The sequence below is a fragment of the Phyllostomus discolor genome, chromosome 13 (assembly GCF_004126475.2).
Source record: "Phyllostomus discolor isolate MPI-MPIP mPhyDis1 chromosome 13, mPhyDis1.pri.v3, whole genome shotgun sequence".
Lineage (NCBI taxonomy): Eukaryota > Metazoa > Chordata > Mammalia > Chiroptera > Phyllostomidae > Phyllostomus > Phyllostomus discolor.
This window is the reverse complement of record NC_040915.2, coordinates 40,785,168-40,852,657: the sequence shown is the minus strand read 5'-3', so window position 1 is coordinate 40,852,657 and position 67,490 is coordinate 40,785,168. Positions and strand designations below refer to the sequence as shown.

At 70.2% G+C, this 67,490-nt stretch overlaps 2 protein-coding genes across 10 annotated transcripts in view; both read right to left on the bottom strand.

Annotated features, from left to right (window-relative positions):
* PDGFA (platelet derived growth factor subunit A) overlaps positions 1-9,074 on the bottom strand; it is an 18,610-nt gene extending 9,536 nt beyond the window's left edge. Inside the window, exons 1-4 of one of the 7 annotated variants that reach the window (XM_036013758.1) lie at positions 8,834-9,068; positions 7,804-7,938; positions 6,283-6,379; positions 1,804-1,908 (exon numbers count right to left, since the gene is read on the bottom strand). In XM_036013758.1, coding sequence (XP_035869651.1) covers positions 1,804-1,908; positions 6,283-6,379; positions 7,804-7,938; positions 8,834-8,923 — 427 coding nt within the window. In that variant the 5' untranslated portion in view covers positions 8,924-9,068. Of the gene's footprint in view, positions 1-1,803; positions 1,909-6,282; positions 6,380-6,635; positions 6,855-7,803; positions 7,939-8,337; positions 8,468-8,833 lie in introns of those variants that run through there. The other 6 variants (XM_028529024.2, XM_036013761.1, XM_036013762.1 and 3 more) reach the window with 6 other exon arrangements.
* Positions 9,075-24,089: 15,015 nt separating this feature from the next.
* Positions 24,090-66,662, bottom strand: PRKAR1B (protein kinase cAMP-dependent type I regulatory subunit beta). 3 transcript variants are annotated; one of them, XM_036013971.1, is made up of 11 exons: positions 66,252-66,315; positions 65,264-65,459; positions 55,605-55,772; positions 55,286-55,377; positions 46,256-46,317; positions 45,714-45,760; positions 38,632-38,790; positions 33,911-33,971; positions 31,716-31,837; positions 24,658-24,739; positions 24,090-24,322 (listed from the first exon to the last, which is right to left on the bottom strand). In XM_036013971.1, coding segments are annotated over exons 1-11 (1,164 nt in total). In that variant the 5' UTR covers positions 66,254-66,315; the 3' UTR covers positions 24,090-24,149. The 3 variants fall into 3 exon arrangements, with proteins under 3 accessions (XP_035869864.1, XP_035869865.1, XP_028383939.1); XM_036013972.1 differs by lacking the exon at positions 66,252-66,315 and adding an exon at positions 66,533-66,662 and having other exon boundaries at positions 24,098-24,322; XM_028528138.2 differs by lacking the exon at positions 66,252-66,315 and adding an exon at positions 66,336-66,390 and having other exon boundaries at positions 24,098-24,322.
* Between the last annotated feature and the right edge of the window lie 828 nt (positions 66,663-67,490).

Below are 67,490 nucleotides of genomic sequence, written 5' to 3'. Positions count from 1 at the left end.
CTGGCGGGTAGGGAGGGCGCAGCTGGGGACAGACAGAGACAGGCTGACTGGCAGGTGGGGCCGGCAGAGGTGTGGGTGAGCAGGGAAACCGAGGCCAAGAGCCTGGACAGCTGGGCAAACAGAGAGGACCCAACCCTGCACGGGGCTGTGTCCCCGGGCCCACTCCAGGCAGGGACAGACCCACACGGGATCAGGTCGCCGGCTCCAGGGCCTATGGCCAGGGGGACCCGGGGCATCACTCCTCGGTGACCGCAGCAGGGGAGCGGCCACAGGGCTCTGGGGGGGGGGGTCACGGCGGACAAGCCACGCCCAGATGCCCCACCCCCGAGGCCTGAGACCTGCTCCTGAAAGGGGGCCTCATGACCACCGTGGGGCCGCCCACAGGCTGCCAGGGCCCCTCCAAGCAGGAAGCGGCTCGTCTCTGCTGGGATCCTCAGCACGGGTCACGGCGTCCGGCCCGAAGCCCTCACCTCCTTACGGACACCGGGACGGGACCGACAGGGAAGTCCACCCCGCACCCCGGGACACGGCCTCCAGGCCCAGTTGGGCACCACGTATCTGGCCGCCTGGGGACCGGCCGACCAGGATGCCCTGCTGCTCCGAACGCCCCCAGGGGGCCCGGCCAGCAGGCTCTGGGACCTCCACCGAAGCTGCCGCCCCAGCAACACTCAGGGCCCCCGGGACCCCAGAGCCAGAGCTGGGAGGACCCTCCCCTGGGCATGGAGGGCCCACCACTGCCCACACACTCACCCCCCACCCAGTCGCTCTTACGCCGAGGCCCGGAGTAAGGCATCGGCCTCCGCACACCAGGAGCTGGAGACACAGCGAAAGGGCCGGACACTCGGCCTTTGCCCCAGTGCCAGGGAGGGGGTCGCCTGGAGAGGTCTGTCTGGTCCATGAGGGGGCAGGACACCTCCCAACAGCCCCAGGAGACCCGGCGGAGACACTGCGCCCCCAGGAACAAGCTGCCAACCCCAGAAGTCTGGATGCTGGTGGCTGGGCTGTCCCACCGAGGGAGGGGGCTGCCCTGCTGCACCCCGCCCAGCACCCGCCAGGGAGAGGGGCCTTGGGCCCAGCCCCTGTTGTGTCACGGCTGCTCCCTCCAACAGAGCAGCCCAGGACTTGGAGAGGGTTGGCCCTGGGGGAGCACCTGCCCTGCCAGATTGGCTGGAGGAGTGACCAGTACAGACACAGGGTAGGTCGGCAGGGGAGGACACACACGGCTGCCCGCCGGCCCGTCTTCTCGGAGGAAACTAAAGCCACTTGCCCAGGGTCACGGTCGGGGGGGCTTGCAGGCAGCACCACAGGAAGCGGGAGCTGGATGGGCCGCATTCCCAACTGGGCCCCCAGAGCAAGAAGGAGCAGAGCCCCTCAGAGCCCCACCAGCTGGCAGACCTGGATGGCTCCGCCGGAGTGACAAGCACCAACAGCCCCAAACCCCTCTGAGGTGGAGCCCTAGGAGCTGAGTCCGATGGGGAGGGGGCGCGGGGAGGGGCCCCTGTGAGCAGCCCGCCGGGCTCTGCACCCGGGCCGCGGCTCGCAGCCAGGAGCACCCAGCACTCCACACGGTGAGCTGGAAACGAAAACACGGCGTCTCCCAGCGGGGCCTCCTGGAGAGCAGGCCCCGACAAGACAGGCACTTAAGGAATTTATGACGGCTCCCTCTCCAGGGGCTCTCGCAGGGCCGGGCCGGCCGGGGCAAGGAGACACCCCTGTGGGAGGGAGGGGCCCTGAGCAGGCCGGGCCTTTGTCTGCAGGAGGGAGAAAAGGCTGCCTGAGGCCCCTCGGCAGCCCCCAGCTCACCGATGCTTCTCTTCCTCCGAACAGGCGCGGGCCGCCGCTCGGGTGTGTGCTTGGTGGCGTGGCCCCCGTGGGCTCTCAGGTTGCCGTCCAGAGCATCCTCGGCCCCTAAAGGTACAAAGAAACCATGACCAGCTGGCCCCCAGGGCCCGCCGCCTGCCTGCAGCTCCACCCCGCCCTCGCTCCCCAAGGCAGAGGGGTCCCCTGGGAGACCCTCCATGCCCACGTGGGGAGTTTCCAGATTTGCAAGGGGCAGAAGACTTCCCTCCCAGCTGCCAAAAACATCCCGATCTCCACAAGGCCGACACGAACGACCCCAAAGTGTTTCGCCCACTTTGCCTCACCGCACCTGGCAGCAAAGCAAAGCCAGCAAAGCCGTGGGCTGTGCAGGGGCTGCGGGGTCTCCCCCAGGGTGCCTCCCCCAAGGAAGCCCAGGCCAGGGCTGAACCAGGTGGGGAACCAACGGGGCCGAACTGAGGCCCCGCGCGGCTGTGCGGCTGCACCTCCCTCTGCCCCTCACTAAGCCGAGAGGATGGAGTGTCCGGACCTTCGAGGCCAGCTCGCCAGACGCCAGCCCACCCGCCCCACCAGTCCGCACGGAGGGTGGCACCTCGAGGACACGAGGGGGAGCGAGGTGTCCCACAGGGGGCGAGCAAGGACGGGCCTCAGGCCTGAGACGGAAGTCCTGGTGGCCGGCGGACAGAGAAAAAGGCCCTGGCCACCAAGCATCTCACGGCTGTGATCGCAGAGCAGGCAGGCTACCGGGAGAGGGGCCCGGCTGGCCAGAGACGCCCCACACTCACAGCCCCAGCCTGCTCCCCAGGGGCCCCCAGGCCTCTCAAAGGAACAAGAGGAAAGGCGGGTGGGAGGAGCACGCAGCCTGCCACCTGCCTTTTGTCCAAACCCACTGACACCACCCGCTCCTGGATAAAGAGGGTCACCTGGCCTCCCCGCCCTTGTCCCCAGACCCCGCTGGGAGGTCCTTTCCCACTTCCCCCCCTTCCCCCACGCCTCCGCAGGAGAGAGCCCGGGGCAGAGGGCCCCTGAGAAGACAGAGCTCCAGCAGCTGCACCAAGACCCCCATCTGCCGCCTCTTCCCACACCGGGAGCGACCGGGCCTCCCCCCCAGGCCCCCGGGAAATGCCCGCGGGCTCTAGAGGAAAACCACAGACGGCAAAGGCCACGCTGTTTCAGAAGCCGGAGCGGAACCCAACTTTTCCCTTAACATGACTCAATGTTCCGCTGCCACTGTTTTCTCGAGACCCAAAATAAGATCAGAACAGAGCTACTCATGCAGCAAGAACGTCCCATCCACCAACTGTCACAAGAAGCACTTTTCACAAGAAGCGACATTCATGAGTCACGTCCTGGTCCGGGCCATCTTGCTGCCGCCACACCAGAGGGCGGCTGCTCCGATCTCTAAGGGAAAACCCAGAGACCAGACCCCCCTGCCCGCTGCGCTGTCTTCCGCAAGACCAGGGGTCGCCCCCCGGCCCCCGTGTACGCCGTGGGCGCCACAGCCTCTCTACGCCCGAGGAAACCGAGGCCGAGGCCCACGAGGGGGAACCGCGAGCTGGGGCAGGCCCTGCGTCCAGCTCGGCCGAGCTCCCGCCGGGCCTCCTCCCGCCTGGCAAACAGAGACGATAATGGGACTCCCAGTCCGTCCTCGGCTGAAACCTGAACCGGCTCTGGAGACCAGACAGAACAGAAACAGCTTCTGGTCAAACAAGCCCACCCCCTGCCCCCGGTCGACATGGGTGGTCAGCACACCGGCCGGCCTGTGCCAGCCGGAAGCAGCCCCCCTCACGCCGGCCGGCGGCACGTCCAGGGGACCGGCCGGTCCCCCCACGGCGGCTCCGGGGAAAGCTGGCCGAGTGGCTTCGCTGTGCCGCCTACGCAGAGGTCCACATGACCGCCTGCCGGCCAGAGGTCCTCCTGCCAGCAGTGCTGGTGAGCGTCCACGGCTCTCGAAGGGGTATTTATGGGGCATCTGTGCATCGGTTACTCAATGACCCGCAGGCCCCGAGCCAGACATCTGGGAGGACCAAGCCCCCGCGGCCAGCGGCGGCCGCCGCGCGGAAGGGCTTGCTGTCCTCTCGCCGGACGAACAGGCCCCAGACTCCACGGCCCGTGGAAAGCCACGCCCCTTTCACCCCGGCACACACTCCCCTGCGGTGGGAATCCAGCCACACCGCAGGGTTTGGGAGCTGGCGAGCTGTTTCTCACCGAGGACACGGGAATGCGGTCCAGGACCCCTCCTGCCAATCACGAAGCTCCGCCCACACGAGGGGACGCCCCCGTCTGAAAAGCCTCTTTTCTGCCTCCTGGGCTTTGGCCTCCCGCTGGGGTCCACCTGCAGGGCCCCCCCCACCCCGGACGTACAAAGGCAACAGTGGGTTGCTCGGCACCCAGCCCACCCTCACTGACCCCGGACAGACCGGCCTGCACACACCGGGACCTGGGGGGACAGTCCAGGGCCTGGAGGGCAGCTGGATACCCCACAGCTGCCACCGCCTTCCCCAGCAACCCGCGGGGTCCAACTCCCCCCCTTGGGCGGGAACAGGGGCTGGGGGTGGGGAGGGCCTCCCCCAGACAAGCTCTGGAGGCAACAGGTGCAACTCCCTGGCTCAGGCCAGAGGCCCGGCCTCCTCTGCTTTTCAGCTTCCACGTCTGCGAGTCTGTGAAGGCGGAGGGGCCGGGGCAAACACCTCGGAGTGTCTGTGTCACAAAGCATCCCCTGGGGGCACGCTGGGGGGCCAGGAAGGCCCTCCCCAGCTCTCCCAAGCACCCGACCCCAACACCTCTGACAGGCAGGCTTGGCAGGTGACCTGCGTTCCCGCTCCCTGGGGCGGGAGGGGGGTGAGCTCCGGGGGGGGGGGGGTGCTGTTTACGAGGGGCAATTTGAAACCAGCTGAGAAGCGGCTGGCGTGACCCCTCACCTCCCAAGGAGGCCCCGGGCCCAGAAGCCCCAGGCCAGGAATACCAACCGTCCCTGCAGCCCCTCCCTGAGGGAGCTCCAACGCTGCGGACCTGACGGTGGGGGCTGGGGGGGGGGGGCGGGCCTGCAGAGACCAGAATAAGAATGGTCCCAGCAGAGAGCCGATGGCCCACTTCCCGCTGGCTCCCAGAACCTTCCTGTGGGGGGTGGGGGGTGGGGGGGGCGCGCTCTTCACAGGCCTCACTAGTGCGGGGCCCGTCCCTGGGGGGCTGTCTCCCCTCACCCCCAAATCCACAGGGACCTGCAGAATGCAGGCCAGCGCCCTCCTGGCTCCCCCAACAAACCCCCCTCCCCAGGGCTACACATCAAGGGGCAGATGGAAACCCCGCCCCACTCCCATCTCCCGGTGAAACCCGACCCCTGCCCGATAAGGATCGGCCAGAGGATTTCCTGGGTCAAGAAACCACAGACGCGGTGGCCACGGCCTCCTTGGAAGGTGGTCTTGCAAGGAATGAACACAGCACTGGCCTCCCCCCACCACAATCAGGTACAAACTCCCACGTGGCCAGGCCTTGTGATTGCCCTTAGTCGCCCCACCCCCACGCCTCCGGCAGGGTAGTTCGCGGTGAGAAATCTCTGGGCTGACGGTCCCGCCCTGCCACCTTCCAGGGACAAGTTCATTTGGGGGCCTCTTTGCACCGGTCAGTAGTAACGTTTCTGACAGGGGTGTTTCCCGGTCACCGCCGACATCCGAGTTCCCACGCTACGCACACGTGGGTCAGAGTTCACGTGCTCCTCCTGGAAGGGGCTCTCTCCGGTCCACACCCAGCAAAGCCACCCGACACCCAGCGTGCCGCCCTGGGCCCCCACGACCTCCGCCACCCGGGTGCCGACGACCTCTGCGGCAGGCACCCCAGGGCTTCCACACTCTGCGTCACAAACAAACTTGTGTGAAGTGGCTGGGCCCCAGGGGCTGGGGGCGACCCCGATATAGTCCCCACACGGCAGATGCGGCCAAGGCGCGGCTTGCAATCGGCGCGTGAAAACAGAGAAGAGCGCGCCTCCAGCAACCAGAAAGGAGCGAGTTCCCGGGGATGCAGAGGCGCTGACGGGGAGGGGGCGCACAACCCCCGCCCCTCCCGCGAGCCCGCCCACCTCCCCGGCTCTGCGCCCGGGGCCTGGCACCGCCCCCGCCCCTCCCCCGGCCGGAGGGCAGGCCTCGGGCGGGCGCACCTGGCCGGGGCACCGGCGCCCTCTATGCGGCTGAACTTTCTGTGACATGCGAGGCATATTCCTTAAACGCAAAAACAATCCCGGGGCTAGCAAGCAGCCCTGGCCGCCGCCGAGAGAGAAAGTGGTGATTGGAAGAGAAACTCCTGACTCATCCGCCTGGGCTTTTATGGCCCGGGATTGGATTCTGACCTTTCGGTGCGCTCCAGCGCGAGCCCGGCCCCAACGCAGGAGGGGCGCGGAGCGCACTCCCCGCCCGCCCCGCGCCCGGCCCGCGCCCACCCCGTGCGCGCGAGGGAAGGGGCGCGATTTACCTACGGAGTCTATCTCCAGGAGCCGCTGGAGGTCCCGGATGCTGTGGATCTGACTGTGCGCCAGTCTCTCAATTACCTCGCGGGGGATCTCGGCTTCCTGCAAGCAGAACCACACGGTCAGCGCCCACGGCCCCGGCCGCGCCGGCTCGCGCCTCCCTCCCCCCTCCCAAAGTGCGAGGCCCCCGCCGGAGGTGGCCCGTAGCAGCGGTTTAGGCACCTAGCACGCAAGGCTCCCCCAACCCCAACCCCCGCCCGGGCTACGGAGCCAGAGGCTGGGAGTGAGGCGGGGCAAGACCCCAAACCGTGCCCCCATCCATGTCTGCTCTTTGCGAGAAAAAAGGAGCCCGCCCCACCTTTAAATCTTCCGACAAAAGGCCCCCACCCCAGCCCCGCAGCCTCGGGCGTCCGCTGCTGGGGGCGGCGAAGGGCCCGGGGAGTTTCTGATTTAATAGTGAAATCAACATGCCGAAAGACCAAGTTGAAATGCGTCACGGATCGGCGACGAAAGTCACGGCAGCCCTAACACTTTAATCCAGCCAGGGGCTTGAATTTCACACCCCGGAATCCCGGGCGAACCCGCGGGGAGAGGGTCTCTCCGCCTCACAAACAGGCGCGCGCGCGCACACACTCACACCCACAGGCGCCCCACCCCGCTCCGGCCCAGCCGCGGCCCTAGCGCCGAAGGGACTCCCCGAACCCAGCCAGCGGCTGCAGGGAACGCGAGGGTTAAATGTCTATCTTTCGCGGCTCCCGGGTCCCTGCCCAAGCAACCCCCTCCACTCGGCCTCCCCCCAGTCCCTCTCGATTTTTTAAAGGCAGTCGGAGGTCGCTTAGGGGTCTCCGGCCCTAAGTTCCCAAGACGGGGAGTGTAGAAAGCCATTCATCACAACGAGCTCCCGGGGATTCGGGATTTGAGATGGGGGGCGAGGGGGAGGGGACGGGGCGGCGGAAGGGCCCGGGCGCCTGCCCGGCCCGGCCCGGCTCGCCTCGCTCAGCCACCTGTAAGCAGGCCCCAGGCGGGCGGGACTGCGCCGGCCCAGCAGCCCAGCCGGGTTTGGGGACTGGGTCCCCAAAGCTGCGGCTCCGCGCTGCCCACCCCGGCTGCCAGGGGCCCCTACCTGTTTATCTGCCGCTCTTCCCCTCCCCGGGCTCCACCGGCTCACACACACCCCCTTCCGCGCTCCCCGCCCCCGGTACTGCATTGCCGACCGCGCCCGGGTTCACTCCCCGGAGAGAGCCCGCGCCCCCCGAAGTTTCTCCCCACTCGTCCACCCCGCCACCACTCCGTCCCTGCTCGGCAGAGCGACGCAACACGCTGGAAACTCACCAGACACACTTGGGCATGGCAGAAAATAGAACCCAGTTGGGAAAATTTAAAAATCGGCCATCCTCACAGAAATCAAAACGCGTTCTGCAGAGCCTGAGCCCTGGGTGCCCCGGCCCTCGCGGGGCCTCCGGGGGCCGCAGGGGGCGTGCGCCCGGGCAGCCGGAGAGGGGACAGGGCGCGGGGATGGCACCCACCTCGGCGAGGGCATGGGCGAGGTATCCGCAGCCGAGAAGCAGCAGGCAAGCCCAGGTCCTCATCGCGTCCCGAGGCGCTGGCGGCTCGGCGAGGAGGCGAGGCCGCGGGGCGGGCACTCCAGCCGGGCTCCTGTGCTGGCGAAATTCAGTACCATCCCTCAGGGAGCGCGGCCCGGAGGAGGGTGGCGCGGAGAGCAGCGAGCCGGTGGAGCGCGCCCGGCGCGAGCAACGAGTGCAGAGAGGCAGGCAGCGCCAACCAGGAGGAGGAGCAGGGAGTGCGCGCCCGCCGCACCCGTCGCGCCGGGAGCCTCCTGGGCCGCCGGGTAGGGGGTGGGGACGGAAGGGGAGGAGGGCGGGGGCTGGGCCTCTTCCTTGGTGGGTTCCCGGTGCTGGCTGCCGCCGCGCTCGCTCCCAGGCGCAGGCTTTAGGAGCGACCTGGCCGGTAATTCAGCACGTTTGCGGGCGTCAGCCCCGAGAGAGAGCCGGGAGCGAGGCTGGAGCCGCCGCCGCACCACCACCACCACCAACCATCACCTGTCTGGACGCCCGGCCAGGCCCTGGCCTCGGGCTCGCGCTCTCCCTGCAGGCTGCGAGCGGCCCTGCGCGCCCACCGCCGGCCCCACGCTCGCCTCCGGCCTTTTCTCGCAGCCGCCGCCGCCGCCAGGCCGGGCACGGCGCGGCCCAGCACGGCGCGGCCCGGCGGCCTGCGTGCGCCCTCCGCGGCGCGCCCTCGCTCCGCCCTCCGCCGGCCAGAGCCAGGCAGCACCCGCGGCCGCGCCGACTGGCAGCCGCCGCCGCCCGTAGCCTCGCCACGCGGGCCTGCAGGCGGGCACAGGACCGGGCCGGCGCCGCCGCGCCGCCGGCAGGGGAACAGGCGCGGGCAGGCCCAGCTCGCCGGAGTTGTACGGGCTCCTCGGGACGCGCGTGTGGAGCCGGCCGGCGGCGGGGAGGGGGTTATAGCGCCGCCGCCGTGCCCCTCCCCCGCCCCCTCCCTGTCGCCTCCCCCGGATTCCGGGCCCGGGACCCGCACCTCGGAAGCGCGCGGGGGCCGCACGGGCCGGGCAGGGCCCGGCCGCTGCCACGAGCACACACACGCGATCACGCGGGCAGTGAAATCCATCCACGCCTCACGCCCGGCTCCGAGCACAGCCGCCCCGCCGGGGCTCCGCGCGCCCCTCCCTCGAGCTTGCCCACCCTCCCGTGCCAGCCAGCTGCAGTCCTGCGGCACCGGACGGGCAGGGGAGGGGCCGCCGCAGAAGCGACTCGCCTCTCGAGCCCCAGCGGCGGCAGAGGGCAGCGCCCAGAGCTGCGACGCCAAAAAGGGCAAAAGCAGGCCGGCCCCCGCCCCCGCCCCCCGCCGCGGCTCTCGGGCCTCTTTCCGCGGTCGGGAACCAGGGCCCCGGCCTCCCCCCCTCTCCATAAAAGGAGGGGGAGTGAGGCTCTGGTGAGTGGTGGGGCGGGCCGAGCGGCGCTTCTGGGGCACTCACCTGGCGGCTGCCACGCGCCCCCGCCCACGATACGATGCCTGGGGCGCCTGGACGAGGAATCTGCACCGCACATTCCGAGATAGGAGAGCGCCCGCGGGCCGTAGGGGGCCGCCTCCCCGCCCTGGGGGCCTTCGTCCCCGAGTGCTCGCTCACTCCTTCGGGAAAGGACGGGTTTCGGCCTGAGCCGGTTCCTCGATGGGGTGGTAGGGATGGAAAAGAAAGGAGCCGCTGGTGAGGAGCCCCGGGAGTGAGAGCCTCGGGCTCCGGGATCCGCGGGCGCTCAGAGCGCCATCTCCCGCCAAGGCGCGACACAGAACGCGATGCGGAGGCAGGACCAGAGGCCAGCCGGAGGCCTGCACGTGGCTGGACGGCTCCCGGCCACGAAAGGGCGGGTACACCGGGTCCGGGTGGACTCCGCCCGCCCACGCCAGGTGTGATAAGACCCCAGCATCGGGCCCTGGGGCCCTCCGGTGTTCGCCCCTTGCGTGGGTGGACGAGTTCCCGGGACCAGAGCTACAGTAGTGATGGGAGAAGGGACCCCAAAGCTAGGAGGCCAAGGCCCCTGGAGGCTAGACACGTACCCCACTGCCCTGCCATGGTAGGCTGGGGCAGAAAGTGATGCCCCCCAGCCCTGCAACCCAGACGCACCCACCAGACAGAGGCAGTGGGGGCGCAGGGCCCCACCTGCCCTCCTTCTTCCTGGGTGAGCGCCCTTGGCATTCCAAAGGCAGGGTCGGCAGAGGCTTCAGGGCGCCTGCCTGCCCCCCGGGCCCTGGGGGCGGGGGGCTCCTGTGCTTCCCAGAGGACCTCAGGCTGCAGCCCCTGGCACAGCCCTCCACCCCCTGCCGTCTCCCGCAGTGGCAGCGACCCCGAAGGCCCTTGGGGGTCAGGGGGGAGGACTGGGGAAAACTCGGGAACGTTTAGGAGCCCGTGAAAGCCACTCCTTGAGTGTCCCGGTGGGACCCTCTGTTGCTTCGGAGAGGGACCCCTGGAAGCTGCTGGAAGGCTGCCAGACACACACGGCCGGGACTGCGGCCGGAGCTGCGGCCTGCCCCTGGGAGCGCGGCCGCGCCGTCTGGCTGGGCGTCGGGTTCCTGGCGGGCAGAGGGGACCCGGGGGCCTTCCTCTGGGGGTGAAGGACGCGGCTCCCTGGCCTGTGTGGGGACAGGGGGAGCAGCCGCCATGTTTCAGACCGTCCCTCCGGCTTCTGCACAGATGACCCCGCTCCTGGGGGTCCCCGCTGCCTTTGAGTGGTCTGGCACTCCAGGGGCGCCCAGGTGGAGTGTGGGGCTGGCGGGGAGGTCTGGGGACACAGGAGGGGTGCCTGAAGCGGGGGCAAGACTGGTGCACCCCCCCCCCCGCCCCGCACTGGAGAGCTGCGGGGCGCACGCCGACCTCCCTCCCTCCCTCCCTGTAATCGCGGGCCGCTATTAAAAATAAAACCACGCCGCGTCGTCATAGCGACCACGACAACAGCGACTGCGCGAGGGTGGCAAAAACTTCTGCAGCCGCGCGACAGCCGCCCTGGGGGGACTCGGGGCACCGGGGCGGGTTGTAGCCCCGAGGCCGCCCTGCGGTGGGACGGGGACCCCCGACGCAGCCCACCCCGCCCCGTCCTCGGAGGAAACAGGCAGAGGCTGTGTTCACAAGAATGGGAAATAGAGACCGTTGGGCTAACTGGACCAAGAGGTCACCTACTTGGGTGGGAACCAACCACTCCCGCGGGGCCGCTCTCCGGACCCCGAGCCTCCTCAACGCCCCGCCCACTCGGGCTCCTGCGCCCTCACTTCGGCCCCTGGAGGCGGGGCTGCGGGAGTCGGCAGCGGCGGGGCACTCGGCCCAGAGGGGCCCTTCCCCGCCGCCTGGGGCCTGGCCCTCGGGGGCACCGCACCTGCCCAGCCCGCCGGGCGTTCCCGGCTGCTCAGGCGTGGTCACGTGCTGCCTTCTGCCCGGAATCCAGCTTCCCTTCCAGCGCTGTTAGGTTCACACGGATCGCTGCAAACATTTGATAATGAGGCTAAATATACTGCAGGCCCAGGAGGCTCTGGCACTGTTGCAGGCCCTGTGGGCGGGGACCGGGCAGGGCCCAGGGCTCCTGGGTCTCCGCCAGCAGGAAACCCCTGGCCGCAGGCAGGCGTCAGGGGAGGCCAGATGGAGGGCCCCTGGCGGCAGAGGGGGCCTCGGGGGGCATCTCCAGGATGGGGAGATGCTGGTGGGAGGTGGAGGTGTGCCAGGCCTCCGGGGAGGTCCAGGCGCCCGCGGGAGCTGCTGCTTCTGGGTGTCCCCGCCTTGCCCTAGGTGCCCACGGGCCCACAGTTAAGGTGAGTCAGGGGCTCCGAATAAGTGGAGACGGGCCACCACGCCACGGAGGTGACTGGCTGGGCATCGGCTCCTGGTGCCCAAGGAGGGGCAGGAAGGGCCCGGTCCCCTGCTCGGAGCCCCGCGGGGCTGGAGGGAGGCAGTGAGCCTCTGTGGAGGGCTGTCTCGGCCCGGCACTTCCTGGGGCGTGCTGCCAGCGTTCGCCCTGACGCCCACTTCAGAGAGGGGCCCAGAGCTGATGAGACGCCACCCCAGGCGGGCAGCGGCTCCCATGCCCCCGGCAGGCTCTGGGGAGGCTCTGAGGGCCCCTCGGGGGGCATCTGCCCTGCAGCCCAGACAGGAGTGCAGGGGGCGGCGTGGCCACAGGCAGTCCTGCCAGGAGCCCCGGAGCCCACGCCCACTTGGTCCCCAGTCCCAGGGGGCCAGGGCACGGGGAGGGCCACACCCAGGCCTGGCTGCCCTCTGCCCCTGGACCTTGTTGGCGTGTTTGTCCACGGGCTGCCCGAGTCTCAGTTCTCTCATCTGGAAAATGGGGGACCAATAACCCTGCACGCAAGGCTGCCCCCCAGCAGTGCACACGCTCGTGTGCACACGCTCGTACGCACGTGCACAGGGGTGGCGCCTTTGTGACCCAAGGCAGGGCACAGCTGCCCCGCTGCCGGCACCTGGGTCGTGCAGGTGGAGGCCAGCAGGGCGCCCAAGCCCAGGCCCACGCCCACACCGGTGCCCGGCAGCTTCAGGACAGTTTGTGCCCGTGAGCCGACCCGGCCCCCTCTGCCTCCGGGCGAGGCTTTCTGGGCTCAGGGCAGTCAGCCCAGGAGCAGCCTCCGCGTGGGCTCCGCTCCCGGAGATCAAACGCGCGGGGTGGGTGTTAATTAAGTCATCGTCTCCGGGCGCCCTGAGCCCCCACCGTGAGGGGTCCGGCCGCCCAGAGAGGAGAAGCCCGCCAGCAGGCAGGGAGGCCTTCTCGGAGCCTGCAGCACCTCAGTGAGCGGTTCTCGCTCATTTTCTAAGACCCACACAGAAGCGGCATTTAACATAGCCCACGATCAGCCTAGACATCTTCTGAATGGTGACCTACGACCCGGGGTGCTTGGCGGCCTCAGGGAACACAGGTGAGACGGGACAGTCCCGAGCGGGGCCTCCAGTGGCGGCACCGGAGGTGGGGCTGCGGCGGACTGGGCCTTAGCATGCACGCAAAGAGCATGACATTCTCACCAGTAATTTCTATATCAATCACGTGTTGAAATGGTAATTTTTTAAACTTTATTTATTTTTCAAGAGAGGGGGAGAGAGAGAGAAAAGGAAGCATCAATATGTGGCTGCCTCTTGTGCGCCCCCTACTGGGGACCTGGCCCACAGTCCAGGCGTGTGCCCCGAGTGGGAATTGAACCTGTGACCCTTTGGTTCGCAGGCTGGCGCTGCGAGGCGCACCAGCCAGGGCTGCAATGATAACATTCTTTAAATATTGACTTAAATAAACAGTGTGATTACAATTAGTTTAGCTTGTTTGTTTTTCCTTCGTTTAATGTGGCTACTATAAAATGTAACCTGCCCTGGGGCTCCAGTGCAGACACCCCGAGTTCAGGGCTGCCTGGTGGAGCCCCTGTGAGCGAGTGGGGGGTGGGAGAGGGCAGAACTGCCCCCTGAGAGGCATCGGAGTCCTGCAGACCAGCAGGACCAGGGGTCAGGCCCACCGGCCCCCAGCCTCAGGGCTGGGCGACCTGAGCCATGTGGCAGCTTGGAGCCTTGGTGTCCCCTGGGCTACCAGCTGGTGCAGAGGGCAGTTTTCCGGGCAAGGACGCCGTGGCTGCCGCACCTGCCCCATCTGGGCCCAGCACCTTCCAGGCGTGAGCTCGGCGGGCCTGGGCCTGGGCCTGGGCCTGGGCACAGGGCTGCAGGCTGCTTCTCTTCGCCGGCCCAGGGCTGGCGCTGTGTCGGTGCGGCTCATCGGTGAAACCCAGCCCCTGCTCCTGTGACAGGGACGTGCCAGCAGCAGGGGCCACGGCTGGCCCCTGAGTTCCTGGTGCTGCCCTGGCCGGGGAGCTGGGAGGGAGGCGGGCGTCCCCCGAGTCCTTGTTGGGGGCCTCGGGGCAGGAGCCCTGCAGCAGCCCCTCCCTGACAAGAAGAGACGCCACAGCTCACTTCGCCCTCCCAGCCCACAGACACGAGGGCTCCTGCTTGCTGTGACCAGGGCCCCACGCAAAGTGGCCCCAGGAAACAGAAGGCAGCGGTTCCATCACCACCGGGCTCCTCTGGAGTGATCGGCTTCAGGTGCAGCTGGATCCGGACGCAGCCCGGGCCCAGCCTGGTGGCTCAGTTGATCAGAACTTACCTGACGCGCCAAGGTTGCAGGTTTGAGCCCCAATCAAGGCACATGCAAAACTCAACCAATGATGCATCAGTCAGTGGAACAAATTGATGTCTTTCTGTGAAAGTCAGTTTTAAAAAAAGGCCCAGACCGCATCTCCAGGACCAGCCCTCAGCCTTCCTCTCCCTGGTTCTCCCAGGGAGGGCAGCAGCCCCCGCACCACCCCCCACACCCCCCTGGCCTCATGCCGTTTAGAGCATTGAAGCTGCACGTCACAGGCCCGGCTGGGCAGGGAAGCCCATCGTGCGCCCCGGCCAGCACAGGGCAGGTGCCGGGTCTCAGGGCTCACTCGGCCCTGAGGAGCCCTGGCAGGCTCCCGCCTTCTCGGGGTCGGCCGCCTGCGCTCTCGGCCGGCCACGCGTGAACTTGCAAACCCTCGTCCGTCCCGTCCGTGACTGCTGGAGCAGCACTTCCACCTGGGGCTGTTTTTCCCGACAGCAGGGAGCAAAGTACTCAGATAATCTTATCCTCGTCCTGCCGTGACCCTCCCTCGGGACCTCTGCGGGGTGTGGACGGCCTGCAGCCTCCCCGCAGCCGGGCAGCCCCTCTGTGGGGGCAGCAGGACAGCCGCACGCGGGTCCTGAGCGTCGTCCTGAGTGCCTGCCCCGAGGCAGGGGGGCGAGGAGCCCAGGCCCAAGGCCCAGCGGAGGTCCAGGCCTGCGGGCGGCCCCACCCCCTGCTCTGGTGCAGACTTTGGCAAGTGCCCCGCCTCTCGTGAGCCTCCAAGAGGGTGGGGCGGCCACAGAGCCGCCCCCACGGGGACACAGGGGCGTGGGTCCCAGCGACCCTGTCCCCTCAGGACATGGGACGGGGTGGTGGGCCCAGGTGTGCGTGTGTGCCTGAGCCCGGCCCCTGCGGTGCTCTGGCGACACCGAGGGCTCCACCCGTACCACGGAGCGCCCTCCCCGACCCCACAGTCCCGACACGCCCCTGGGGTTGGGGACAGCCCTGCGGGGTCGCCCTGGCAGGTGCCTCCGGCCACCGTGCACCTTTGCAGCGTGAGCTCGGCCCTTGCAGCCCCTGAGGGCAGCCCAGGTGAGCGCGTGCCCTGCACCCAGAGAAACCCGAGAAAGCCATGGGGCACCGGAGCACCCAGCGGTGGTCACACCGCAGTTATTTCCAGGCCTGCTGACCGAAAGTCTGCGTGTCTGTCACCTGCAGCATCTGACTCGTCAGCCTTAACACGGCCACGGCGGCCCCGACCTGGACCCACCGCACTCTGGCCCCGGGCCCGTCCTCTGGCCGCTCGGACCCTGAGCCCGTCCCCCGCCCCCCACACCCTGCAGCCAGGAGCCCTGGCTGACTCTCCCAACCCCCGCCCCCCCCGAACCCCACCCTGGTCCCGCCCCGGCGGGTCCCCTGCACCAGAAGATGCTCCACCAGCACCCCCGAGGTGGGGGGGAGCCAGAGCTCAGGCAGGGACAGGCCCCGCCAGCACCCCCCTCTCCGTGGGCTCCCCCCACGAGGAAGCATTTTCCTGGTGGAGGACGGGCTGTCGACGACCGTGGACTCCCACCAGGCTCCTCGGGCAGGGCCCAGGGGGCAGACAGCAGACGCGGCCACCAGCCCGGGGACGACACTTCTGTTACGGAGGGCCGCCTGCTCTCACTGCCCCCCACTCCGGCCTCGGAAGCACTGCCGCTCCCCCACGGTCTCGGGGCCACGGGAGCCCAGGGGGCTGAGACCTCGAGCCCCAGCACGACAGCAGGGCCCTGCACGAGGGCTGCTCAGCACTGGGGGACTCCAGGCTCTTTTTCCAGCACGTTCCACGGAGGAGCCAGGAAGGACCGGGGACCTCCGTGTCAGCAGTGAGCGCGGGCTACCCGGGGACCGAAGGAGGGAAACCGAAGGGAAGACGGGCGGCCCGGCATCCGGGGCCGGCGTGTGGCGGGCGGCCCAGCTGGGCGGTTCCACCCTCGAGGCCGCCCCACTAGTGTCCTGGTGGCAGCGGGCCCTGCTGCCCAGGTGGCCACCAGCTCAGCCGAGGGCCTGTGCTCAGAAGTCCCTCCGTCACCTCCACAGCACCCTCCTGCTCATCCAGACCAGCCCTGCTGCCCGGGGGGCGGGCAGGGGACGCTGGGGCTCCTGGAGGCCGGTGCCCCCTTGACTCGGGGGTTTGCCAGGGTTCAGCCCACACACGGAGGAGCAGGGCACCCTGTCAGGGCGCGGCAGGCAGCCCGGCACCACCGTTGCCTCCGCCTCCCAGGGAAGGTGCCAGGGCCCGAAAACCCCCCGGCCCCCAGGATGTGGCCCCCGAGGCCTGGGCCAGGGGGGCCTTGTCCAGTGAAGGGCACTTGCCCCTTCCCAGAGTGGGCGCTGGCGGGGGCCTGGCTTAGCATTTCCTGAAGGCTTCCCCCTGAACCCCCACCCGCCCAGCTCCCAGGACCCCCGGCGCATCCACCCCCGGCTCTGGGTTCGAGAAGGGGATCCCCTGCACACCTGGCCTGGCCCCTCCCAGCAGAGGCAGAGTGAGGACCCACCTGCAGACAGCAGCCTGCGGGGCCCAGGCCTCACCACGTCCCGCGCCCCGGAGCCCCCGCTGCACCAGCGCGGAAGCGGGTGCTGCCGCCTCGGGAGGAGGCAGCGAGTCTCAGCAGCTCCCGGGACAGCACCCAGCACGCAGGGGACCCGGGGACCCGGGCTGTCAGTTCCACCCGGCAAAGCCCGGCCGGCCCCACGCGGTGGGGGGTGGGGGGGGGCCAAGACGCCCAGGGTGGGTGCTGGGAACCCCCGCCCCCGACCGACCAGAGGGAGTCCCTTGGGGCCCGTGAGGCCCCCGGAGGCCAGCCTGTGCGGACCACCCGAGAGTTCCTGAGCTCCTGCCTGCCTCAGCGTCTGAGCTCCGACCCTGCCCATGTCTGATGGGAAGGGAGCCAGGTCCCCCAAGGGCACCTCTGGGTCCAGGGGCCCAGGAGGAATCCGGGAAGGCTTCAAGGAAGAGGTGGCATCTGGGCACAGCCTTGAGGGTGGCAGCCAGCGTGGGGCTCCCCGGGCCAGGAATTTTCCTTCTAGCGGCCCCGCCCGCCTTATCGGCCCCAGAGGGCAGCGGTCCCAGGGGCCTTCCCGAGAAGGGCAGCTCAGCCTGGCCCGCCCTCCCCACCCACCGCTGCGGAGCTATGTCACCCGTCTGGAATGCACTTTCAATTCCTCCGCCTCCCCTCCCCCTCCGCCCTCCCCCCCTCCTCTCTTCCCTCTTCCTTCCCCTTTTCTTTCCCTCTGTGTTCATCCTTGTCCCCCCCACCCCCCCACCAGTGCCAACCCCTCACTCCGACCTGCAGTCCCGGGGATTTCCAGGGCTCCCTGAACCCCGAGGGTGGGGCAGGAGGAGGAGGTGCCCTCCGCCCGGGGTGGGGTTTCCTCCAGAACCTCCCCCAACCCCCACCCCCCAGCCGGCAGGGGAAGGCCAACCCCAGCACCACCTCCTGGCCGCCGGCCCAGAGCAGCCTGAGTCCCACCCGCTCCACCGCACCTCGGGGCCTGTTTTTCCAGCTTCAGGAAGTGACTGGGCCAGGCCAGGTGCTGTCCCCGCAGCCTCCCCGGGGGAGGGGGCAGGCCCCTCCCAGCACCGCCCACTCCTGTCTGGGGAGCATTCCGCGGTTTCCGGAGTCCTTCCACCTGCCCGCCTTGCGCCCCTGCGCGCCTCCAGCGGGTCCCAGCTCCCACGACCGCACTTGGCCGGGCTGTGGCCCTGGCGAGAGGCTGGACTGGGTGGGGCCCGCAGGTGTTGGGAGCAGGACAGAGTCCAGACGAGGCCAGCTCCGTCCCCTGGGGCAGCCCTGCCCCACCCCCTGCTGCTCCCAAGGTCGCTCTAGGGCCCAGAGCCGCCCTGGAGGGGTTGAGACCCCAGAGAGCTGCCTGTGACCCCCAACAGCGCAAGGCCAGCCCCGCACCTTCCCTGCCCAGCTGCAGACTCGGTGGCCGGGCAAAGGGCACCCATGGGCCTGCATCTCTGTCCACAACTCGGGCGAAGGGCTGAACTTGGGGAGAGGCTTGGGGGGGTGCGGGGGAGCATCCCCAGGGGTTTGCCCGCCCTGGGAAGAGGCCTGGGCCCCCCCACGTGTCCCCACCGCCCTGGCCAGGACCCCCGCCCACACCCCTGCCGAAGCACGGAAGCAGGGGCCTTGACCTCACCGCCTGAGTGCTGTGCCCCTGCCCCACCGGGCGGCTCGGGGCTGATCAGTCTGGTTTGCCCTGAGCCCCCCGACCCCACGGTGACCACCGGTGAAACGGCATGAGCCGTCGTGAGTTCTTTCCGGGGGACCCAGGGCCACCGTGCGCCCGGCCCCCTGTGCCCTCCCCAGGTCCCAACCGGGAAGTGGCCGTGGCTGGGAGAGTGGCCTCGGGGACAGGTCCCAGCACCGGGCCGGCAGGTAGACAGCGTGGGGCCCAACAGGCTGAGCCACCGTCCGGGTGGATGAAGCCCCCACAGGGCACCTCGGCCCAGCGCACTGGGCTGCCTCCCCACGCCCACCGCTGGGCTTCCTCCCCGGGCCTCTGGGTGCCTGCTCTGCACAGCTGTGCCCTCTGTGCAGGAGCCCGGCCAGCCCTCCTGGGTTTGATGGCCAGGGACAGGCCAGGGGGCAGGGTCAGCGCGGGTCCAGCCAGCTCCTGGCAGAGGAGGCCACGCCTGGGCAGAAACGGGGTGCGCCAGCTCTTGGGGGTTGTGGGGTCCTTCAGGCCCCGTACCCCGGCCTGGGCCCGACTCCCCTTCTCTGAACTGCTTGTGCCCGACCTAGAGAGCGGTCCCTGGGACTGTGGGGGGTCTGGAGCACACTCACCCTCGGCACATGGGGTCGGGGTACGCTTGGGGGGCGGCCGTGCAGGAGACCACAAGGAAGCCGGGGCGGGACCGGGACACGCGGAGGCGGCAGGCAGAGCGAGCCGAGACAGCTGCCCTGGCTGAGGTGCCCGCAGCTGGGACGGGGAGGGACCTTGGACAAAGCCCCTGTCCAGCTTGGGCCAGGCTGGCTCTGGCTGACGCCCCATGGCCCCGCTTCCTGACCCACCCTCAGGCCCCTCTCCACAGACCAGAGTGTCCAAGCCCCAGTGTCCAGGGTGTGGCCACTGCCTCCCCCACGCCCCGTGGTCTGTGACCACCGATGTGGTCTCAGCCATCCTCACCCCTCCTGGCGGCCACCTGCCCAAGGACAGCCGTGCGGGGACACCGGGGACAGGCTGACGTGCAGAACTCACACTGCACATCTAAATCCGTGAACTTCCCATCGGGGTCTGTTTTGACGAAAAGGGAAACGCAGGTGTTCCCAGGAGTTCGGGTGTGTGGCCCGGGCGCCCTCCTCGGGAGCTCGTGGAACGGCTGGGGCTTGTTCTGAGGGAGGCCTGGGTGGTCTCGGCAGAAGGGAAACAGAGCTTTCCTCCGACTCCGAGGTGTGGAGGAGTGACGGGGGGCGGGGTGGGGGCGCGGCCGGGGGGCCCCGGCAGGCACTCCAGCCTCTGCGCGGGCGGCCCCGCTGTGGCCTGGCAAGGCACCGCGGTCCCTGCCCTCAGGTTCTGCCCGGCTGAATGCCCGCGAGGTTTTGTGTGGGTTTGGGGGCCATCCCTCAGCAAGGGTCTGGGTGCTCTCTGTGTGCATGGGGCCGGGGCACAGCTGCGCCCAGGCCGACAGGGGCCTGCGTCCCTGCCGGAGCGGCTGGGGCCCGAGGGCCACAGCTCTGTGAGCCCCGCTGTCTGAGCCCCGGCAGAGCCCCAACACCGCTGGGCAGAGCCAGGCCCTGGCCGGCAGGATCCGCAGCGGCCACTCCCGCCTCGCCCTCCGCGGCGACGGCATGAGCACCACGGGCGAGCTCGTGGGTGTCAGGACACACCTGTCACCTCCACACTCGGGCCCCTGGGCAGCACCGGGGCGCCCTCGCCTGACACCCTCAGAGGCCGGCCCGGCGAGGGGTTGCCCCCCACCCCCCGCCCCAGCGAAAGGCGGGCGAGGGGATGTGTCACCAGCTGTCCTTCCGGGGGGCACTGCAGCCGCCGGGGTGGGGCGGGGAGGGGCCTGCAGGGCCGCCCGGCAGCCGAGAGGACGGGGCACCTGGGCTCCGTGTTCCCAGAGACGACTCGGTCCATGCCATCCGCACGGCAGCCGCACACCCGCCCCAGGCCACCCCCCCAAGTCCCCCTTGCAGCTGGCCTCAGCAGGTGAGGGCGGTGTCCCCACCTCGCAGACAGGCCGGGCCAGGCCGGCCCAGAGAAGACGGGGAGCTTGATGCCACGGAGCCCGTGGGGAAACAGGACCAGGCGGTGAGGCGCGTGACGTGCTGAGGCCTGTGGCTCCGTGTCCTGCGGGGCAGGCACGGTCCCCATGCGGGGGGCCAGGGTGGGGGTGGGGCCAGGGCGAAACGCCGCAGCCTGGGCAGGGAGGGAGAGCGTGGCCGGGGAGGTGGGAGCCGCACGGCCGGCCGGCGGCCTGCAGGCAGGTGTGGGCGTGGGAGCCCGCAGGCAGGTGCAAGACGGGCCCCAGTCAGCCAGTCCCCGGGCAGAGGTTCTGAGGGGCCACGGCCCCCGGGCGTGCCGGGCCCAGGGTGAGAGACCTAGCAAACGTCCCCCTGCCCAGGGAGCTCCGAGCAGGAACCAGGCCAGGCGGCCCCTGGAGAGGGGCCTGCCCACCGGACGTGCGGCGGGGACAGAGAACTGAGTCACCAGCTTCCTCTCTGCTCACGTCCCAAGAGGTCCAGGAGAGGGCAGAGGTCGGCGTTGCCAGGCACCGAGGCTTCCTGGAAGCGGCTGGGGACGAGCTGCTTCTGAGGAGCCCCGGCCGCTGCTGGGGCCCGGGCACCCAACCGAGTTCCGGAGGCCGGAGCCCCAGGGTGGGCGGCAGCAAGAGGCTTTGAGAGGCAGGACCTGGGACCCCGAGTCGGAGCGGGTCTCCTGGGCCAGGAGCAGCCCTCCCCAGATGCCCCGGTGCCAGAGGGAAATGCCCACCCTGGGGTCCGCCACCACGGGCGGGTGCAGGGTGCAGTGAGCCGGGGACCGTCCGCCGAGGGGCCGACCCTGCAGGCCCAGACACCTGCCTGGTGGGACGCCGGGCCACCAGACCCCCAGTGGGAAGCTCGGGGCACATGCTCGTGAGGCGGTCCCCGGCCACCCCCAACCCTCCCCAGGGGCAGCCTCGGGACGGGGTGTCCATGCCAAGCCCCCCAGAGCAGCGGAGAGGCACAGGGACGCCCAAGGGCTGGGGCGGGACGTGGGCTCCGTGTGGCCCGTCCACAGCCCCCAGGACACCAAGGGCGGGCAGGGCTCGGCATCCGCTCCTCCTGGGCCCCGGGCACGGCCCTGGGGCCGGAGATGGGGCCGGAACAATCGCCGGGATTGTGGGCTTTGCCCGGGCGCACACAGCCGGCTTTCACGGGCCCACAAGATGGGTCTGTGCCCGCCTGGCGCCACAGGGGCCAGGCCCAGCGCCCAGCCGGGGAGGGCGCTGCTGTGGCCCGCGCCCCTCCCAAGGGCAGAGGCTCCCTGCAGCCGCCAGCCGGGCGGGGGCACCCCGGGTGGGCCGGTGCCCGAGAGAGGCGCAGCAGCAGCAGCAGCCCAGGGGCGCCCCTGCCGGCTTCGGGAGGGCTTCCCATGGCTGCTGTGACCCACCGCCACAGCCCCAGGGGCTCAAAGCAGCGCAGCGGGGAGGGCGGGGCCTGAACGCGTCCACAGGGCTGTGTGTCTCCAGCCGCCCCGTTCCTTCCTGAGTCCACACAGGGACTGGCCACTGACCCCAGCCGGGTCCAGGCTGCCACACGGGGGGAGGCATGCGCTGGGTGGCGGGCGGCACCCCACCTGCAGTTTCTCCTCTGTGACGTGGGACCGGGTCTCACCCGGGACGGTGGGGTGTCCCCCACGTCGTGGCCCCGGGGTGTGGCCAGGCTCTGCCTCACAGCCCGAGTCACTGGGTGGGGGCAAGAGATTCAAGGTCAAGGGCACCGGCCTCAAGGGCTGTCCCCAGCACCCTCCCTCGAGGGGCACACGGTCGTCCCGCCCTCCCCCACGTGGGCCACCCTTGGCGCTCGGTTCTGACGAGCAGGGTGTGGCGGCAGGTTCATCCTGGGGCTGGGTCCCAAGGGCCCGGCAGCCGCCCCCACCCGCCCTCTGGGGGAAGCCAGACGCCACGTTGTGGGGAAGTCCCCGGAGAGGCCGCGTGGTGAGGGACTGCAACCTCCCACCAACAGCCAGGAGGGCCTCAGGGCAGCGGGGCCTCCACCCCCCGGCCGGCCTCCGGAGGGACCCGAGCCCGGGGCCCCCGGTGGCCTGTTCCCGCGCTCCCGACGCCCAGAACGGGGAGACGGCCAGTGTGGCCGCTCTGAGCCAGTGTGGGGCGGCCGGGGACTCGGGGCCCCAGGTGCCAGGCCCAGCTCCGGCCCCGGAAGCACATGTGGGAGCCGCCCGCCCCCACCCCAGTGCCCACACCTCCCACACCGCCCGTCAGCGCGGGGCCTGGACCGCGCCTCGGGGAGACAGAGTTGGGGGTGCCGGTGAGCCTCGCAGGCGCACGCCCCTCAGGAAAACACGAGCTCACACAGAACTCCCTGTTCCAGGCCTGGGGGGGGAGGGGGTGCGCCCTGGCTTCCGCGCAGACCAGAGCCGGCAGCGGCGGCATGTGAGCCACGAAGGGCCTCCACCACGCAGGGCCCCCGCGACCGAGCACGCGCGACGTGTGAACCGCACACGACTTCCACTCTGCGCACCGAGACACGCACGGAATCGTGAGCGACGTTTATGCTGGGGGGCGGGGAAGCGCACAGTTTGGACAGGCTGGGTGAAGTGAACACATCAAACTGGGTTCCGCACAGAGACGGGCAGGGGCGGGGGCGCCAGGGGCCGGGCTTCGTGGGGACGGAGGCTCGTCTAGGGGGACGGTGAGCTCCGGACGCGGGCGGTGGTGACGGCCCCACAGCGGGGTCCTCACGTGGCCTGCCCACGGCTGGACACTTAGACTCGGCCGAGGCGGGGACCTTCCTGCTAAGGGTGTTCACCGATACAAACACAGAGGGGAAAGCCTGCTCCCCGGGGGGAGAGAGGACACGCCCGGGTTGGTGTGAGGTGGGGGGGGAGCTCGCCACACACTTGACGGCCCCGCGGCACAGGGCGCGGCGTCACACGGCACGGCCCCCTCGGCCGAGGCCCGCTGCTGGGGGGCCGCGCCCAGACGCACGTGGGCAGGGGCCACGGCGGGCTCACGGCAGGGTGTCCGCTCCGTCTCGGCCACCAGAATCCACCGGGCGGTCTGCGTGGGCACGGCCGGACCTGTGTGGGCTGAAGATGTGTTTGGGGGGGAGAGGAGGTTGAGCCGAAGCTGACTGGGGTGTGGGGGGCCCTGGGGACTGGGGTTCCCACAGCAACCGGCACAGGGCAAGGCCCCCGTCTCACTTTGGTTCTGACAAGTTTGTCCAGGGAGAATGGGGGGGCCTCCTCTCCTTCTCGAGGTCCCCCAGAGGCTGCTCTGCGACTCGGGACCAGCAGATGTCACTCGGGGCTCCCCACACTGAGACCAGCGCCCGTGGGTCGGGGGGGCTCCCGGTCTCAGCTTCCTTCCCACCCCGGGGTTCCCGGCCCAGCAAGGAGTGCCGCGGGCCCGGACTGTCTGGGAGGCGGCCGGCGTCGCAGACCAGCTGACACGGTCGCCCAGCACGGGCGTCACGCCCACCAGGAGACTGTCCTGTGGGGCCACCTGAGGCTCCCACGGGACCCGAGAGGGGAGAGGGACACCCCCCTGGACACCACCGTCCCACGTCGGGGTCCAGAGCCGGCCACCTGGGACCCTGGCTGCTGCCCGGGCGGCCCCCAGAGAGGAGGGTGACCAGAGAGGCCGTGGCCCCAGCCCCTCGGCTCCAGCAGGACTCCCCCCCCCCGCCCCCGTGGGGCCACCTGGACGGCTGCAGCCCGGCCCCTCGGCCACAGGGCGCGAGCACGCTTCTGCGTCCCCCAGACGACGAGGGAGGGAGGGGGGACCGCAAGAGGAGCCCACAGAGCACGGGAGACGGGAGGCGCATGTGGAGGGGCAGCTGGCACTGCCTCGGCCTGGGGTGCGTCTGGCTGCCCTCGTTTTTAACGTGCGCGGTGACTGTTTCACTCCACGTGCGAGTTCGGGGGTGGGGGGGAGCAGTCCCCAGGCTGCCGGGACAGAGGAGCCGGCACACGGGAGCGGGCGGCGGGCAGCAGGCGGGCGGCAGGGCTCAGACGGTCAGGGAGATGAAGCTGTTGTAGCGCTGGATGTTCCGCTGCAGGATCTCGGAGCAGGGCCCCAGCACGCGCTCGAAGCGGGGCCGGTCCAGCCTCACGCACTTGAGGGGGCCCCGGGCCACCACGGTGGCCGCCCGCGGCCTGTTCAGGAGCAGCGCGATCTCCCCTGGGGGCAGGGGGGGTGCTGTCAGGCGCCCGGCCTGGGGGCAGGGCTGTCAGGTTTGGGGAGAGCAAGCGCATCCCCAGGGCGATCGGCTACTTTCGGCTCCAACCCACCAAGACAGGCTCCGTGCCGGCAGGGAGCTCAGGGCCTTGGGCACAGACCCCCACTCCCCGCCACCTGACCCTCAGCGTGGAGCCAGGGCGGGTCCTGGGCCCTGGGGGCAACCCCCCCGCCCAGGGACGGCGCCAGGTGAGGCCGCCTCCCCGGGCCCCGCCCCCCCCACCGCCTCCACCTGCGCGTCCTCCCGGCCCCGCTGCACGCGGGAGGGCCCCACTCACCGAAGTAGTCGGAGGGCCCCAGGCGCCCCACCTCCATGTACTCCTCGTGCGGGGACCTGCGCTGGAGGACCGAGGCCGTGCCCTGGGGCGGAAGGGGACACGGGAGGGTCACGCGGGGCGGGCTCCCCCTCCCGCCAGCCCCCCTCCGAGCAGCCCCCCACGGCTGATTCCGTTTCTTCCTCGTGCACAGAGGGCGTGGGGTCTGAGCCGGGGCACCCCCAGAGACCTGTCCTCCCTCCCGGGACCATGGGCGGGCGGGCAGGTCTGGGGGCCGCTCCCAGCCGACCTCCGCCGGCTCCCGAGGACAGGGAGCGCAGTGTGCCGGGCACGCGGTCTCGGGGTCACGAACTCGCACCGCCACGCGGCCCCTCCCCGACCCCAGCAGGGCGGCGGCTGTGACCTCTCCAGGCTCAATGATTAACAGGAGGCTCTGGGGACCAGACGGGCCCCCCGAGTGTGGCCCCGACGCCTCTGCCCGCAAGAGTGGGGGCGGGGGGTTGCGGCAGCCTGGGGAGGGACAGTCCCAGGTGGGGACACTGGGGCGGCGGGTGGGGTCTGAGCCCGGGCTCCTGGTCTGCCGTGTAACCACCGGGACAGAGCCCGACACCGCCTGCGCCCAGTAACCAGGCCGCAGTGGAGACGGAGGGCGGGCCTCTTGCACGGCCCAGTGCGCACGGTGTCTCGCCAGAGCGGCCCCTGCCCCCCACCCACCTCCCTGGTTTAACTCGAGCCGCCCGGCCGGTCACGGGCCCCTCATCCTGCCCCCCCCCCCCGGGCGCCCCGTCCCCGTCACGGCAGAGGACCCCGAGGGCCGAGGCACGTCCCGCACGCCTGCCCCCGTGCCGCGGCAGCGAGCGTGACTCCGCGCCCAGGCAGGCTCTGAGCTCCCAGCTCAGCCCACCAGCCTCCCCGACACCGGTGGCCTCTCCTGGTTAATGTGTTACACCGGCTGCACTGCTGTCTGGGGGGCGGCAGGGCAGGGACCCCGTGGTGCCGCTGTGCCTGGACGCCCTCGGCCGGCTCTGCTCCCGGCACCGGTGAGTGTTATGACGCTGGCCGGGGGACGGAGCGGGACGGGTAAACCGCCGAGCACACGGGGCGGACACGGCCACCGAGTCGAGGAGCCCCAGAGAGGAACGGGGCCCCAGTCCCACCGCCAGGACAGTCTCCCAGCCGCCTCCACCAGGGTCTGGCACCTGCACAGGCGCCGGGCAGTCAGGGCACCTGGAGCCGCTGGGCCCCCGTGGATGAAACGCGGTGACAGGCAGGCATGTGGTGGCCCTTGGGCCCTGCGCCTTCTGTGCCCGACGCAGGGACACCGGCCTTTCCACCCACCTTGGGCCGGCGTCCGTCCCACCCTGGACCACGCTCGCCTCAGAGGGCCGGGCGGGCCCAGGCGTCACTGGTGCCCCACATGGCGGGAATGCCAGCCCGAGGTGGGCAAAGGCGAAGGCCGGCCACCCACCCACCTGCCCTGGGGTGTCCGGTGACAGAGCCCCCCATGGAGGAGCCACGTGGGGCGGGGCCCCCACCCGCGGGCCCATAAGACACTCCATGTGCGTCCGGCGCCTCGTCCAGGGGGCTCTTTGTCACCGCTGCACGGGGTGTCCCGCCAATGAACGAACCGCCCCGCACGGCACCCCATCCAGTGACCGCTGCACCCCTGAACCTCAGCCCCAGACACCGAGCCCACGGCGAGGAGGAAGGGGAGAGCAGGCACACGGACCAGGGGGCGGGGCTCCCGCGGCGTTCCCACAGCCCGGCGACGGGCGTGGCCAGCTCGGCCGCCCCAGCCGAGGTCCCCAGACGCCCTCGGGGGAATCCGGGGGCTGAGAAAGCGCTCACCAGCCCTGCAGCTCCTACCCCCCAGACCTCTCCGGCACGGGAAGCTCTAACCCAGCTCTAAAAATAGACCAGGTCCCAGACCGGAGGGCGCAGGAGGGAGAGCCTCCCGCCCTGCTCTGGGGGGCAGGGGGCCCGCGACCTGTTTTCCTGTCCACTTTTTGATTTTTAAACATTTCTCTGCAAAATCAGAGACGAAGTTGACATGCTGGGACGGCAAGGCTCCGACAGGGACGATGAACATTCAGGCTGTGGTGGGTGGACACAGCCACGGGAGCAGGGATTCAGGGGCTGCCCAGTCCCTCCCTTGGGCCCTCCAGCCCGCACGGCTGGGGCCCTGGGCTCAGGGCCTCGGAGGGGCCTCCCGGGACCCCTGGCAGACGGGGCCCCAGAACCAGCGTCCGTGGGCCGCACCGTCCACCCCAGCCCGGGCGGAAGCGAGCACCAGAGCGAGGGCCGGGGCTGCTGTCCGCATGCTGACCGGGCCTGGGCGGAGGGACACGGACACACGGGCGCACACACTCCCCTCCCGCTCACGGGAGGCCACGGGGGGCCACGGGGGAGGGGCGCCGGTCGAGGCAAACGCATGTTAACAGGACAGCGTCACAGCCACAGAGGGAAGCGGCGTCACTTCCGTGACCTACACAGGGAACACGGGACGCCCCTCCGGCCAGCGTGGGCTCGGGACACACGGATGTCATGGCGGGGTCCTGCGTGCTGCGGGGGCACGTCCTGTGCTGGCGTCTGTGTTTAAGCAGGAACCGATCCTAGGAGCACGTGCACACGTGTGCGGGCCACGTGCATTCACACCCACACGTGCAGCATTCACACGCACATGCAGACCACACGGCCCGTGCCTGTGGGCCCCGGGCAGCCCTGGGGCCCCCCGACGCGAGGAGCCCCGCGCCCACGTTCCTCAGGCAGCAAGCGTGGCAACCAGAGCTGCATCCTCCCCAGGGGAGACGCCTCGGCAGCCCCCCGACGGCACCGTCCCTGCGGGTCCGTGCCCCGCCCCCCGCTGCCCACCCGCCCGGGGCCCCGTGGGCCTACTCTGGGGGGCGGCGGGAGCCCCGCCCACCTCCGCTGTGCACGTCCGTCACACACTCCGGGCCGCACGCCGTCGTCAAAACAACTGTGAAAACACACTTGCCCGGTGAGTGGCCGAGGTCGCTTTCGTGCCAGCGTTTAATGGCTGAGCCGTGAGGCCAGGGCCTTGGCGCGGGGACAAGCCGGCGGCTTCCGTGGGAAAACAACCCAGGCCGTGAGGGTCTGGCGCCAGCCCAGCGGCAGGAACAGGTGGCGCCCGCTGGTGGGGGTCCCCGCTGCACACCCGGGGCGTCTGGGGCTCGGGGGCCGGCGGTGCCCCCGGGGGACGCGGCAGGGACACCCAGGGAGCAGGGTCAGTGCTCCCCCTGGTGACACGGGGAGCGTGGTTGGGGCAGTGGCCGGCATGTCCCTCAGACCCAAGGGGGTCCGGGGGGCCGCGGGTGCAGCCACTCCAGCTGGGGCCCTGGGACAGAGGCCCGAGGCCACGCAGGGCATTCGGCTCCCTGGGGGTCCCCTGCTTCTGCTCGGGGTGCGTCTGCGAGAGAGGCCGAAGCACCGCCCCACCCGTGGCGGCTGGGCCACAGGCGAGAGGCACCCGCAGACAGCAACGCACCAGCTCCTGCCCCGTCTGCCTAAAGCCGGCGGTCACCGTGGGCGTTTCTGGACTCAGCGGGACAAGGCTGGGGGGCGTCCAGGGCCGAGAGGGAGCCTCAGTCCCGGTCAGCTGGGCGGCCTGGCTCCTGTCGCTGCTTCTGGCCTCGGTTTCCCCACCAAGGCTGACTTCCCAGGCTCCGGTCAGACTCAGGAGAGGTGGCAGGTGCCGGGGCTATGAGGGTCCCCACCAGCAGACTCACCCAGAGCTGTGCACCTGCTAACCGGGTTCCCGGCCAGACCTCCGGTCTGCGGTGCCAGCCTCCGGCCGCTGCACACACAGGCCCCCTCCCGAGAAGCCCGGGGACCAGCGGGGTGGCAGCCCCCCGAGAACACACCCCATGCCTGTCCCTCGGGGCCACCCGCCCCGCCCCAGTGATGACTCCAGCAGGAGATGACCAGAGGGGGTGTCGGTGGGCCCCGCCCCGGGTCCTCCGGCAGGCAGGGAAGACGGAGGGAGGGGCGTGAGGAAGACAGTGCCTTCACACTTGGGGGAACACACTGACCCTTTACGCTTTTACACTCATTAAAAAGTCAGAGGTGGGGGTGCGCTGCCCTGCTCAGGGGCGGGCAGGTCGGGGAGCGGGCAGGTGCGGGGACACGTCGCAGGGCGGACACGTGTGGTTGTGCACCTGCCCAAACCCACAGCAGGTCCGGCGCCCGCGGACCCTCATGTGCACAGTGGACTCAGGGGGACGCCGGTGACGGGGTCACACACACCCCTCCTGGGGGTGCTAACCAAGGGAACCTCTGCTTGTGCCCCTCGATTTTGCAGGGACACAAAACTGCCCTAAAAATAGTCCTAAAAAAAGAAAAGAACCCGGTGAGACCCTGAGCTGTCCCCTCATGAGGGACCCAGGCCCCCGAGCCGGCCGACGCCTGCCCCGCGGGCCACCTGCCCGGCACAGGCTGTCTGGAAAAGCCCTTCCTTCTCCCAGCTCGGCCGGGACAGAGAGGTTCCCTTTCCCTGCGGAGAGGCTGGACCGAGACGGGGCCGTGGGCGCTGACCGCGGCCAGGGAGACGCGCCTCCGACAGCCGGGGAAGGGCTCCGAGCCCAGGCCTGGGCCCGTGGGGACACGGACCGGCGGACGTCAGGGGGCGCGTGTCCACCGCTGGTCCCGAAGTGCAAGGCACGGGGTGCAGCCAGCCCCCGGCCTGGGTCTGCGCCCCCACAGCCGGCGCTCCCCCCCACACCGCACCTGGCCGCCCCCCCTCCCCCGGACGCCGGCCCACACCCTCCCTGAGGGTCCCCATCTCCTCCTGGGCCCCCGCTCTCCGCTCCGGCCAGGCCCCTCTGCACGCGGGACCCGGGGAGCCCCTGCCAGCAGGCTGGACGCCTTCCCTCCCCTGCACACAAACCGCCCACTGGCCGCCCTCGCCCCGCCCAGCGGTGCTGGCCCTGGCGGCTGCACAGTGGGGGTGCAGCCGGTGCAAAGGGGGCCGGGGGCTCCGGCCCAAACGCTCCGTGCATGAGGAGGGTGGATTCTCGGCTCGGCCCCTCCAGACGAGGGGGGCAGCTTCCCCTCGTCCGAGGAGGCGGCGGCGGACACGCACGGCGTCCACGTGCTGCAAGGGCACATCCGACCCAGCGTTCCCATGGCAACGCCTCCCGGGCACAGCTGGTGTGAGAGCAGCGGAATGTCACTCCCGGGATTTCACGGGAACCGGCGGGTGGGGCCCAGCTGCCCCCAGGCCTCTCGGAGGTTCCCACAGGCCAGCAACGGGGAGAACACCGCAGGGGGGCCTGCTCGGCGGCCGGGGCCCAGCCCCCGGACACCACGCCCTCCTCCGGAGGTCCCCTGTGGAGCACAGCCCAGCCGCCACTCTGGCAGCGCCTGGGGCAGCCGGGCGGTCTGCCTGCCTGCCTCCCGGGGCCGGCACCTTCTGCCCCCTTTCCGCCAGGACCCAGCGGCCTCTCTCCTGGGGGAGGCCGGCCGAGGCCTCCCACCCGGTGCAGCCAGCCACCCCTGCAGGCCCCACTGCCGGGGCCTCTGGGCACTGCCAGGCCTCCGGTCACTGGAAGGGGTGCTCAGACGGCCCAGGCTACCTCCCACCCACGGGCGGCTGCAGGTCAAGCCTCGCAGGTGACGGATGCCGGGGTGTCCGAGGGGCCGGTGTGAACCCTCCACTCGCCGCTTTGAGGAAGAGAGGACAGTGGCACCAGACCTACCAGTCGGGGGGTGCCCCAGCCTGCACCCCGACGCCGTGCTCCTCACGGAGGCCCCCACCCCACCCCCTGCCCATGGGCGCCCCGGTGGGAAACGGGCTCCGCAGCCGGTGCGGCTGCATGCCGGCCTGCCCGTTCCGGGACTCTCCGGAGAAACCGAGCAAACGGGGTGAGAGCCGGCAGAGGTGCCCATGGGGACGCAGCCACTGGGCCTCGGCTCCGGGCTGTGATCCCGGTGGGGCCGCCCCGGCGCCCGGCGATCCGTCCATGCCCTCCACACGCATTTCTGATGTCTCTACCACGGCCTTGGACGCCGCTGGGGCCGCATCCCCAGGAGATGGTGGGCAACGGCCAGTGTGGAGCCCGAGGCCCACCCCTGGGCTCCCAGTCACCGGTGCCGGGCCCCAGGGCCGCCTCTCAGGCCCCTCCAGGTGCGGCCAGGCGGGGACGCAGTCCAAGTGGCCAGGCACCGCATTTTTAAAGAGAAGTAAGAAATCAGATTTTCATGGGAAATATCCTGGTCTTTAGATATTGGAAACTTATCCGCACAAAATCGAAAACTCGAGCGAGCAGGCAGGCACACACCACGCCCCCCGGGGCTGAGCAGCAGCGCCCACCCCGAGGAGCCCCCCCCCCACCCCGTCACAGCCCGCGGCTGCGGACGCTGGCAGACGTGCCTCACTGAGCATCTGACTCGCGGCTCTTCCCGCCCCCACGGACAGAGCCCCGCGCTGCGGACACTGCGCAGCCCGGAGGGCGGCCCCCAGCGCCGTCTGCCCCGCTCGCTGCTCCGCGCTCCTGCTCCGCGGGGTCTCCCCGGGCGCCCGGCTGGGACGCAGCCCCGGGGTGGAGGGGGCGCACTGGCCGCCGCAGCTGCTCGCCCCCATCAGTGACGGGCGCAGTGAGGCCACCTCGGACAACAGCCCCAGAGCCACCTGTCGCCGGCCCTGGGCGGGGGCTCACGGATGGGAAAAGTGAGTCAGGCGTCTCCAGCGAGGAAACCTGGCACCGTTTTCTAAAATTAAACTTTTAACCCGAGACAGTCACAGACGACACGCAGTTGTGAGAAACGACACAGCACGATCCCCGGGGGCCGCTGCACACCCAGATTCTGACGAGGGACGGGACCGCGGCCAGAGCCCCGCCCCCCGAGTCCGGCTTGGGGCCACGGGGCGGGGGGGGGGACACCCTGTCTTCGGAGGAGGCCCCTCGGCTCTCGCCTGGAAGACCACTGGTGCGGGGCCCGGGCGTGCCCCAGCTGGCTGAGGAGGACGGGGTGCGGGCTGGGGGGCGGCAGACGGCCCACCAGAGTCACGCCCCAGGCCCCTGGCGCGCCCCCGCCGCACTCACCTCCGTGATGATGAAGAAGTCATCGCCGGGCTCCCCCTGAACCACGATCTTCTCTCCGTCCTCAAACTGGGCCGGCTCCAGGGCGTCGGCCACCGTCAGGCGCTCCCACTTCTCCAGGGACTCTGGGGGGGGGGGTGCAGGGGGACAGGGGCACGTCACCCTGGCGTCATCTCGGGGACTCCCCCAGCCCGCAGCTGCGGCTGAGGCGGGATTAACCAGACAGGAGGACTCGCGGGAGAGGGAGCGTGTTTCTGGGCTGGGGGGGCCCAGGGCGCACACCACACACGGGCGCCCGCGGCTTCAGCGCGGGGCTGCCCTCCCCGTCCCCGGTCCCTGGTCCCGGTCCGAATGTGAAGGTCACTTCTCTCACGCTCAGGTGACCGGCGCCACCTGTGCTTTGTGACGGTGGAATCACAGGGGGCCTCGGGGCTGCAAAGGCTTGGAGTCACTCAGAGGGGCCGCAGCGGCTGCCCACTCGGGAGAAACACCACTCCTCCCCACTCCAGGGGCTGGGGGGGCGGGGGGGGGCACCTGCGGCAGCTCCAGGCCCAGTGGGCTTCCCTCATTTGAGGTCAGAGCACGTGACTCCAAAGCCAAGTTCAACTTGAACCCGCGCAAACCCGCCGTCTTCCCACCGCTTCTCACAGCTTCCCTCCCCACCGACACCCGTCCGTCACCCTCAGCAGGGAAAGAACCAACGTGCTTCTTTCCAAAGAACACACGATGGCCTCATTAGCTTTCCGTATTAACTGCCTCCTGGCGAGAGCAGCTCCCCTGGCCAGTGCCTACCAGATGCTCCTCATGCAGGTCGGCAGCTAGAAACACGAGGCGGAGCCTTTCCTTTCGAGCGGGGCTGCGAGCAGGGGCTTCTCTGCTCGGACCTCCCGTCGGCGCCGCCCGCTGCAAAGGCCCGGCTGCCCACCGGCTCCGGGGCGGGCCTGGGAGCCCGGGCTGGCCGAGCGCCTCGCGGACACGAGCGCGCAGCGGGTCTGCACCTTTGCAGGCGGCCGCGGCGGCCGCGTGCGCTTGGCTGTTACTAGAAACCCGCTGCCGTGAGCGCTCCCGAGGGTGCCTCGCGCCCACGTGACGCCCTCTCGGAAGGAAGGTCGAGAACCCGCAGCGCGGAGGAGTCGGCCCCGCCCCTGCGGCCCGGAACTCAGTGCCGAGGTTTCGGGCCCTGGATCCGCGCCCTGCGCCCTGCGCCCTGCCGCTCTCTTCGGCCTCTGCCCCGGGCTGCTGACCCGCGGCTCAACACGCCCCCCGCGGTGGTCTGGGTTCTGTTTCCCTGCATGCGCCCTCTTCCTGGCTGGGCTCTCGTCCAAGCAGGACGTGGGGGCGGGGTGGGGCGCGGCCGCTGCTGCGCGGAGGACCAGCCCTGTGCCCGGACCGGCTCGCTGCTCGTGGTCCCGGACTGGACAGGTGCCTGCCTGAGCCGAGCGTCCGCCCGGCGCGCCCCACCCCGCCCCAGGGGTTCCCGGCTGTTCCTTGCTCCTCGCCGCGCTGTGTTCCCAGACAGGGGACATGCCTCACGCACAGCCCAGCCCTGGGTTGCTGGGGCCGGGGCACCGCAGGGGTGCCGCCGGGGTGCTCCCCCCAGGGTTCCCGGAGCCGCCAGCTGGGCTGTCACTCCCCTGCCCCGTGGGTCCCTCCCGCGGGCCAGAGCTGCCCTGTCCACTACAGACGCTACTGCCGCCCACGCTCACTCACTTCAGTTCATCCCATGAACACGCTCTCAGCCCCAAGGGCGGCCCACAGCCGCCCTCGCCAACGCCCCACTGGACGGGCTGTCCCCCGACAGGCCCCGACACCCCCAAATCAGCGGGAACGTCACCGACGTGTTCATCGGACCCCAGGATGGGAAAGCATCCTAGTGGGGCGGCACCGGGAGCAGCCAGACCTGGGGGGGCAGCAGACCGGCGGGGGACGGAGCCCCGCCCCACCTCCGGCACTGTTCCGGGGAAGCCCCAGCTTCCGCTCAGACGAGGGCACCGGCGGCACAGGGCCAGGCGGACAAGCAAACACGGCCGAGACCAAGGTCGGCTCGGGGCCGAGAAACAGCGGTGTGTGTCCGTGCACGCATGCATCTGGGTGTTCACACGCATGTGTGGGCGTGCATGTGTGGCTGCAGCGTGCGTGCCCCCCCCGCCCTGCCCCGTGGCTGCGGAAGCTGCCGGCGCCGGCGCGCCCAGACTGACCGAGGATGGAGACCTTGCTGAGGAACTCCTCGTACATCTTGCGCTTCCGCAGCGTGCTGCCCTGCGGGAGAGAGGGGACGGTGAGGCAGGCGCGTCCCGTTCCCCCAGGACGCTGAGCTCGTCAAGGGACACCCCCGAGCGCACCACGTCCCCCTCCCGGGGCCCGGAGTCCAGGGTGCTGCTGCCGGTTCCCACGCCTGGTCCCCCAGACAGAGCACCACGGGGTCGTCCGAGCGGCCCCCCGCCAGCCCCGTGGGACTGCTGGCCGTGTTCTGGCCACGGAGACAGCAACCGCAGTGATGGGCAATCTGAGCAGCTCCATGAGGCCCCCCACACACACACTCCCTCCTGCTGGCTGGGACTCAGAAACGGTGGCTGGAGCCTCCGCAGCCGGTCTGGGTCTTTGCGAGCAGAGGTGCGAGGTGAGCAACGCTGGTTCTCCGGTCTCACAGAACCGCCCCCCAACCCGCCCCAGACTGACCTGCCAGGGTTCCGGAACCGACAGGTGCAATGAGGTTTAGACCATGTTTTGAGTTTTCCCACGCCCGGTGTGGCAGCCAGCCTTGGCCTCCGCCCCCCAACCCCCCTCCCAGGAGTCCCATTCTGCAGGGGCTGGGGCTAACCAGCCCGCTAAGGGCATGGTGAGGAGGGCCCCTCTGAGACGCCCGGAGCTGTGCTAGGAAGGACTCGGTGGCTTTGGCCTCGGCCAGTCTCGGGCGGCTCCGCCCCAGGCAAGCCTGTGGAGCAGCTGGCACCTCAGGCCGAGCACTGGCACCCTGCGGGCGAGCCACAGCATGAGCAGCCCCCCACCCGTCAGGCTCGAGGACCACGCAGCCCCGACCGTCCCCACGCTGGGCCACCTGGGGCACCGCTCCCTCTGTGGCCCGAGAAACTGTGTTCAACAAAAGTTCTACCATTGTCATGGGCCACTCCGCTGGGGGGCTTCATGACCTGCCCACCGCTGACACGTGCAGCCAACCCTAACGGCAGGGGGTGCAGAGCCCCCCGCAGGGAGCAGACGCAGCCCCCAGCGGGCCCTCAGCCCCAGGCCGCTGGCTGGATGGGGAGAGACACACCTCACGGGGCAGGAGAGGGTGCACGGGGAGAGGCACCCGGAAAGAGCTCAAGGACAAGGGCCAGACAGGCAGCATGGGGCACGGGCCGCCAGCCCCCAGACAGCTATGACAAAAATGCGACAGCCACGGAGGGTGGCAGGGAGGTCAGCACCCAGCACCGGGGATTTTCCACGGCGGTGCGCCCTGCACCTCGAGGTGCTGCAGCTGACCTTCCCCTCGTGTCACCTGCGGGGCACGGAGCGTGTCCAGTCCCCCCCCATGCCCCCCCCACGTGCCCCTCGACACAGGAGCCGAGTCCGCACAGGAGGGAGTGCCGAGCCCTCAAAGTCACAGGCCCCGAGGACGCTGCTGCCCCTGCCCTCGGCCACACGTCCCAGGGCCTCACCCGGAGGACGTGCAGGCCACCCAGCTGAGAGAGAAGGGGGCTCATCCCCCGGGCAGTGAGGGGGGGGCGCCACCTGTGTCCCTGAGCCTCAGAGTGGACCCCAGGCCCCCCGAGGCTGCTGCTGAGGACGGGGCCTCGACCACCGTGTCCTAGGCTGTTGGTGTTGGTGATGAAGGGGGGATGAGGATGAGGATGATGGTGATAAGGGTGATGGTGGTGGTGGTGGTGATGGTGGTGATGAGGGTGGTGATAAGGGTGATGGTGATGGTGATGAGGGTGATGAGGGTGATAATGGTGACGACGATGATGATGGTGATGATGAAGGCAGACCACGAGAGACCCGGCACACTCTCACTCCAGTCGCCGGCTGCCCGTGGCCCGAGCCCCTAGGCCAGGCCCGGCCTGTCTGAGCTTCAGCGTCTTCCCCATCGGGAGGGGAGCGGCTGGCTCCAGGCTCTCTGTGTCTGTGACCCGGGCGCCTCCCTCCCTCCGGGCTCTGCCTGGAAGGCTCCTTGTGTGCTCCCACGGAGAGGCGGGGACGCCGGCCCCAGGGCAGCCTGCCCGCTGAGAGATGGAGTCAGAGGGCTGTGCGGACAGGCGCTCGCCATGTGTCCGCGCCCGGCGGGTCTGTCCCTGGGAGAAGTGGATGGAGGAAGCACCCCCCCTCCGCCACCGCTGCTACCGGACACTCTCTGCCCCTCGGGCCTCTCCAGGGGTGCGTCGGAGAGGGGTCACGGCCTGCTCACACCTGCTGGGCTGCTACGGGGTGGGGTCAGGGCTGAAACAGGATGCCCCCGCCCAGACTCGAGGCCCACGCTGCAGAGCCCCACACGGGCAGACACGCCTCCCCACCGCTGCGGAGGGCCCGGCGTGCGGCCTGCCCACCGCCCCTCGTGGGCGCCAACCTGCCTGCCAGCCTCACGCGATCGGGACAGGGAGGCTCGGCCCAGCCCCCTGGCCCGGCCTCCTCAGATCCCTGCCGCTCACGGGGAGGGCATTTGTTTTGAGAGATAATTTACGATTCGCAGGGATCACAGCAGTGGCGCCCACTCGGGGGACCGCCGGCCGTCCACTTGGGGCCGAGACCCAAGAGCTCCCTGTGAGGGGCTCACCATCTCCCTTTGCAGAACGACGGTGGAGGGCAGCCGGGCCCCTCGGGAAGGAGACCCGCTGTGTGGGCTGAGGGGGGCACCCCTGCAGCCAGGCTCCTGGGGCGGAGGCAGCAGGGGGCTGGGCTGGGAGCCCGGCTGTGCGGGTGTCCGGGAGGCCAGTGTGACTCCGGGGCTTTGCAGGGTGTCTGCCGGCGCCCCCTGACCGGGCTCTGCCAGGTGAGGCTGGTGCTGTGACCCCCTCACGCACCACAGGTGTGCGGTCTGCCCAGGGTCACAGCAGGGGAGGAGGCCCGCGGGGGGTCTGAGGGGATGGGGACTGGCCAAGAACTCGGGACATCTGACCCTCAGTCCCAGGGGCCGGCAGCTCTTCAGTGGCCTCCTCAGGGTCCCAAGTCGGGGCAGTGCCCGGTGGGAAGAGCAGGCAGGTGCCGATGAGAGAGGCTGTGAGGGTGGGAGGAGCTGAGACAGGGCTGCCTGGCCCCGCCTCGCCCCTGGGTCGCCGGGACCTCGCCTCACGGGCAGCTGGAGCCACAGGGATGGCAGTGGAAGGACCTGGCCCCGGCCCCACCCGAAGCCCTGCCGTGCGGCCCAGCCCTGCCGCCTGGGGAAGCGTCTGTCCTGAGACTGGGGCTCCAGTGTCTGCACAGCCCAGGCCGAGGTGTGGCCCATTGGGCGCACCACCTGAGCCCCAGGGAGCCTCGCGGCCCCCGCCTGGAGTGTGCAGCACGGGGCCTGCCGGGAGGGACGCCACCACCCGTGGCCAGAACTCTCAACCCGCAAACCCGCGTCGTCGGCAGACGACGCCTCTGGGCCCCAGCGCCTCCCCTCACAGCGACAGTGCTCCATCTGGGGCGTTGCTGTGGACCCCGGGCATCGCCCTGGGGCAAAGGGGACAAGAAGGGTCAACCCCGCCCTGTGGCCCCACTTTGCAGACAGGGAGCCGGCGGGCGGGGACTCGGGGCCGTGGCTCAGGTGCCGAAGGTCCCAGGCCAGCGGGCATCTGGACAGCCCGGCCCAGTCTCCACCACAGGATTCCGACCTCAGATGCCCGGGTCCCACGTCAGACTCAGGTGAGCACAGGGCCTGGAGCTTACAAGAGAGGGGGACGGGGCGGTGGGGGAGTGCTGGCCCTCTGGGAGCAGCGGAGAGAGGGGGGGACTCTCTGGGGACCCAGAGCCCGCGCTGACAGGCCAGCCGCAGCCCTGCCCCTGCGGACACCACGACGCCCTCCCCGGGGCCTGCGCCCGCGGGTGGCGCGGCCCAGCTCCACGCTGAGAGGGCACAGGGCGGCCCACTCGCTCGCTCACGGCGTCGACGCCCCACGAGGGCCTGGCGCGGCGCCCCGGGGACACGCCCTGTGGCGGGCACCCTGTCATTTTCCAGCCGGCGCGAGCGGCCCTGCGGCCCCCAGCGCGGCGGAGGCTATTCTCGGCCCGCAGGGACCCCGAATTAACACAGAGGAAGCGCCAGCCGCCTCGGCGGTGTGGGAACTTCCCTGAGTATAAGGTTCCAGCCACAGAAATCCCACAGCCCAGAAGGGCTCAGCCACCGGCCGGAAGGCGGAGGGAAACAATGGCTCCCGCGGCCCCGGGGCCAGGTGCGTGTGAGGGCGGACTGAGTGCCCCTCCGGAACCGCCCACCTGGTGCGGGGGGAGGGGTGTGGTGGAAGGACACCCGGGGGGGGGGGGGCAGCGGACGTGGCGGGGAGGGCGAGGGTGGCCGAGCAGGTTCGAGACAGGCCAGAGCGAGAATGTTCCCTCCGGCACCGCCCGGGCACACGGCCCTCCCCGGGGCCTCCCAGGGGGGCGCTCAGTGCCGGGGAGCCCCTCCCGTGCCTGAACAGCTGCTGACCCCCCAACCCCTCCTGCGTCACGGCAGGCCAGGAGGGGCGCAGGCAGACACCGGCCCCCACCGCCCCCCCTCCCCTCCCCCGCCGGCTGAGGGGCTCCCGAGCGGGGCAGCCCGGCGACACGCCTCCTCCAGGCCCCCAGGGCCGGCTCCCGACCTCCCCTGAGACCCCCCTCCCCACGAAAGGGGCGTCCCCAGACGTCCACGGCCTTTTAGGAAGCCTCCCAGACCCCCCAGCGCACCCTGCGGCCCGTGGGGGGCTCGGGCGGGGGCCGCGGGGAGCGCCTGCCCGTCACCCACCATGAGGATGCGGCGGTAGCTGTCGCGGTCCAGGCCCCAGAGCTTGAGGCCGGTCCTGGCGCTCACGGTCGCCGCCCTGGGGGTGCCGTAGATCAGGGCCAGCTCCCCGAAGCTGCCGCCCTCGCTGATGCCGGTCGCCCAGGCTCCGTTCACGTGCACCTGGGGACGCACGGAAACGCTGCTGGGACGCGGGGGGGGGGGGGGGGCTGCACCCCAAGGGGCCCCGCCCCCGCCCAGCCCTGCTCGCTCCGGCCCTGGGCCCTCAGAGTCCAGCTCTGATGGGACAGGCCAGGGCTGCAGGTGGAGACTGCCGCCCGGGGCCCCGTCTTCGGGGAAGGGGGAAGCCGACCCTGCCTCCTCCCGGGCGGGTCTCCCACCCAACTCCGGACAGCGACAGGCCTCTCCAGGCCTCGGTTTCCCTGGCTGCACGCTGAGCAGCGAGTGCGAGGACCTGGGTGGGCATCCCTGCGTCGCCCCCCAGGCCCTCTGCACGTGGCGGGCTCCTCCGCCCCTTCGTTCATCCTCTGCCACCTCCTCCCCCCAGTGGCCCCTCCCCCAGCCTGTGTCTCCCCGGGGCCTGAACTCCCAGCGGGGTGTCCCAGCTCGGGCCGCAGTCAATGGGACGGCCCGGCCCGGCCGAGAGGGCCCCGGACAAGACCCCCTTTCAGCTGCGTGGGCGCCGCCACGCAGCGTCCCTGCTGTGCGTTCACCGCCCGGCCGCGCGGCCTGCGGGAACGGGGCGGACTGTCCATGCATTGTCCATTATGTGGACGGAGTGCCCGCCGTGGCCGGACACAGAGCTGGCTTTCTTCCCCGGCGTCCAGGGGCCGAAGAACGGCTCCCGTCGGCGCCCTGGGCGCAGACCGGGGAGAAGGGGCCGAGACGCATCACGGACGCCACTCTTGTCCCAGTCAATGACTCCTTATCTGCGCCCGGCAGAGACCGCGCCGCGCCGGCGGGGCCCGGGCCACCACCACGGTTACAGGGGAGTGGGGACGGCGGCTGGGCCAGGCAAAGCCCCCGGAGGAGTCGGCGCGTCCTTCCAGAGAAGCTCCGCGACCGAGGGAGCCCCCACCGGGCCACGCCCGCCCGGTGCATGGACTCACGTGCGTCCCGCCGAGGAGGGGAGCCCGGTCCCCCCTGGAGGCAGCAGGGCGCCTGCCTGGCTGTGCCGTGGACGAAGGACGCCCGTGCCGGGGTGGGGGGACACGGTCCAGAGCCTGTGCCTCGCTCTCTCGAAGGGGCCCCGAGCCCACGGGAGGGGGCGGTGCGGGCAGTGGTCAGTGCGACGGGCCGGACGGTGGGCGCCTTGGGCCCCCGTCTCAGCCGGTCCACCCACGGCATCGGGTCTGGTGAGACCCCGACTGGGGCGCTGTGGACACGTCTGTGTGCTCGAATCCTGCGTGTGCCGCTCAGGTCTCTGCCTCCGAGGTCGAGCTGCGGGGTCTGTGGGGCCCTGGCGTCCGGCGCATCACAGGGAAGAGGTGGGTGTCCCTCGACCGCCACGTGTGCCTGGGGGCCGCGGGCTGAGTCCGCCTGGGTCCACACCCGTGCAGCAGGGGTCCGTCCCGGACAGCGTGGGAGCCACACGCTGCCCTCTCTTTCAGGAAACGCCGGGGGTGGCGTGGGTGCCGTCTCACTGATCAGTTTCCCGGGGGGGGGGGGGGGCCCTAAGGCTCCCCCGCCAGCTCCCACCAAAGAGCTCAGGGAGCCAGAGACGGAGGAGGTGTCTCTGCAGACCCACCCCTGGGGGCCGAGACCCCAGCTTTCCACGGGGCTTCCCCGGAGCGGGGTCTGGTGCTGCAGGGCAGGGTGGAGGGCCCAGAGCCTGGACAAGGAGCCGTGCGGACCCCCTTCCTCGCCAGAAGCCCCAGGAGGCGTCAGAGAAAGCCATTGTGTGGCTGCGGACCGGCCCCACAGAGCACAAAGGGCCGTGTTTCTCAGGACACTGGCCTCTGTCACCACGGCCAGCACAGCGCCCGGCCCCACCCCGTGGTGCACACAGGGGCTCCTTCTTGCTTTGTTTCATTTTTGTGTGTTTTCTTCTTTTAAAAGATAAACAGTGGGAGGCTCCACTGGGCTGCACACACTCCCACCCGCCGTTCCGAGACCGTCCCTTGGTCTGTCTGTCCGTCCGTCTGCCCTCTCAGCAGCCAAGCGTGCGCCGAGTGCCCTTGGGCTCAGGACTCTGGGAGCTGGGGAGGCTGCCAGCAGGGGCTGGGCGCCCAGGGAGGGGGCCAGACTGCTGCCTGCGCCCCCCAACCCCCGACGCCACGAGGCAGACAGTGGGGCTGAAATGCTGCCCCCACAGGCGGACGCAGGAGCCAGGCCCCCGAGCTGCCCGCCGGGCCGAGGCGGGCGCCACTGTGCGGCCTCCGCCCCCCAGCTCCCGCCCCCGCCGCCACCTGGGTGAGGCAGTCCCTCTCGTGTGTCCCCAGGCGGCTGCGTGTGTTTTCTCAGGTGAGAGAAAGCTAATGGCCCGCCTCCTCCTCCCTTCCCAGGCTCCCGCCACCAAGCGGGGCGAGCATCTGTGCAGGTGAGCCCACACCTGGGTGCAGACGCACCTGCGTCCCACGCCCCCCTGCAGGGCGTCCCCTGTGGCAGCAGCGGCTGGGCCCACCTGCTCTCGCCTGCAGGCCCAGGAAGCCCCACCCCTCACTCTGCTCCCCACCAGGTGAACCCAGCCCCCTCCCCGACGGCTGAGAGCCCAGAGCACCTGGTGGGGGAGGGGCTCACTGGCTTGGTGTTCACCTGAGGTGCAAAGGCGTCGCCCGTGGAGCTCCCGTCCGTGGCACCCGGACCACGTGGGGCGGCCGCTCGCTCGGGCTGCGGCCACTGCCGGGCGGCGGGCGGGCGGCCGGGCAGCCTCCCTCCCTCGGAAGCCCACACCCGCCGCAGCTCAGGCCCCTCGCCCGCCCCACCGGCACAGAGGCCCCACGCGCACAGAGGCCCCCCCACGGCCTGGGGAGGGCAACCCGGTGGGGGGGGGGGGCGCTGGGCAGCCAGAGAGAAACCTCACACTGGCTCTGGGCCACGGCCACTCAGTTCACGGGGTGACGAAGCAGCAGACGCCCCGAGATCAGGGGAGAGATGCCCACACACCCACGTCCACGCAGCGCTGTTCGCCACAGGCGACAGGTGGAAGCTCCCCCCGCGCCCCCCGGGCACCACAGAGAGTGGACAGAGGAAATGAGAATGACCGCTCGGCCTTAAACGGAAAGGGGACGCTGACCCATCCGGCGATGCGGACCGGCCTGGAGGCCGCCACGCCGAGTGACCAAAGCCAGACACGGGGGGTGGGGGGGGGACAGACACGGGCCGACCCCAGCTCCACAAGGTCGGTCCCTGGAGTCGCAGGGTCCCGGGCAGGGAGTGGGGGGGTGCGGGGCGGGAGGCGAGGGCGGGGCCGTGCTCGTGGGGACGGGTCTCGGCGTGGGACGGCCCGAGGGGACGGCGGCGAAGGCCGTACGCCCGTGGAACGTGCTCCAGGGGCCACGTGAGACTCCTGGGCACAGTGGACTCCCGCCCACTGTCACTCTTCCAACTGCAACTGAGGTCCCGCCCACTGGCACCCTGTGCGTCGTCCAGGGAGGACGGGCCCAGCGCCAGGCAGACCCCGAGGGACGGGACGGCTGCCTCCGGCTCGGGGGCCTCGCTCCCACCTCGGAGGCCGGAAGGCGGCGCCCCAGACGGCCCGGGCGGGCGGGGCCGCAGGGAATCCGGGGCGGGAGCCTGGGGCGGTGCGCCCGGCCCGCGGGGCGAGGGCGGGAGCCTGGGCCGCGGACAGAACTGCCTCCGGAGCCCGCGGGGCTGGCAGCCCAGCGCCCTTCCGAGCAGAGATGCCACGTTCCCGGAATAAAACAAATTGCAGATATTTCTGTGCCTCGGAGAAGGATCGCAGCTCCGGGCGGCACACACCCCCCGGCGGGCGCGTCCACCGTCTCTGGGAAACCGGCCTTTAGACCGGGCCTGGGGCTTCTGGCGAGCGGGCACCTGGCCGAGACCCAGGGCCCCCGGCCTGAGGGCAACGTCCACTCCACAGCAGGGACAGTGCCCAGGACGCCCAGACCAAGCCCCGCCCAGGGCCGGGGAGGGGGGGCCCTGGGTGGGGGGGTGTCAGACACCGGGTGGGGGCAACAGTGCAGACTCAGGGTCTGCCCTGTGCTCCCCCACCCGAGGGACACCAGGCCGGCTGCAGCTGCCCGGCCCCCTCAGCACCTCACCGTCCCCAAGTGCCCACCCCCCTGCCCCCTGGGAGGCACCTGGCAGGAGTGAGGGCAGCGCCCCGGCCTCAGAGAAGCCGCTGGGCTCCACGCCTGGGGACAGTGACACTGGTGACAACGGAAGAAGTGTCCCTGTAGCTCGCCCAGAGCCAGCCTGCCACCCCCCCCCCCCCGGACGCCCGACCCAGCGGCTCAGATCCTGCAGGTGTGGCTCCCCCAGCACTGCCACCTGCGTGCCCACCCGTGCCCGGCTGCCCCCCGGGAAGTCTGGTGGCCCTGAAGGGCTGTGTGGCCCCGATGGGCACCGGGGGACAGCCCCGTGTGTCTCCGCTGTCCCACGTCCAGGACGGCAGCCGGGACGCAAGGGTCCGCGCAGACACCCTGGCCTGCTGAGGCGGGGACTGGGGGCAGGTGGGCCTGCCGAGACCACACGTGTAGGGACCCCCAGGTGTGAGGGGGCCTCGGTTCCCTCACGGAGTGCCTCCCTGTGTCCCCTGGCCCAGAGAAAAGCCAGCGTGACAGCAGGGACCGAGGTGGTGAGCAGGCAAAGCGGCCCCTCCCACCTTGGGTTGCAGACAGGCAGAGGGGGGAGGGTGCAGGGGGGTGGGGGGGGGGCTCAGGGTCTACAAGGAGTGCTGACCCGCTGGGCCTAAGCAGGTGAGCCGGGCACAGGACGGGCGTGTGCAGCCAGGGGCCTACCCCAGGGGAAATGGCCCCAAACTGCAGCACAACCTGCACCTCAGCCCCGAGGCTGGAGGCCTCCCTCGGGCGGGGGCCCCTGGGGTCTGGGAGCTGGAGCAGGCGGCGGCCACCAGCCTCTGCCAATGGGGGGCTCTCCTCCGAGCAGGAGGCGGGGAGACGGGGTGGGTTTGCCAGCAGGCGGTGGGGTGGGATGGACCAGAGGACAGGAGGGCACCACCAGGGAACTGAGGGGGACAGAGGGCCCCAGCGCCCCAGCGCCCCCACCCGGCACTGGGAGCTCACTCAACCAAGGCGGCTGGGAGCGCAGCACCCGGCCCCGGACGGGAGGGCTGCCTGCCCCCACGGGCCAGGGCCTCCTCCCGAGACCCGACGCTGGCCCTCAGGCTCCTGGGGAGCAACGGCGAGGAGCTGGGGCCGGGGCACGAGGGCGCCTGCCTGTCTGTGCGCTCGGGAGACCCGGGTGGGACGGGCGGTGCCCAGTCTCACGGCACTGAGCCCGGGAAAGTCGGCCACTTGGAAGTGGAGGGCAGGCCCCGCCCGTCACGAGAAGGGGAGTGGAGGGGCGGGCGTCAGGGTCCGGGCCTGCGTGTGGGCTCCCATCGAGGGGGCACAGCCTGGTCCCCCAACATCAGGGTGGCCGGAGAGCGGCGCCCGCAGGGCTCTGCCTGGGCTACGGGGGCTCCCCCGGGCAGACCAGAGACCGAGGGGGCACGAGGGCGAGGATGGGGCGAGACCTGCACCCTGACCTCCTGCCAGCACACACCAGCCGGCACGCAGCGGGGGCTCGGGGGGCCCGTGGGCGAGGAGCAGGCACGGGAAGGGCAGAGCCTGGGTGCAGGGAGGGCAGGGAGGGCCAGGGAGCGGGGCCTGGACCCCGGCCCTCGGCGTCCCCGTGCCAGTGTCCTGGTGAGGATGGTGTGCAGCCGGGGCCCCGTCCGTCTCCTCTGCTTCCTGGGCTGGTGCTGCCGTCGTTTCTCCTCCTGGCCCGAGGGGAAGCCGGCAGGCGCTGACTGTGCGGGCTGGCAGTCTGAGCCCAGCGTGGGGACCTCACCGCGGTCTGGGCCTGCCCCCTCCGCGCACTTCCTCCACGGCCTTTGGCCCCTGCCTCAGTCTACCCCTCTGCTGGGAGACGGAAGCCCACCCTGCCCAGGCAGGAAGGCTGCCCGTCCCGGGCGGAGGTCAGGACGAGCAGGGATCAGGACTCCTGGGGGGGGGGGGGGGGGGGGGGGGGGCCGGGCCCTTGGCCTGGTGAGTGACCTCCCAGCGAGATGCCCGGGTGAGTCATTTCCTCCGCTGCCGCCTCCGGAAGCCGAGGGCCGCCTGCCCGGTCTCCAGAACCCAGCGGCAGAGGACACAGACGGCCGCTCGGGAGACAAACAGGCCCGCGTCCCCCAGAATAGCGCGGCTGGACCGGAGGCGGGGCCCTGAAATACCCCGGCCGGGGCGGCACCACCGGCAGCGGGGGAGCCGGGGCCACCTGGTGGGGCTGCCGGGTGCCCCATCCCAGTGCCGGTGTCTGAGGCTTGGGGGTGACTCAGGGGCCAGCCTGGGGCGTGGCGACTCCTGGGGCCTCACAGACACGTCCCCACTGTGCCCTGGGGCCACAGGCCCCCGAAATGCGGGGCGGGCTCCGCCCCTGCCCTGCGGCCCCATCGGAGGACGTGCACCCCGTGGGGGACGCCCACGACCTCTCCGGCAGGGGGCCGGCCCGACCCCGCAGCAGGTGTCTGAAGGACAGCAGCCCCACACCAGTGAGGGCCCCAACCCCGGGGGACAGAGCAGGGCTGAGTGAGGGCAGGAGGGAGCGACACCCACTGAGGCCAGCGGTGCGTTCATGCCCAGCGCAGCCAGTGATGCCTGATGCACCTCGGCCACCGGCCGGGCGGAGTCCACTCCCAGGGACCCACGGGCCCGCACCCAGGACGGCAGAGGAGCACCGCCAGCCAGGTCTCCTTCCTGAGTGCGCCCCGATTCCTTTCTGTGCCCGTCAAGGGGACTGGATCGCTCCCGGGGCCAACATGTCAGAAATGTGTCCCCCCACCCCCCCGGAGAGGGGGCCCCTCTGGGCCCCAGCCTGCCGGTGCCCTGGCGTCACGCAGAGCAGGACAGGTCTGCACCCCGAGTTCCAGGTTCCGGGACCGGCCAGGCGGTACTCACGTCCACCTCGCCTTGGTCGATGACGTAGAAGTTGTCGCCTTCGTCCCCTGAAACCACAGAAAAGGCACCGTCCGCCCCACGCCAAGGACGCGGAGGCCGCCCCGCACCGCCCCCTGCCCCGCACCGCCTCCTGCCCCGCGCCGCCTCCTGCCCGCGCCCAGAGCGCCGGCCCCGCCTGCTGGCCAGAACTCTTCCAGTGAAGATCGTGGGCGCTGACGGCGGGCGCCACTCGGCGGTGTGACGCGGGGGCTCACGGAGAAATCGCGGCGGGCGGCCCACGCACACGGCGCCTTCTCAGGGCGGTCGCCAGGTGTGACCGCCGCCCCCGAGCCTGCCCGCCGCCCCGGCCCGTCCCCAAGGCCGGTGCCACCGCCTGCTGTCTGGAGGCAAGGTGACCGAGCAACGTGGTGCCAGCTGGTCAAACAGACCGTTCCTGCATCTCGTTGGTGACTCCCCCAAAACACGCAAGGAGACGGTCGCACGAACAGGTTTCCGTGGGGAACGCTCTCAGCGGACTGTCCCCGGGGAGGACAGGGACCCACCTTGCTGGATGACGGTCTCCCCGGCGATGTGCGTGACAGGGAACATGGCGTCGAATATGTCGCTGAAAAGAAGACACACTGGGTGTGAGCCCCGCAGGGGCCCCGGCGTCGGACCCCAGTCCCTCCCTCCCCTCCCCCAGGACTCAGTCTTGTTGGAACAAGGTCACGCTCACGGGGGGGGAGGGGGAAGGGGGGAACAGCCCCCCAAGTCACGGAAGCACAGAAAACCCTTGGCGCCCCGCCACCACCTGCTCTGTGCCCGGTCGGGTTTGCTGTTCGGGTTTCACAGACACCAGGTGGCACCTCGTGCGTCACCCTGGACTCCACTCAAAACAGAGTGACAAGAGGCAGGGGACCCTTCTCGCGTCCACGTGGAGGGCTTGGGGTCCTTGTGGTTTTAAGCCGAAGCTGCTGACGGCGGCCACGGGGCCACCTCAGGGACGAGGAAAGCGAGGGCCAGCACCTGTGGGCCCCTTTGAGTCTCGCTGAGAAAAGTGTCAGACGCCAGAGGCTGGGGGGGGGGGGGGGGGGGGGGGCGCAGGGGGTGCGGAGCCGGGACGCAGGCTTCTTCTGCCCTCCGGGTGGCGGGGAGCAGAGCCCGACACCCGCCCCGGGCCCGCGGCGCGTGCGCACCCATGGAAACCGGCGGGGGGTGGGGGGGATGACGAGGGCGAGAACGACGTCGAGAGGAAGCCCCACCCACCAGGTGCAGAGACGGGCCCCAGGGTGGCTGACGTGTGCTCCCGAGGTCGGGGGGCAACCGCATGACACCCCGACTCCCACACTCCCTGCGGCCTCCGCCCCGAGCCTGGCCCGGCTGCTGCTTGGACCTGCAGCTCAGAGGGACGCGAGGAAGGAGGCGGCCGGGACCGGGGGCAGGGGCGGGGCGGGGACGGCCCCCCTGGGGGGAGGCGGGGGCGGCCACGTCGTCGTCAAGGCTGCACAGCAGCGCCCCAGACCCGGCGCCCAGTCTCCGAGTGGGATCTCCCACTGTGGGGTGGGGCGGGGTCTCCCCATGCTTTCCTGCCGGCTCTAAGGTCCCACTGGTTCTCCCTGGACGCTGGAGACTCGGGCCACGCACGACTGACTGCCGTGACATCTTTAAAAAAAAATGTGGGCCTCCGGCTCCTCTGGAAACATCAGAGATCCGGCCAACCAGGCCCACCCCTCGGGGCAGGGGCCACCGAGCTGGGTCCCCGCCCCCCCGGGGCCCGGCCTCCCCCGGTCGGCCTGCAGGGACCCACGGGCCTCCCCACCCGGGGGCTGGGCCGCGCAGTCGGGGGAGGACCCCCCTGGAGCGTGGAAATCGAGGTGCCAGGTGCCGGCACACCTGAGCCGGGCTCACGGCCACTCCCACCAGGTGCGCGTCCGGCCCCCTCAGAACGCAGGCCTGGAGCCCGGGACGGTTCCCAAGAACAGCTGCCCAGCAGCGCCCTTCCCCCAGCCGGGACGGCGGCAGGCAGGGAGAGGGCCGAGGATGGACGGCCCCTCAGTTTCCAGGACCTGCACAGGCAGGAAGAGGGTCCCAGGCCCGGCCCGGCCCCCCAGCAGGCCAGTGGCCGAGCCTCGGTTCCCCGTGACCGGGGCCCCACGCAGAGCGCGCTCCTGAGCGGCCCCAGCACGTGGCAGCCGGGGGGAGGGGGGGGGCATGTGCTCCACCAGGGGCCGTGCCCCAGTGTCCCCCGCACACGGGGACCTGCCACCCCACCCCCTGCTCCTCCCACTGGGCGGGACGTCAGCTGCCAGCCCCGGCTGGTCCTGGACACTCCGCCTCCCAGCCAGCTCCCCTGTCTCCAACAGCTGGGGCACAGTGACCCCAGGTGGCCGGCACCTCCAGCCAGCGACTGCCCCGCGGGGGGGAAGGGGGTGCAGCACAGACACAGAGTTTAGAGGACACAGAGGCTCTGGGGGGAGGGGACCTCCCTCTCTCTGTGTCTCTGTCCCTCTCCTCTGGCCGCAGCGTGGCCCCCACCCCGCCTGCTCCGTCCTGCCGCAGCAGCTCCTGCCGGCAGCCGGAGCCACCGTGAGGAGACTTGGGCAGAGCGTGGGGGCGGGTGGGCCATGTCCTCCGAGCCCTGAGCTCCTCACGGGGCCCGCAGGAAAGCAGGGACTCGGCAGGTCCTGCCCCCTGCAGGGTTGGGGGTGCGCGGGAGGTGGGGTCGGGTGGCAGGACTGGCCAGGACAACCGGGAACCAGGACGCCTGGGCTCAGCCCCCAGCTCTGCTGCCCACTGCCCCGGTCTGCTCCACCTGTGCCCTGAGGCCGTGACCCCGCCTCCTGAGGCTGCTGTGGGGGCAGAGCGTCCACGGGTTCCAGGGCCGGGGCCACTGGCTGCCCCCCGGGTGGCACCCCCAGCGCAGGCGGAAGCCGCAGGGCGAACGGGCAGAGGGCCGCCCCCCCGCCGGGCTGCGCCCCGCCGGGGAGAGAATTCCCAGACGCAGCAACCATGGCTGGATACGTGCAGGTCGGACTGGACTTCACCTAACCCTGAGGTTTTGTGCTTTAAAAGGCACCGTCGGGAAAGCAGAGAGATCAGATGCAGGCGGGGAAGGCATCTGCAAGCCGCGTGAGCTGGAAAGTGCTCCGGGACACACAGAGCCCTCCCCGGGCCGCGGACCAGGGCACCGGGAGCTCAGAGCCTGAGCGGGAGGTCCGCACGGACCCCCACCCGTGGGAGCGGGCCGCCGGCCCATGGCAGCAGGGACGCACGTGCCAAAGCCGCGCCCACGTGGCGACCGGACTCCAGAGACGTGCCGGCGCGGGCAGGGGCGCGGAGACGGGGGGCCGGCGCGGTGTCCCCCCGTGGACGGACGGCACCGTCGGAGCGGCGGTCGCTCCAGACAGCAGGGGCTTCTTTGAAAGTCAGACGTGAAGCAGCACACGACCCGGAAACCCCAGCGTCGGGACCTGCCCCCAGGGACCGGACAAGGGGTCCCAGGCAGACTCGCGCACAGGCCACAGCCCCGACCTGAAGGTGGGGGGTGGGGAGGACCCCCGCATGAGGCTCCCCCCGCAGCCCAGCCCGGCCCCCCGCACACAAGGACTTGGGGTCCACAGCCGAGAAGCGGCAGCACTCCCTCACCATCGGACCGAGTCGCTGGGGTGAGGGATGGGGAGGGGAGGGGGGCCGGGAGCCCCGCCCCGGCGGCCTGCACGCTGGGCCCCGGCAGCTGCACCGGGCGGCGGGGCCTCCCCCCCCCCCCAACAGCTGTTCCTGAGTCAAAGCGCATCTTTGTTTCCCGCTCTTGGCAACTGTTGCCTTCTCTGAGGGACGAGCGCGGACCAGCTGTCTGCCCGCCCGCTCCTCGCTCCTCGGGGTGGGAAGGCGGAGCGACCCCGAGTTGGGAGGGTCCCGCCCCTGCCGCTCCTGCCGCCCGCCCGAGGGCCACGAAAGGCGGTCCTGAGAAGGCGAGACCGGGAAACTGGCCGACACACGACCTGACGCCCGCCGTTCGTCGGCAGGGGGTGGGGCGCACAGCAGGGTCCGACAGCGGAGTGGAGGACCCTCCGCCTTAGAGGGGAGGAAGTAGGGTGCACCCGCCACAGCCTGCACGAGCCACGAGGACCCGGGCCTGGAGAAGCGGGCCGGGCGCACACTGTCCGACCCTCCGGGCCAGGTCCCCGTGCGGCCGAGTCCACAGGGACGGCAGGTGGGGCGGCCCGGCCGGGGGAGGGGCGGGGGGTCCCAGACTGAGTCTGAATGGGGGCAGAGGGCGTTCGTTCCGCCGACGGATGGGGGGGCGGCGCAGACACAGACGGCGTGACCGTGCTCGCCACCCCCCCTCGAAAGGGGACACCCAGCGCGGCGGCCGGTGGGTCCTGCTCCTGCGCGGTGTCCCCGGGGGGCAGTTCCGGGAGAATGTGAACTTCCGCACGGCAGAGGAGCGTCCTGGGCGCGGCAGACCGGCGACCCCGGGGGAACGGCCCCGCCACGTGTTCGACCTCCCCGGCCGTCAGACCTCGCCTGTGTGCACACCGCCCGAGAGAACCCGCAGGGAGAAGAGGACCAGCCGGCGGACGACAGCAAGTGCAGGGCCGGTCGGCGACCCGCAGCCCGACACGGCGGACCGCAGGGCCGGGCGGGGGCCCACCCCCACCCCGAAGGAGCCGCAGGACCCACCCCCCAGCCGACCGGCCGCATCACGTGCAGCCCCCCCCTGCCCCCGGCCCTGTGCCCCTACCCCGCACAAAGTGACCACGTGGCCCCTGCTCAGAGGTTAGCAGTTGGGGGCGGGGGGGGGGGGGCCATGGAGCGTCACCAGAGAGCAGGGGCCCCTGAGCACAGAGCCCCGGATGATGCAGGTCCCGCCCAGCCGGGTGCCACCTCCTTGTGAGACAGGAGAGTGAGCGCGGAGGGCGGGGGGTGGCCACGGCGCAGCCCACGCCGCGGGGCCACCTTCCCACACGTCTCTCCATGTGCTCGGCCAGCCCCTGCGGCCCCAGCGCGCAGACGCCTGGGGAAGGAACAAGGGTGTGTCCCCGGAGAAGACACCAGAAACTGTCACCCCGGGGAGAGACCAGGGCCCTTCCGGTTGCTTCCTGCACGTTAAAAAATAAAACAACCCCCCCCAAAAACCACACTGAACGCCGTGGCTCCCCACGGGGTCTGGGGCCCGGCCCAAACTCAGCTCGCCCGCACCGGCTCGCTGCACCGCCCACACCTCAGCTCTTCTCGCCACACCAGGCGGCACCTGGAGGCCGCACACCGCCACACTCCGGAGGTTTTCAAACGCTGCAACCCCAGGCCAGACCCCCGGCAGGCTGCCCGACGGCGGCCCCAGGGCAGGGGAGCCCCAAGTTCTTTCTCTCCTGACCCCCCAGCCCTGTGCGTCCTGTGGCCTCGGTGAGGGAGTTCCAGGAACCCTGCCCCCCACGGGCTCCATCCACAGGCCGGGAGGCGTTGCCCGGGCCGGTCCAGCACCGCCCCACCCTGGCTGGAGTGTGCACCCCAGCCTCTCCCAGGCCCAGCGGGGGGCCTTGGGCAGTGTGTTTCCCTGCTGTGGGCCTCTCTGCTCAAGGGCACGGGGACGCCGCCGGCACGAGGGCGGCACGAGGCTGCAGGCTGGCTCTGCACACGCCAGGCGGGCCGGGGCCGCGGATCCCTGCCCCCCACCCAACACGTGTCCACACGCCCCAGGCCCACGTGGCCGAGGTCTGCGAACCTCGAGGTCTCAGCCCAGAGGGAGCCCAGCTGCGTCCAAAACGAAAATCCAGTCTCCGCATGCTCAAGCCATCAAGCACCCCCTCCACGCAGCCCCGGGCTGTCCAAGACGCTAACTCCGCTCTCCAGCCCTGCCGGAGGGAGGCACTGGGGCCCCGGAGCCGGAGCCCAGCTTGTGAAGGGGGGGCGGGGGTGAGGGGGCGGCGAGACTGGCCCCGGGGCTGCTGTGAGTGAGTGCACGGACCGCGTGTTTTTCCCATCACCTGGGGACCCGAGCCAGTCTGGGGAAAACAGGCTGTGGAGACACTCGGGGGGGCGGGGGGGGGGGAGGACGGGAGGACAGACAACAGGACGCAGCTGCGCGGGAGCCGGCCACAGCCAGAGGCCTGTTCTAATTAGAGCCGCAGAGAGCCGGGCGGCGGCTGGGGCGGCCGCAGGGCGAGGCGCCCTCCCCGTGAGCTTCCTCCTAATCGTCGCGCCCGGCTCCCTCCCAGGCGAGTGCACTGGTCTCAGGGGCCCCGGCTGGGGCCAGCCCGGAAGGGAGCAGAGTGAACCCAAGGGCCCCCAGGTCCCTCCACCAGGCCAAGGTCACGCCCTTGGGGCCAGGCCAGATGCACGGCTCATCTCAGGGCTCCGGCACCCATGGGCCACCTTCCCCTGACCAGCGTCCCAGGAAGGACCTGTGTCCGCCCTTGCTCAGCAGCTGACCCGGCGAGGAGGCTGCACCTGCCGCCTCCCCAGCTGCTCCCCTCGAGGAACGCACCTCGGCAGAGAGGCCGTGCGGGGCCACCCAGGCACGAGGACACCCCGCTCCAGCCCCAGCTGGGACCAGCACTGCCTGGCCGGGAGCAAGGGGCGAGGGGCGTCCCCTCGCTGGCCCCAGAAACCTTCTCCTGTCAAGGGAGGCGGACACAAGCCGGCCCCAGAGCCTCCCCGCTGGGTCCCGGGCCCCAGAGCAGCCCGCCTGCCTTCCTCGGTCCCAGGGTGGAGCAGAGGGCAACACTGGGGACTGGCCTTGGGGACCCAGCAGGCCCTCCTCACACTGCGCACTGAGGCCAGCTGTTGGGTCCATGAGGACGGCTGGGCCAGCGCCGGGGGAGCAGAGCGGCAGCAGGGAAGAGGCCCCCTGACCCCACCTCTCCGCTCAGCCAGAGGGTCTCCAGAGAAATGGAGGTGGTGACGGTGGTGACGGTGGTGATGATGATGATGAGGGTGATGGTGGGGATGATGGTGATGATGGTGGCGGTGATGAGGGTGATGGTGGCAGTGATGATGATGGTGGTGACGTACCCACGGACACGACTGCACTCCGTCCCCACGAAGCCCCCGAACAGGGAGCATCACTCCCACGTGACACCTGGGGACACCAAGGCTCAGATGATGCCATCACTCAACTTGTAAATCACATCACACCGCTGGCTCCTGCCCAAAGGCACTTGAACACACCTGGAATCAGGCAGTGAGTGTGAGTGGTGTGTGCATGCGTGTGTGTGCGATGCATGCATGTGCACATGTGCACTGAGTGTGTGTTTAAGGCCGCTCCAGCCCCACCCTCGGAGCACTCTGGGCTCCCTGGTCCTCACTCATGCCCACGGCCCAGCCGGCCAGAGCCCAGGCCCTGCAGCCTCAGGCGGCCGGGACACCAGGGCCCCCACACGCCCAGGGTGAGCCCTGCATCGCCCACTCCCCCTGCTGCCTCTCCCCGCTGCCCACGCCTGTCCTCACGTGGAGCCCGAAGACTCCCGGGGGAACCCTGGCTTTGCCGAGACAGCTGGCGCGGCCTTGAGCCGGGTCCGCCCTCCTCACTTGCACAGGGGAAACCGAGGCTCTGGACCACCCACACAGCCCCGAGAGGGCCTTTGACAGGTGCCACCCAGGCGCCACCCAGGAGCGCAGCCGTCCTGCGAGGGGAGGCACCGTGGGGACGGTGCACAGCCGCCTGCAGCGGGGCCGTGTGAACGTGGTGCCGCCGCCGACTCCCCACGCCAGGCGTCGCCCGGGGAAGCAAGAACGGCCCGGAGCGGAGATGCCGCACGCTCACGGGAAGGAGCGACGTGACCGGCCCGTGGCGACAGATCCACTGTCGTCAGCCTGAATCCAGCGGGAGGGGAGGGGTCGCTGAGCAGGAGGGTGTGCCTGCCGCCCCCCCCCCATGCCCCACCCCTGGCCAGCGTGGGTGAGTCTGCAAAGGAATGTCCTGCTGGGGATGCGGAGGCGGCGGTGGCCTGGGCCCCGGGGGGCCCAACGCCCTGCCCACTCGGAGAGAACAGCCCAGCCCGCGCCCAGACAGACCAGGAGGGCAGCTTGGCCGGCCGCGGCGAGAGACCTGGGAAAGCAGCCCCCCCGGAGGCCGCACGGGAGATGTCACGTGAAGGGTCGCGAGGCAGGCCCCTGCCCGCCGCCTCCGGAGCCGTTTCCTGGACTGCCGGCCCATCTTTTCGGGGGCCGTGGCCAGGAAGAGGCGCCCGCGGGGGTTTCGGATGGAAAGTGAGTTTTCCCGTGTGCACAACAAAGATCTGGCGCACCACACGCTCACATGTGAGAGCTTTCTTTCCACGCCAGCCCACCAGCTGCTTCCTCCACTTCTGGTCCACCTGGCCCTCCGAAAGGACGGCCCGCGTCCCGCAAACGTGAGCCAAGTGGTCTCGCTCAGCGGGCGCGAGGGCCAGGCGGGCCCTCAGCCGAGACTCTCACTGGACCAGCTCGTGCTCGGGGCTGGCCAGGGGTCGAGGAGTTTGCCCTAAACACAGCTGCCCCCAGAGGGAGGGGACCACCGGCTCTCGGGGAAGGGGGCCCGGGCGTCAGCTGCGCATGGAATGGCCATCCAGCCCCCCCACCTCCACTGCAGGCGAGTGCCCAGGACCTCGCGCCCGCAGCAGCAGATTCAAGCGACCGGGAGGCACAGACAACCCCGGCACCACCAACCGACACGTGGACGGGCCCCGTGTGGTCCCCCTGTGCCTCGGAGCGTCCCCCCCCACCCCGGGAACTGGGACACACACAGCACAGGTGGGCCCTGGGGTCGTCCCGCTCGGGGAAAGACGCCGGTCACGACGGTCACACAGGTCACACGCCGTGAGATTCACTCCCGGGAAAACGCCTGAACCAGTAACCCCACAGACACAGAAAAGGGTCGCCGCACACCCAGGGCGTGCACCCCCTCCGTGAGTGGGCTCCACCTGAGGGCCTGGCTGAGCTGGGCCGGTCAGTCCCCACCCCTCCCGAGGGTCAGCCTCGGGGTGGAGTGTGGGAGACCGGCTGTGCGGCCAGCGGCCGCCCACGGGAGCAGGGACCTCCGCCTGAGGGTGGGGGCGTCGGTCTGCAGCAAGGCAGCCGGGAGCCCCGGGGATTAGCCCAGAGCCCAGGGGGAGCAGCCCCGGGCAGTCTGCAGGCAGCTGGCCGTCCCCTCGGGGCCCGGCCACCTTTGGGGTTTGCAGCCACATGGGGGCAGCGCTGCCCAAACGGCACTTGAGAGGGACGTTCGTCTTCAAGAGGAAACAGTCACCACAGGCAAACATCTGAGGACAGACGGAGGGTGGGAGCAGCTGGGCCAGCCCCCGCCCCCCAGGGAGCTCAGAGCAGACACGGTGCAGCCGGGCACCGGAGGTCGCAGGACAGACCGCCCGCGGGGATCTGGGCACAGGAGGTGGCGGGGGCCTTCCCAGGCCAGGCCTACACGTGGGGGCTGCAGGTGCAGCCCCAGGTGGGGGGGCGCCCGGGAGTGCGCTGCCCTTCACACTCAGGAACCGCCTCTGCTCTGCAACACGCGTGCCCCCCAGGCAGGTGGCACCGTGACCCACAGCCGTGACCAGGACCCAAGCGGCCTGGGAGGGGCTGTCGGCCCACCCCGCACGCCCCCAGGCTCCTACCTCCTCTCGTTGTCGTCCAGGTGAGCGAACAGCACGTTCCTGGAGATGGCCTTGGCCAGCGCCGTCATGGTCTTATAGTCCTTGGGGATGACCTGCGGGACGGCGGCAGTCAGGCTTGTGGGCGGCCGCCCCGGGGGCAGCAGTCCAGCCCCGCCCAACTGGGACGGGCCCGAGCCAGGTGCACCTGGGACGCCCCTCCGCCCACGGCCCACGGCCCGGCACCCGTCCCGTCCCTGAGCCTGGCGGGGTCACGGGGCAGCCGTGGGCACAGAGGTGCCGACGACCTGCTGCCCGCCCCCCGGCCCGGGCCCAGGCCCACCTTCCGGACGTAGGACACGGCGTCCTCCTCCGTGTACACCTCGGCGCTCACGCCCCCGCGGCGGCAGCGGGCTTTCACCGCGGGGTTCGGCAGCGTCGGGGAGGCCTCCTCGTCGTGCGAGTCGGACTGGGAGGCTGACTTCTGAGCCGAAATCTGTCTGTTCTCTTCCTGGGGGGCGGGGGGGGGGGGACAGCAGAGCGGGTGAGACCGCGGCCACCTCGGCCAGGCCCGGGGGACCGACCGTGCACCGAGCCAGGGGCCCGGGAGCCGGGGGCAGGGAGCGAGGGAAACCGGGACGCACGGCCCCCACCCCGCTGCCCCCCGCCAGGTGCATCCCCAAGAGGCCAACACGAACATCAAGGCCCAGTTCAGCGTCACATCCAGCGAGCAGCCCTCCGGCCCCTTCCTCCCCCCCCCCCCCCCTGTAAACGTCTTCCCTCCCACCTGTGACCCTCCCCACCCAGGGGTGGAGCCACAGCCACGTCCTCCGGGGAAGTGACGGCCGAATGCGCGGTGGACGAGTGGACGGACAGACCAAGGAGAAGGAAGGACGGAAGGAAGGAACGGAGTCAGGACAGGCGCTGGAGCCCCGGGATGCACAGGGCTCGGAGGTCGCGGCCACCGACCACGAGCCACCATGTCAGCTGCTGGGACTCAGGCTCAGGGCCTCGGGGCTGGGAGCAGGCGCCACGGCTCCGCCACGGCCTCTGGGCCGTCCCCATCCCCCAGGGCAGGGCCCCAGGGCCGGGCTGCTGAGTGGGTCTGGGGCTGAAGGAGCCACAAGCAGGAGCCTTCCCTGAGCAGCTGGGCAGGTGCTGAAGGTTCGCAGACGCGGCCACTTGGAGCCGCAGAGATGGTGCTGTGGGGCGGGGGGCCCACAGTGCCCTGAGACCACCAGAGGCCACCTCCGGGCCTCCTCCTGGGCCAGTGGGCGGCACCTGCCCCGGCCCAGGGACGGGTTTCCGTCTCTGGCAGCAGAGGGTCAGCGCGGGCAGGACGCAGGCGGCTCCACGCGGCCAGGACAGTGACTGTGTGTTTTGGATGGCGTCCCGTCCCCGCCCCTCCTCGGGGATCCAGGGAAACCTGGCTCTCTGCTGGCCCCCTTCCTGCCTCCTGTTCGCAGGCTGATGACCCGTCTGAGCAGTGGGGCGGGGGGTGTGGGGGGGCTTTCCCGGCCCAAGGACTCTCCACAACCACCACGTGGGGACCGCGTGGGCACCGTGTGGGGACCGCGTGATCTCAGGAAGCACGAGGCTGGCGACCGCTCTGGCCCAGGCAGCACGGCCCCAGGGACACCCCCGCGGGCCCCCTGGCCCGTGAATGGCGGTCGCTGCCTCCTGACCCCGTTTTCCCCACACAAGGGGGCGGCACAGACTTCCAGCAAAGGAAGGACATGTGGGGTGGGAGGGGAGGGATCTGGGGTCTGGGGGACGCTGGGGACTGAGTGAGCCCTGGGAGACCCGCCCTGCCCGCCAGGTGAGGACACAGCCGGCCTGTCCCTGCCCCTCTTGGGGCACTCCCAGGGGCAGCCAGCCACGCAGGCTGCGCACCCTGGGGTGGGGGGAGGCCACATCCTCAGGGCGCCCCCCCGCCCCGGGAGGAGGCGTCTGCACAGCCGAAGACCCGGGTCCACGTGGGGTGATGGCCACCAGCCCCGCCTGGGACTCCCCTCCCCTGGCGGCCGCGGGCCCAACAGGAGGGCAGGCCCAGGGGAAACTGAGGCCCAGGGAGGGCAGAGGACGGCGGCTGGCAGGCACACGGCAGGCGCTGGGTGAGCACGCCGAGTGAATGAAACATTTAGGTGGGGATCACCTGCCATCACACACCTAGAGACGCCCGAAGCCCAAATTCCGTTTCTTAAAAAACAGCCTCAGGGACGAGGGGACGGCGCACCAGGACGGGCCTGCTCCGGAACGTTCTCTGCTTGAAAAGGTTGTCACCCGACCACCACCAGCAGGAAGGTGCTTGGATCGGTTTAGAAACATCCGTGGGACGGACCACTGGGCACCATCAGATCGTGGGTTTAACGACGCTCGGCCGTCACGTCGGGGACCGTTCCGTGTGCTCTACACAGCCGGACAGCAGGTCGGGAACCGCGGGCACGAACCGTCAAGGGGACGGAGAGACAAGCCACCGGCTGGCTGAGGGGGCGCCCGCGAGACGCGCCGCGGACGGCAGAGCAGCCCCCGGGGACACGCTCCCCCCCCCCTCAGCGTCACCGGGGAGAGCAGACGCCACCGCACACCTGTCCCGAGGGCCGGGGTCCAGAGCTCGGGGACGCCCGCGGGCGCGGGCACCGGGGCGCGCGCTCCCTCGCTGCCGGTGGGGGTGCGGGCGGGCGGGCGGGCGGGCGGGCGGCCCCTCCGAGGGCGGTCGCCGGCTTCTCACGAAACTGAGCAGACGTTCACCGTGGGACCCACGGACCGCACTCCTCGGCGCTCGCCCACAAGGAGCGAGAGTGCACGTCCCCGCGGGAACCTGTGCACAGGCGCTTCCTTCAGCTTCACCCGCGGCCACGGGAACGGGAGACCCCCCCCCCCGCCCCCCAACGCCCTGCAGCAGGCGGCGGGCAAACAGGCGAGGCCCGGCCGGCGGGGGGCACCCCGCAGCCCTGAAGGAAACGAGCTCTCAGCCGCGACCAGGTCGGGGGACCCCCAGCGCACGTGACCAGCGACGGAAGCAGGGTGACGGGGCCGCGTGACGCCAGGTGCGTGACCTGACGTCCCGGAAGTCGCTGTGAGGATGGCGGACGGATGCGGGGTCGCCAGGGGCCGGGGGCGGGGGCAGGGCGAGGGGGGGGGGGAACGGACGGGGCGCCGGGGGCTCCAGGGCCGGGGACTCCAGGGCCGGGGACTCCAGGGCCGGGGAACTACTCCGTCGGGTCGGCCAGAAAGTCCACGTGGGTTTTCCCACACAACAGGAGGCGCGTTTCTCGTTTCCACCGATAACTTCACTGGCTCGGATTCTTCAAGCATGTCGCCGTCCCCCGTGTGGCAGGAAGCCGATTGTCCTCCCCGAGTGTCTCGGTCTGACCGCTGCCGACGCCAGCTGGGGCGTCTGCCCGGCCCTGGGGCATCCTCCGCGCGCGGGTACAGACCTCCCCAGCGAGGAGCCTCCAGCAGGAAACGTCGCAACCCCCTCTGACACGTCTGCTCCGGCGCCGCACCTTCTCCGCGCACCGCACAAATCTCTTCTTGCACTTCAGCCGCATTTTTAGCTTTCTTGAAATAATAAAACATCATACGCCCAAAATGTTGCATATTTTCTTCCATCTTCAATATTAAAATGGCTGCACAAAACTCACCAATGTTGATGTGTTTTTTTAAAAAATGCACACTGATATCAGCCCTGGCTGGCATAGCTCAGTGAATTGAGCTCGGGCTGGGAACCAAAGTGTCGCAGGTTCGATTCCCAGTCAGGGCACGTGCCTGGGTTGCAGGCCATAACCCCCAGCAACCGCACATTGATGTTTCTCTCTCTCTCTATCTCCCTCTCTTCCCTCTCTAAAAATAAGTAAATTAAATTAAAAACAAAAAACCTTCCAAAAAAATGCACACTGATACAACAGCTGTCACAATACAATTTAACGAAACCGTTTCGCATGAAGTTAAACACAAGTTAAATGCTGCTGGAGCCATCTTACCAACTGTTTGGCCAACCCAACATCCGATACTTTAATGACAGGTGTGTGACACTGTGTACCTGCCCAAACCCACAGAACTGCCCGGTTGCAGCGAGTGAAGCTTGATGTCACCTCGTCAGTCAGTAGCAACGTGTCACCGTTTGTAACCACTGCACCACTTCCAGTCAGGAAGCTGGGGGAAGCGCCATGGGAACTCAACTTGATACTCAAGGTTTCTGGAAACCTGAAACTGCTCTGAAAAGTAAAGTCTGTCAATGTTCTTGGAAAAGCACCACTTAGACCCTGGCTGGCGTGGCTCAGTGGTTTGAGCACCAACCTGAAAACCACAGGGTCGCTGGTTCAATTCCCCGTCAGGGCACGTGCCCGGGTTGTGGGCCAGGTCCCCAGTGGGGGGCGCAGGAGAGGCAACCACACATCGATGTTTCCTTCCTTCTCTTTCTCTCTTCCTTCCCCTCTCTCAAAAAAAAATCGATAAAATCTTTTTTAAAGTATGTTTAAAAATAAATACAAATAAAGATATCACATAGGGTAAAACGTTAAATAGAGCGCAGCACAGGGGATGCTGTCCGTACGCTGAGATGACTACGGAGGGCGCCAGGTGCGTACTGGAGACCCGGGGAATGCTCTGTGAAGCGCACGAGCGTCTGACCGCGACGCTGCACCCCCGAACCTGACACAATCAATGCTGACTGTAGGCCGTGGCTGAAAACTGAAATCTGAGGAGAGTGACACAAGTCAGCGAACGGCACACGGGGAGGACCTGCACGTCGAGCACAACAGACGTTCTTCCTGCATCGGCGGAAGAAACCGGAGGCCCGGTCGCACGGAGGGGCCCGAGGTCTCGGGCTGGAACACTCCCTGCGGCCAAACCGACCGCCCCCCCAGACGGACTCACCCCCCCCTCGGCGTGTCCCGACCGGAACCCCAAGAGCGCTGTCGGCGGGGTCTCTCCGGCCCGGCCCCAGGAGGCAGGGAAAGGGCGACGGGCAGCGGGACTTCGGGAAAGAGCAGAGAGGGCAGACACGGCACCGACCCCGATGCCCACGAGAGGACACGGCCATCAGACGGGGGGGGGGGGGGGGGGGGGGGGGGGGGACACCACCCCGGGGAAACAGCAAGGCCAGACCCGGCCCCGCAGCCCCGTGGCTGGTCGACAGCCGGCGGAGCGCACCCTGATGCGGGGGGGCGGGGGGGGGCCTGCAACACGCAGCCTCAGCGCAGCAGCGCGGGCCGCCCCCACCCCCCGGCACTCGGGGACCGAGACTGCGGCAACCACGCTCTGCAGCGAGGAGACGGCGATTGCGCGCCCCAAACCGGGGAGGGAGCCCGAGTGCCCGTGTGCCGGGGCTCAGGTCTGAGGTGCAGAGAGTCCTCCGCCTCAGCAGGAAGAAGGGAACCTCGGGAGAGGGGACAGACACCTCTGCAAAGACCCGCCAACAGCAAACAAGGACAGGGACAGATGCCGGCCGACCGCGGGGAAATGCGACAGACGCCAGCTGAGACCCCACTGCGGCCGAGCGCCGCCCACCAGGGGGCGCTGCTCTGGGAGGCCCGTCGCTGGGCGGGGTTGCCACTGGGTGACCCTCGGAGGTGGGGCTCACACACACCTGGGCGGTGCGGCCTTGAGCGCCTGGGCCCTACATTCTCACCTGTGCAGGTCAGGCGGTGGGCTCCCTGGGCCCACACGGAGCCCCCTGTCTCCAAGGTCAGTGCGGGCAAAGAAGCAACCTGCCCGCACACTCAAGGTGGGGCTGGTCCCAGTGAAGCGCATCCACGCTGGCGCGTGCACCGCTCCCTGGAGAAATCCCGAAGGACCAGCACTGAGGGGGCTCGGGCGGGGGCGGGGGCGGGGAGAGGTTTCCCTCCCCCTCTGCTCCTGAGTGGCCGGTGCAGGAACTTTGTCCACACAGCACGGCCACTCTTCCCGCTAAAACCCACCCGCCACCCTAACGTCCTGCTTCCCGCTCCACTCCGACCAGGCAGGGCACCGCCCACCTCTGTCCACCACCTCATCGCCCCCCCCGGGCCTCCCCGGGGGCCACCGTGGGCCCGGAAGCTCCGTGCCCCGAGTCGTGGTGGGACAGACAGACGGGTGGACAGACAGAACAATTTGCCCGCCACACCCTCGGGAGTTCAGCAAACCACCCACCCCATTCATGCCTCCGTCCGCCGTCCATGGGCATGTGCCGAACCCCAAAACGGAGCTGCGGACCCTCCTCGGCCTTCGGGATCAGCGACGGGAGAGGCACACGACCGGCTGGCTCCCAGCAGGGCTCCCACAGGCCGTCTGGGGCCCCTGTGGTGTGTCCCCCCTTCCGGAGGCAGGCGCGGTGCGGCTCGTCAGCCTCCCCGAAGACCCGGGAGTCAGCCCTGGATGGCGGGGTCATCCGACCCACGACCAGGGCAAAACCCCCCAACCGCCACCTCGGGGCCCACGTCAACGGCCGGCAGAAAGGGGCCGACGAAGCCGTCTCGGAAGCCACCGCTGGCCGGGACTTGGGGAAATGGTGGGAGTCGGCCACCAGGACACCGTGAGCTCAGGCGCCCGGCCCAGGGCCCGCCCGGGACACCCACACGCAGCCTCTGTTTCCCGTCCAGCCATCTCCTTCTCGAGAAGGCGTCTGCGGAGGAAAAGCCAGCTGAGATCCGTCGCACGGCAACAGAGGGAAAGGGAAGATTACGGGGGTCCGAGGGACGGAGGACCCCCGGCCACAGGATGCCATAAAAATGCCACTAAGTGGGTGGGGAGCGGCATGAATGCCACCGAACTGGACACTTAACGGGGGCCAAAGCGGCGAACCTCGAGTTGTGTTGCCACAATAAAAAGGGGACTGGGAGGAAAAAGCAAACGAAACGCCCATTTTTCTGCTACAATCGCCCACAGCGCTGGGGCGGGGCGGGGGCTGCAACGCAGGACAGCCCCTGTGGGGAGGGCGGCCGAGGGTGTTGTAGGCGGGACCTTTCCCGGCTGCATTGGAAGGCTCGTTGGAAGGACGACAGCATCATCCTTAAGGTCGTGACCCGGGCCATAGCTGCCAGACGCACTCACAGTACTTCACCCCCTTGAGCTCCGTCCGCCTCAGAGGAACTGGCCCGAGATAACGCCCCACTCACCGAGGCCTTTGTGCTGGGCGCCGCGGTCAGCAGGCCAGGGCAGTGCCCGGGCAGCCGGGCCATCTCACTGGTCCGTGGGGCCTCCTCGCACCTTCCTGCCCGAGACTCAGCTTCCGGCCGGGCCCCCACAGCCTTGCGTCCAGCCTCCGGGAGGAAGGAGCGTTTCCTGGCCCCTTATCACAGCACAGCCGGCTGGGGAGGCCCTCCCAGCGGACAGGCGCCCATGGTGTGGGCCCCTCGGGGCCCTTAGGTTTGAGGCTCGCAGGTCCTCTGAGAGACCACGCAAAGTGGACGCGCCCACCGACGCAGCACACGGAGGACTTCAGAGCTCCGCAAAGCCCACCCCCCGCCTCCCCCCCACCCCAGAAGCCTGTGCCCATCAGCTCCCACTGGAGAGAGACAAGAACAGCCTGTGGTCCGACCCCGACGCCCAACGAGGTCAGACGTTCTCTCCAGCTCAGAGGTCACGGCCACGTCACCACTGCCCAGGCCCGGCCCGGTGCCCACGGGCAGTGGCCGCGCTCAGAGTGGGCCTCCCACAGCCCCTGCCCACGCTGGGGAGGCAGTGGCCAGGGTGGGACCGTGGCCCCGGGAGCAGGCCTGGGTGGAGCCCGGGCCTCGGCACCGCAGCACCCGGCGGGTTTGCAGCCGGGTCTCGGCATCGGAATCAAGTTAGTGCGAGGGCGTTGGGGCCCTAACTAATCCAGGGTGACCGTGTCCCTACAAAAGGAACCGCGATGCAGGCAGAGACGGGTGATGTCCCTGGGAGCCCAGGAGGCCCCGGGGGGCCGCAGACCACCAGCCTGGAGGGCCGGGCCTGGGGGAGCCAGCGGCGCCACCGCGACCTCGGCCCGACCTCCAGCCCCGCAGGCGTTTCCGTGGAGGCCCCGGGTCTGTGCGGCCGCCGCCGCAGCCCCAGCACACCCGCCCAGTCGCCACGGCGACCAGGACTTAGACCGCGAGGCCTCGGGTCTTTCCCTCCCAGAGCAGCAGCAGGAAAGGCCCCGTCTGAGGCGAGACTGCAGCCTTCCCCCTCCCCGGGCTGCGCCCGGCCGCCCCACCGCGGTCCTGACCCGCCCCCGGCCGGGACCGGCCGCCTCCCGAGGCGAGCAGGGCCGCTGGCTGCCCAGCCTCGGTCCCCGCCCCGGCCTCTCCCCCAGCCCCAAACCCACAGCCTCCTGGGTCCTGCCCACCTGCACGTCCAAGGCTGAACTCCCAGTTTTTTCCGTCCAACCCTGCCTTGTCTCAGGGGCCCCTTCTTGGCGAGCGGCACCCCATTCCCTTGGGGGCCCAGACCCAACCGCAGGAGCCGTGCCCCAGGCGCCTCTCCTCACCCCGCACCCAGGATCCCCCAAGACCTGCAGCGTCCCCCCAGAGCCACTGAAAATGCCTGGGTGCAGGGCACCCCCCGCCGGGCTGGCCTGGACCTGCCGCAGCCTCGAGCCGGGTGCCCTGCCCTGGATGGCCGGGGAGTTGCAGCCTGTGCAACAAGCCCCTGGCGGGGCCACCCAGGACAAGCCCAGTGAAGTAGCTCCGGTCACAGCCAAGCTGTGGTTTGAGAAGCTCAAGAACAGCCCTGACCAGTGTGGCTCAGTGGGTTGGGCATCGTCCCACAAACCTAAAGGTTGCTGGTTCGATTCCTAGTCAAGGTACATACCTGGGTTATGGGTCAGGTCCCCAGTAGGGGGCGTGCAAGAGGCAACAGATTGATGTTTCTCTTGCACATCGCTACCTCTCTCCTTTTCTTCCCCTCTCTCCAAAAATAAGTAATAAATAAAATCTTTTTAAAAAGAGAGCTAGAAGGTTAAAGACACACCTGCCTGATTTTCCCTCCTTGAACACGCGGGAGCCGGCAGCCCCCCATGCCCTCCCCTCTGTGGCCCTGCCCCCCGGCTGCCGCTCCTCCTAAAGGGGCCCCGATGGGGGGGCCCCTCCCACCAGGAGCACCAGCAGCTCCGTGTCTGGAAGTCCCCGGGGAGCACGCGGAGAAAAAGTGTTCACACGAGTGTGGACGTGGCACCCAGCAGCCCACACGGGCTCTGGGCGGACAGAGCTCGCCACGCCCGTGCCCCCACTCCCCCGAGGTCCGAGAGGGGTGGGCAACAGATACAGCACAGTGATGGCGGGGAGGGGACGACGGGCGAATTTTGTCTCTTCTCTCTATTCCTGCACGTTTACAATTTCCCTTGACAGGCACCCCTCACTCTGAGATGCCTCCCAACAGGTGGCTCTGAAGGGAGGACATCGCTGCGTTCCCCAGGGCCAGACTCCGTCCCCAAGGGGGGCCCTGGGCAAAGGGAAAGGGCCTGGGCCGGCCTCAGGGACTCAGAGGGCTCCCGGCAGCCCTGAGCCCTGCCCCCGTGAGACAGGGACAGGGACAGGGGCAGGGACAGCTAAGTGGTGACAGAAGGGCCGCCAGGAGGAACCTCGGGTGGCCCCGGGGAGCGCAGGGCAGCGAGCCGTGTGAGGGAGGACAGGGCGTGATTCCCCCCCCACCCCCCTCCGCCGAGGACCAGCAGGGCATCTCCCTCCTCAGAAGCGGGGAGCAGGCCTGGTCCTCCCCTCCCCGCCGAACGTCCGAGGGGCATCTCCCAGGAACGCAGGTCAGCAGGGCCCCCCCGCATCACACTCAGCTGGAGCCGTTTCTCCCTACGCAAAGCCACCGGCGTGCGTGCCTGTCCAGGCCCCCTCTGGCCCTGGCGGTGGGACTGTCAGAGGGAGGACCTGTGAGCTCCCCCCACCGAGAGCCGCCCCTCAAACCTGAAGCAGGGGCTGCGAGACTCTCCCTGATGGCCCCTCCTGATGGAGGGGGCCTGTGGCTGGAGACGGAGGGGTCGGCCACAGGTCTGTCCGGGGAAGGGCGGGCAGCAGCGAGGGGCACGGGCGGCGGCGGCCCACTGACCTTCTCCAGCTTCTCGAAGTGCTCCCGCAGGAAGCGCATGGGGCGCTCGGGCTTGGCCACGCACAGGTGCACGATGCAGTCCCTCAGCACCTGCTGCACGCCGTGCCGCTGCACGTACAGCTCGCAGCCCCGCAGGCTCTCGTCCTCCTCCAGCGGCGGGGCCGGCGGCGAGGCCATGGCGCCGGCGCCCTGCGTCCTGCGAGGAAGACACCCCCGGCCTCAGCGCCAGCGGCTGCGGGGCCCCGGCCTGGACGCGCACGCACCTGTGTCCCGGGGCTGGTCGGCGTGGCCAAAAACTGGGGCCAGTGTGACGCGGTCCACTCGCGTCATTCTGTGCTGCCAGAGACCTGGCTGAGTGGTCACCAGAAGGCAGGCCTCTCTTCTGGGGAGACCCCTATGGGGGCCTGGGGGGGGCCCTCTGTTCTGTGCGGGGCTGAGAAGGCCCCGCGTGCAGGGTCGCAGCCGGCAGGCCCACCTGCGTCCACCTCCCCCCTCTGTGGGGACCGCCGTGTGAAAGGTAAACAGAGTCTGCCGGCCGGACCGCTGGGGGCCCCTCCGTGAGATCCTGGGGGCGGGAGGGGGAGGGGGACCTGTCACAGGGCTTGGTCGCGGGGCGGGGGTGCTTATTTGGAAAGGAAAGAGGAAAAGGGAAACAATTGAGACCCCGGCCAAGGGAGGGGCTGCTGGCCGAAGGGAACCTGGAGAACAAAGGCCGTTGCCAGCACCGCGGCTTCAGACCTGGGCGCAGTGACCCGCCCGGAGCGGCCGCGTCCACCGCGGGGACCCAGGCCCGCACCCCTGCCCGGGCCTCCTCGCCACCTCCGCAGCCTCCGCGCTCCCGCCCGAGGCCGCACCTCCTCTCTGCCCAACCTCCCCCCGACCCCACCCCCACCGCCACAGCGGCACCTCCTCCGGGTGCCTCTGAGCCCCTCCCCAGGCTGCACAGACCCCGGTCCAGGCACGGGGCAGGGGCTCCCCAAAGACCCACATTTCCCGGAGCCTCCCAGCCGCCGAGGCTCCCAGCTCCAGACAGTCCGGGTTCTGGCGCACACCCCACCCCAGACCCGCGTACCTGGGTGCGCCGCGCCGGAGCCTGGAGGCGGTTGCGCCGGGATGCCGGGACGCGGGGAGGGCGAGCGGTCCCGCACTGCAGCAGCACCGCCTTCCGCCCGCCGCTCTCGGCGCCAGCTCTCCCCACCCCCAGCACCGGACTCCCGCCACCCCTCCCCGCCCGCACCCGGGTCTGCCTCCCACGCTCCAGCCTTCCACCTTATCTCCTCAAGGACCAGCCTCTTCCTCCCTCCTCGGCGTTCCGGGGGCGCATTACACAGAGCCTGGCTGGACCCACAGATCCGTGGGCAGCCAGCCCAGGACCACCGCCCTGCCCCTCCTCCGAGGCAGACCCTGGGAGTGTGCGCCCTGCCCTGGCCTGCTGCAGCCCTGGAGCCTGGAAGTGACGGGAGGGCAGCCCCCAGTGAGAAGCCCCCGGGACTTCAGGAGACCACGGCTATTCACTGTAGGCCCAGGATATAAAGTTTCCCTCGCAGTTTGCCACAAAATGCCCAAGTCTGCCTTAATGAAGCATCGCCCTGGTGAGGATTTGGGGGACGGGCTCCCCACGGTGGCCACCAAGAAATTGGGTGGCTCAGGTGTGCTCAGAGCAGGTGCTCCCAGCCCCGCAGAGGCCCTCAGAGGACCCAGGTGGGCGGGGCCTGGACCCCAGACCCACAGGCACGGGAGCGCCTGGGGGCGTGGCTTTCAGTCGCCCAGTCTGTGGGAGTTGGTCAGGCAGCAGCTGATGGATGGTTCATGGGGGGAGCAAGGGGAAGAGGCCCGGCTTCGTGGCCGGGTTGGAGCCAGGCGGGAAGGCAGCTGCAGGACCCCCATTCCCACAGGGCGACCAGCCCCCCAGAGGCCTGGGGCTGGGAGGCAGGACTCCGGGGTGACTATTAGGTGGTGGGGTGCGGCCTTCGTGAGTGGGATTATCGTCCTTACAAAAGACCCGGGGAAGTTCCCCCTTCCCTGCCACCACTTGAGGACACGGCGAGGAGGCTCCGGCTAGCACCCAGGAAGGGGCCTCACCGGCCCGGAACCTGCAGCGCCCGGTGTCTCCGACTCCCCCCCACCCCCGGTCTGGGACGGGGCTGCCCAGCCCGTCCCGTGCAAGCCCCCAGGCCGCGGTGTCTGTGCTGCAGCAGCCACAGCGGGCCGGGCAGCAGGGAGCAGG

Excerpts from the sequence above, each read along its gene's own strand:
- PRKAR1B (XM_036013971.1), bottom strand. Across the intron at positions 46,318-55,285 it reads CTGGACGACAACGAGAGGAG|CGACATATTCGACGCCATGT; the intron begins GTAGGAGCCTGG and ends TCTTCTTTTCAG. Across the intron at positions 45,761-46,255 it reads GGAGACCGTCATCCAGCAAG|GGGACGAAGGCGACAACTTC; the intron begins GTGGGTCCCTGT and ends CTGTGGTTTCAG.